A 71,523-nucleotide genomic window follows, 5' to 3' on the forward strand; every position below is an offset into this window, starting at 1 on the left:
GGAGATAGAATTAGAGTTAATGGGCCCTATCTTTTCATTTTGAGTGCAGGTGCTGGGTGGACTTGAAACTGGGAGTCTTTTAGATCTGATTTTTAGACCCGTTCTCAGGCTCCCCCATATGCATTCTGCCTGAAAAATTTCAGCGATTCCGAATTGCACTGCAGAAGCATGCGGGCGGGGATTAGCGCACCCGAATCCTGCGGCTCCAAACAGTGCCTCCAACTGTGCATGCGCAGAAAGAAAATGATAGACCGGTCCCAGGCAGAGTGGCAACAGAGCCCCCCCGACCCTTCACTGATCCCAGGCAGAGTGGCAGCACAGCCACCCTCTGCCTCCCCACCCTTCCCCCTCACTGCTCCCAAATCTCCCCTTCCCTCTCACTGATCTCAGGCAGAGTAGCAGCGGACTCCCTCTTCCCTCTCACTGACGCGCCACCCCCACCCTCAGACACACCAATGTGGGGTCACCAAAGACCTTGCCCTTTGTCAGCAGCAGTTCGGAGAAGGTTTACTAGACCAATACCTGGAATGGACACGATGTTTAGAAAAGTAAGAGGTGAGTTGATTGAAACCTTTACAATCCTGAGAGGTAATGACAAGATGAATGTGGAGAGCATGTTTCTTCTTGTGGGAGAATCTAAACTCAGGGTTATTGTTTAAAAAGAGGTAACTCATTTAAAACAGTTGGGAAAAATTCTCTCTCTCATCAGGGTGGTGAGTCTCTGCAACTCTGTTCCCCAAAACACAGTGAAAGCAGAGGGCAGATTTTTCCCTATATTTAGAAAAGGCCAATGGTGGGCAAGAAAAGTGGCATTTAGCCAGCCAGCGGTGATATTGGGTTTTCACACTGTAGCTGCTTAGAAAAATCAGGACACAGGATTCATGCAGTTCTGTGGGAAGCAGCCTCTGATTCACTCGCCCTGCTATCACATAATTATACAGGAGTTCCATCTAAATGCAGTCCCAGCACTCACCAACCACCTCTACTTGGTCATGGATGCCTCAGGTTCTCAGAAACCTCTCTCTCCAGACTGTTGGATACAGTGGAGGCACGGCATGACACCTTTTACCCTCACACGGGGAGGAGACCTGATAACAGAGTCACCAACCCACATGGGAGAGGGTGGCAATGGTGGTCAGCACCCGCAGAAGAGAACAGGTATCCAGTGCTGGAAAAGGGTGAATAATCTCCTCCATTCTGCCAGTTACTCTGCACATCATTTTCATCTCACACACTCATTGCACACCCACAGGGATCTCACTCATTGTCAACTCAACGGAAACCACCACTCGCTCTTCGACCACATCTTCATCTCCCCTGTGGGTTGTCTCCTTATCATTTTGCTACTCCTGCTCACCACCCAAACATGCCAGGCATCCTTAACATTTGCCCTGACACATCACCTGCTTACACTCTCTCAACCTGTTTTCGTGCAGGACAAGCTGACACATAGTAAGAGGGAGAGATTCCAGATGGACAGAAGGATGACCAAATTGAAAATCCTCGCTGACTTGGAGGAGGCAACCATTGGCGATAGTTAGAAAAACCCACCTTGATCACTAACCCCCTATCCACAAGCCAGGGTCACTAATGGGGTGACACAGTGGTTAGCACTGCTGCCTCACAGCGCCAGGGACCCAGGTTCGATTCTCGGCTTGTCTGTGTGGACTTTGCACATTCTCCCTCTGTCGATATGAGTTTCCTCCTACAGTCTGAAAGACGTGCTAGTTAAGTAAATTAGCTATGCTAAATTCTCTGTGTACCCGAACAGGTGTGGCGACTAGGGGATTTTCACAGTAACTTCATTGGTGTACACCTCAGGCTCTGCAGCGTTTAGGAAGGCAGCTCACCACCACCTTCTCAAGGGGTAATTAGGGATGGGCAATAAATGCTGCTCTAGCCAGCAACGCCCATATCCCGTAAAAGAATTTAAACAATCAGCATACCTCTCCAAGTGGACTCAGCTACAACTATTCTTGTGATGGGAATTTTCCCTCTACTTAAATCTCAAGAAGACAATTATAACGTTTGTGACAGTTTCCAGTACCATATCAGATTTACCAGCCAAACAAAGGCCTTTTAATGCTGGCCTCACCTTAATCATAAATGTAGAGGTGGAAAAATGGAGGGTCCATGATCAGGGAGGCAAGGTGGAAGATCAAAATAAATAGCAGCAGAAATGGAGCACAAGCAGACACATTCCTATCGATGAGGAGAGTGATGGCGACGGACTGGGTCACGTGCTGGGACTTGGTCATTGCTGGGTAACAGGCGGCCAGTGATTGGTGATGACCGGATCACGTGTACGAGGCACGGGCGGTGCTGGTGGTCACATGGTGCAAGACTGTAGTCGCTGATTGGTGGCGTCAGGACCACGTGCAAGTGCGCCTCGCGCAAACCGCAGTTGGACTGCGCGGGCGGCAGTGACAGACCACGTGCTCCTCACAGGCGGGCGCTGATTGGTGGGTATGGGGGTCACGTGTCGAGCAGCTCGCGGGTGGCGGTTGACAGTTGGCGATGTCACGTGTTGGGAGGGTCGCGGCCCTGCTGCCCGGGAGCGATGGAGGAATCAGAGTGTGTGGTATGAGTCAGGGCCAACATCGCCGAGCTGTGTTCCCGGTTCAGCCGCTCCCTGGGCTGGGCTGTTTGGCCTTTCTGTTCTGGAATGGCTCCGGATGCTGTTAAAGTTGGGAGAGGATTAGTGAGGACAGCAGAGTCTGCCTTTTGGACTCAAAGCCCCGCTCCCTCTGTGTGTGTGTCCAGGACCCGAGCTCCTCCCGCTTCAAACCAGCCTTCAGCACCACAGGGACAGGGGAGCTGCTAAACCAAGGAGCCATTTCCCTGTCCTGCTGCTCCAGCTGCACATTAACGATCCCTGGGACCCTGTTTGAAGAATATTTCCCTGGTTTAATGACCAACATGACTCTGTCCAGACTCACATCATTCCTCTCTGTCCCCTTCATTCACCCTCAATAACCTCAAACATTCAGGAGAAATATTCCCTCTCACCTCCTGCTTTGGGACAGGGAGAGAGGATATAGCTGTACCTCCAGCTTTGGCTCAACTAATCCAGAGACTTGTGAAGCTCTGCAGGCAGACAGGGGAGCTCTGCAGGCAGACAGACAGGAGTTGTGTGGGCAGATGGACGTGGAACCCTGCAGACAGATGTGAAGCTCTGCAAGTTAACAGACAGGAGCTCAGCAAGCAGACTGCAGATAATATCATCCTCTACATTTGACCAGGTTTGCCCTGTGCAACCCAACTAGTGAATCTTCAGCAAGATAATAACTACCAGGGGCTGATTTGTCTTCCTGTCTTGGGATGGCTCCCAGAGAAAAGTGAGAATGTGTTACTCGCTACCACGTGGAGTGGATAAGGTGGTGGTTTAAATGTATTTGTTCAGGTATGAGGGTCTTAACTAGCAGTATGCAAGTTAAGAATGTTTAAAGTAGACATGAATGCTGGCGAGTAGATGCGTTCTGTGAAACTGTCAAGTTATTTAAATAGCCTGTTCTTTAAAATAAAAAAGTGGCCTGTGCCTCAGAGTTGAAAAAGATTTCTAGAATTTCAGTAGCTGTTTGACATAACTCTAAGTGCTGTCATCAAACCCTCAACCTGTCATGATCATATGTGGTGCTGAGTTTGACTTTTCAAGAGTTTATTAAAGGATCAGATGTCTTTGATATAAGGATATGGTTACTAATGTTCATTTTATTAAGGATTGAAAGGTTTTAAGCATATGGAATGAGTTTTCATAACTGCTTGTATCTAATACAGTGAAGTCTTATTTATAACTTCATTGCAACATAGTTTCTGAGATCGATGAATGGTGGATAATAGGTGAGTTGGCATGGAGAATGTAAGGGCAAATGATGGTGGATGATCAGTTGGCACTAAGTTGCCATTGAGGGCTATAAGGGACCATAGGGATGAATGGGATTTGAGGGACTTTGGAGTGATGGTTGGGTCATATGGGCACTGTGGGTACAGACCACCTCACTAGCTCTCCAACTGGGAAGGTTCCTATCCCAAGTACCACTCCCTCTTTCTGTCTCCAGAATCACTGACACTTATACTTATTTAATCATATCATAGTATTGTGAGCATTCCAACCAGAGGGACAGTGGGAGATACAGCAAACATCTGAAACTGCTTAAATTAATGTTGGGTCTAGAGGTTTGGAAAGTGCCTCATAGAAAACCCACGAATCCACATTCCTGTCAGTTTAACATCAGTTGTGGGGAAGCTACTGGAATCTGTCATTTGGGATAGAGTAACTTAATACTTGAATAAAAGGAAGGGATCACAGAGCTACAACATGACAGTAGAAGTAGAAATCCTACAGTATAGAAAGTACTTTGCTAACAGATTCTGATGAAAAGTCATTGACATGAAGAATTAACTCTTTCTTTCTCCACAGATACTGCTGGGTTGTTGATTTTTTTCCAGCCATTCCTGTTGTATGTTTTTTGAAGGTAAGTCATGTTAAAATAACCTCACTGGATTTTAAAAGGAGGTCATTAGTCAGATAGGCAAGAGAGTGCCTGTAAAAGTTATCAATATGGGTTTCAGAATATATTCAGTCAAGTTCCCCACAAAGGTTATTGATAAAAATGAGAATGAACAGGATTGGAGGCAGCTCATGATTTGGAGAATGGTTGGGAAGTTGGAGACAGAGGCTGTATTTTACTGGCCCCAGGGTGGTGGTCTGGAAGGTAGGCCAGTAAAATGCTCGTGAGCCATGTTGAAATAACTCCCTTATGCAGTTCTGCTGCTGAATCATCTTCCCATCATTGGGGGTGGCAGCATCTTGGTTGCTCGCTGACCAATTTAGCACTGAAGGCCAAATAATGGCTATTTTCCCAGAGTACCGGTGGTGGAGGGACATTTCTGTCTCCCTCTCCCCACACTTAGGAAAGCTGCCAGCTGCCTCCTGAATGGCTTCTTAGGTTCAAAGGATCATCTCATCTGGAGGCCTCATGGTCCAAAGGGAGAGTTTTCGGTAGTAAAGGCAGCCCCTCCAGCTGACACTGCCACTGAAGCTGTTACTCCTGATCACTAGTGATGGCAGGACTGGTCCCACCAAAGAACAAAATTTCCATAATCCTTGTGAAGGCACCTCAGAATGGAGGCATCTTATCATTCTCCTCAGTCTCAACATTGACCACCTCTCTCAAAAATGATGCTGAGACTGCAGAGCTGCCAGCTCTCCAATTGGCCGGCAGTGCAGAAAACCAGCATTAATTGGATGCTGGGACTAACACTGACCAATGAGGAAACTGCTGCTGGGAAGATTGCCGCTATGGTCTGAGTGCCTGCTTGCACAGGCTCTGACCTTTAGACTGTCTCAGTGTTAGCAATTATCCCTGCTGGTAAAATCAAGCCAGAAAGTGAGGGTAAAAGATCGATGCACTGATTATCAAGATGTGACGGGTGGTTTTCCTCAGGGACCTTATCCAGAGCCTCAGATTTTTATCATGTTTATTAATGACTTGTGTGAAGCAATGGAGATCTGTATGTGCAAGTTTGAAGATGACATTGACTAAGGAGGGACACGCACAATGAGACTATGATCATCCTTCAGCAACTTTGTTTGATCATACAGTTTGGATGTCAGATATCAGGCTTTCAACACAGGTTTTCTCCTCCCAGCTGAGTCAAGATAAACACCAGAGGAGGGCAGATACCAGAGAAGGACAGGATATGCCGAAACCAACAAGAAGAAATGCAACGTTTTCATCAACTTCTGATAGACCATCTCCTTGGATTGAACCAGATGGTGGCAGAGACTTTGGGAAGGATCCCAACATTTTTGGAGCCAACAGATGAAGAGAAAATATGGGAACTATGAAGATGCTAAACTGCACTACACATATGTCAGCACATAACATCTACCCAATACACATAACAACCCTCCCCCTTTGTTTTTAAGATCCAAAAATAATAACTATGCAATGTACTTCACACAATTAATAAAACATAAAGATATATACAAGGGCAGATAAATCATTACAGAGTAACAATAGTAAATAGGAAAGATGGTCTGGTGATTGCCCCATTTTTACTTTCTCTTTCTGCCCCACTACCTTATCGCGCATCGGACAGGTCTAATTGCTGCTAATTCTGCTCCGATAATCAGAAACATTGGAAGAGGATTGACCCTACAACAAACAAATGCATCTCTGATTTTTTTTTCCTTTTTGCAAGAAAATAAGTTTTAATCCATCCCTCATTACCTACTTCTTTTTCATCCTGTTGTATGAGCTGCACTTGTGATGATGAAAGAAAGGGAGTTGCAATCAACAAGGCAGGTTTATTGAGAAGCTGTTCCTTGCACAAAGGCTTGATCTAGACTGACTAAAAGCCTGCAAAGTGGTTGATGACGCCACAAACTATACACGTGATTGGACTCTTAACATAGCAGCACACAGTACAACATCTACCCAGGTACATAACAATATCTGATGATCCTACAGTCAAGAGGTGACTGCTGCTGCTTTGAGGCCATGCTTTATCCTGCTAGTGCCCTTGGAGTTAAGCCCCACTCACCCAACCAGGAATGGAAGAAGTGTCATGCTGAATAAGGCAGTGTTTGGACTGGGCTGTATTGGCTGCATTGTAATCTGTATGGGAACAGAGCAATCACATGCTGCTGGTGGGACAGTTCCACTCCTGGGGCCTACATTTATCCTTTGACCAAGATCACAAAACAGATCGGGCATAATCGTGGTGCTACTAGTGGGATCTTGCTGTGCACAGATTGGCTGCTGCATGTCCTCATGACAGCAACCATTGTTGTCTTCAGAAGTAAGGTTTTTTATGTGGTGTAAAACTCTGTTGACAAAGCAGCCCACTTGATTGCCACCCGTTGCACAAACATTCACTCCTATCACCGACAAAGAGTGGCAACATGTGTACCATCTACAAAATGCATTGCAGGAACTCACCAAGGTTCCTTTGGTTGCACCTTCCAAATCTACATTTAGAAGGACAAGAGCAGCAGATACTTGAGAACACCATCACTTAGAAGTTCCCCTCCAAGTCACTTACTATCCTGGCTTGGAACTACATTACTGTCCTTCACTGTCACTGGGAACTTCCTCCCTAACAGCACTGTGGATGTACCTGCACCTCAGGTATTCCAACGGTTCAAGAAGGCAGCTCACCACCACCTTTTCAAGGGATTGTTATGGACAGACAATAAATGCTGGCTAGCCAGTGGCACCAACATCCTACGAATGAATTAAAGCAAACACTTTTGTATGTATTTATTTACCGAATTATACATACAAGCTTGCACCTCCTAACCCAACAACCACAATTTCAGTATGCTTAAAGTTTTGTTTGGGAACCCATTACCAATTATATTCCTCTTGCAGAAGAGACATTTTTACCCAACTGTAACAAAAACAAAAAGATTTTTAAATGGAACTTATCAACTCAAAAGTACGATGTGTTGTTTGGAAATAATGATGCACTTTGGCACTCCCCATGCTCATTGGTTATGGAAGGATTGACTTGTACTGGTGAGCCCTGCATGCGCCCTGCAAGGACAACTGACCATAGGCTGAATGATCTCCTGACTGCCTGCTCTCTGGATTTGTTAATGGCCACCTTTACCAGGCCCAGACGGTCCTTTAATCTTCCCACCTTCCTCTGCACCGGTTGGCTAAAGGTCAGAACCTTGGGGCTGAAGTTCAACCTGAATGTTGCTTCCTTGTGCTGTGGGTGTACCTGCACCACATGGACTGCAGTGGACCACCCTCACTACCACCCTTTCAAGGGCAGTTAAGGATAGGCAAAAAATGCTGGTCTATCCCATGAAACCCAAATCCCATGAAAGATTTTTTTAAAATGAGGCGTTCTTCAAATAATGGAAGAGGAACTAAAACCTTGGGTAGTCTGTATAAATATTAATTACAGACTCCTCCAGGCTGCAGAAATTGGAGACTAACAATCAGTTTAACCGTTTATTGCACAAGACTGTCGTGTGAAACACCCTCCGTGCCAAATCCCCAGTGGACAAAGTGCACCCGAACGGAGGCCCCCACCTCCACTGGACAGAAGAAAGGAATGCCATTGTGTATCAATTTGTCCAAAGAGGTTGAGGAAGTGGGAGTTGTTCAGGAGCCAGATGGGAATACATGGCTGGGAATTATCCTCAATCAGAAACATTTTATTTATACTGACAGATGTGAACTATTAATCAGCAACTTCTCAGTGACATATGGAAGATGGATCCAGATGATAGAATATGTCCTGAACTGGCATGTTTGCAGTGTCTTGAACTAGCATTAGCGACTGACCTTGGCAAATGCCTTACTCTTTAGGACTGGTCAGGGTGGATCATGTGGTCAGCACAGTGTCAGGGTGAACAGACATGGCCCTGGCCAAGATCCTCCCTGTGTTGAGGAAGGAGACTGGGTCTTAAGCAGGAGAGATCGCCTCTCTTGGATAGTAGCACAATGATGCAGAGGAGCATCTCCTCAGTCACCAGATTTGTCCTCAGGACTCACATGTAATCACCTCCCCACAGGACATCCCAGTTCACACTGTGGAACTCTACAATCAACTTCTGCAGCCTCGGGATTTCCACTCAAAAGCTTGTGGTGGCAGTGGTCAGCAAAGCCAGGCTAAACAGGAGCATCGAATCACTGAACATCCTCCATGTCGAACTTCAACAGGTCCTCTTACAAAGCTCTGTGCATCCTCTTGGACGGATCCGGACTGAACAGAGGACAGTAATAAGCTTGGGTCTGGACACTGCCGGATCCAAGACCAGGGACCTGTCTTCGTCCACAGCCCAGAGCTTGTTATGGACCCCTGGCCTATCTTCCAGTGAGTAGAAGAAGCCAGAGCCACGTACTGGTCCAGGAACTGAAGAAACTGGATCTCTGACCTCACAGACACACCTCAGGACTCGATAAGCTGCAGATCCCACAGCACGTTGTTCATCTTTCCATTAAACTTCTAAAACGCAACTGTAAATCTGTGTCTAACAAAGTAGCCATCCTGTTGGAACTGGAAGCAATGAGGCTTTTGTAAACCACTTCTCATCATTTCAGGAATCACACAGCTTTGTCTCCCAGAATGGTGTCGGTTTCCTGCAGGAAGCACATGGCATCCTTCCCCGTTACAATTCCAGTTGATGTATAACTGGACAGGAAGATCCCAGGATTGAAGCCTTGGCTCAAAAGACATAAATTTTACTTTGTTTTAGAAAAAGTGGAGGAACAAAGTCACAAATCCTCTATTCAGTTTTAACAAAGAGAAAAAAAGATGTTTATTAAACATGCAAAGTAGGATTATGATGCAATACTCCTTTACTCTTTAGCATCACAAATATACATAGATTTTAAAGTTAATACAGGTTACAATGTATACCTTAAGCTACAATAGTCTCCGTAACACAAAGTCCTTTTAAACACACAGACTGACTGTGGCAAAACACACCCTCCACTCTGAACCCAAGGAAGTGTCTGTGGATTTCTCTTCAGAATCCCCGGGATGACCTGTTTTCAGTGAGCCTCTCTGAACTTCAACTTTCACACGAGTTCAAATTCCACTTTCAAATCCTTCTTTAAACAAGGCTTTTCCTTCAAATCATCCAGAAAGGATTTGCTTACCGATTTTACACCTTCCTTCTTCAGGATTTTTTTGCCTTCACGGTTGCTTTAACTGTTGATTCACAGACTCTATTAATCGGGCACCAAACATTTGATTCACCTCTGAAGTCTGCTTTCTCTAGTTACTGCAGCTGTTTCTTTAACTGAGCTCTACCTGTCTTTACTGAACAATTCTCTGTTCTAGTACCATTAACCTCAGGTCTTTTGGAAACTTCTCTTCAGTTTTTTAGTTTCCTTAACTAGCTGGACTTCAGCTCTCTGGACTTGTTTTCTTAGCCATTACTGTATGATATGGTTTTCTTTTAGCAAAGTTAAGAGAGATATTCCTCTCTAGTCTCCTAAGCAAACTGCTCCTGGCAGCCTGTGAGAGTTGCCTCTCTCTCACTATTTCCAAATGCAATATAACCTGTTTAAAAACTAAACTCAAAAGCTTTCCTGCATAAAAGGGCTCCAACTGCTAAGTAACGATCTCATGCTTCAGCCAATTTATTTACTTTTCACGCTGTAACCCTCTCTAAGCACAAAGAAGCACATTTGGAACTGAGCCAACCCTAAAACGTACAAACGCCTTTGTCCAGCATAGATCTAACTATAGGTTTACCCTTCCTTACCCAGAAACATTAAATTAAATCTACTTAAAACTATACCTTATTTCTAATGTTTACCAATACAAATATAAATCCATTAAAACTACATTTGGTTTCCTGATACTCCCTTAAGGAGTGAAAAGTTGAGGAATCTATGGTGAGCCTCCCTGCTGATGTCAGTGTTGAGGCTGCCTATGGTTGTCTTAATGACATGCAATTAGTGCAACCATCAGTTACACCCAACTGTGGGGAGAGACCGGAGTCACTTGTGAGCCTCCATCCTTCAGCAGCCCACCGAGGAACATATTGAACTGGTGCAGCTCGATTTGATTCACATCCTTGCTCACTTCTTCACGGTCTTTATATCAGAATGGACAGACTTGATGTGCAGTGTCTGCTCCGACCATCGGTCAAGGGCCAACTGGACTTTGTCACGGTGACCCAAGCTGTCAGCTAGGAATTCCTGGAGTTCCCCAACACAGGGATGAGGGGAGATTCAGTGGGGGACATGAGGGCATCCATCACCTAACTAGAGGGCTCTAAATCATTCTTGGTGTCCTCCACCAGGTCCCTCCTCCAGATTGTCCCCAACCCCAACCACACAGACTCCAGCCACACCAATTCTGCCTCTGTCACCATCCCACCCCCAGAATCAACATGAGAGTGTTGAAGTAGAAATTTTCCTGCTTCTTGACTGTGATAGAAAGACTCAACAAAATTAATTCCGACAAAATAACTAGTCTTTATTTATGAAAGACTGTATGCAGTATTGGCAGTAACTTGAGTTTGGAGAGCAGTCATTACGACTTGCTAATTCCTTCTCAAGTCCGCACTTATTTAAAGAATCAGTTTCAGTATTTATACATAATCATTATCAGTTTGCATAACCAGAGCTTATTCAGGAATTCGTTCAGTAGTAGCATCATAAGCAATGTCATAAATCATGGTACAACCTGCTGACCTCCTAGAACTCTTTGTCTCACCAGTCATACCTTTATCTTGTCCTTTGATAGAACAAAAGAAGGTTGGTGACTCCTTCACCCCTGACCTTATCTTGTCATACTCATACAGCCCTAGGTTATGCAGAGTCAGCCTTATCAGGTCTTGACCTTCTCCAGTCTTATTCTTGTCTTAGGTTATGCAGAGTCAGTTTTCTTTGTTTTGTACCAAATAGTTGACCAATTTTCCCATCATGCCATTACTTCATTTGTACAACTTCACATTCCCTCCTTTTGTCATATCTTGACAACTAATTAAATAGATATATCCATGACCCAATTAAAAATGCATTTACACAAGCAACTAAGCAACCCTATCCCCAGTAGTAGCAGTAGCATGAAGGCCTTAAGGATCCAATAAAATAATCCATGACCCAACCATCCCAACCAACCCGGTGAGTCATAATCATGAAATTCACAGCCAATCCCTTGAATTTGATCAGCCTGTCTTTTAATATGGTCGGCCAGGTTGGTGATATTTTCAGAGGCATCTGGGACATAAGTACAGCATTCCTGACCTACAGTGATGCACGTTCGTCCCTGCAAGGCTAACAGAAAAGCCAGTTGATTTTGTAATGCCACGGTCCAGACAGCCACCAGCTCAGCTGAGACCTCGGCTAGTGTCTGTCCAATTGCCCTGGCTTTTGCTGCTGTTACATTTGCCAGTTGTTCCATTGTAGGCCATAAAGTCATCAGCCAATGTCATCCAGGGTGCTGGGGAAGTGTGTGCCCATGAGCTACTCGGGTTATATTCCATACCCTGGATCATTCAAGAACAAACATATCCTTGGTAGATAGGTTTGCTACTGGTCCTTGCCATTCCGTTGTAAGGTTGCATCTACTTTGCCCCATCAACTTCCCTTTCCCTGATTTACTAAAACATAGGGAACCTCGCACATCACTCAAGGGGACAATAAGGGAGGGTAGAAGCAAGGCATAATTATAAACAGGCTGGCACCAAGCCGAAAACCTAGTCATTTCATAGCCAGCGGATTTCCATTCTTTCATATCTCCCCTGATTCCTGTTGGGTTTTGACATAGAGTCCATTCAACTATTTCTGCTATACAAAATGGGAGGGATTGGTATTCCTTCCCTCGAATGGACGGGGATGTGGGTACAAACCCAGCACTTGCTTACATTCAATTCATTTATTCACGAAGGTGTCCACCACCTAACTGGATACGCTCTAAATCATTCTTAGTGTCCTCCACTGAGTCCCTCCTCCAGATTGTCCCCAACCTCCCAACCACACAGAGACCAGCCAGAACAACTTTGCCTCTGTCACCATCCCACCCCCAGAATCAACTTCAGAGGACTCCTTCTTGGTCAGAGGGTGATGGTGGTTCAGGGCCCAGCTCCACCTCAGGCACCGGGTCACATGGCGACTCAGAGAAAAGCTCCAGAACCAGTGACCCTGGGATTAAAATCAGACGGAGAATGTGGGCTATCTCCTCCCCCAACCAGTGATTCATCAAATGGGGCCTTCCCGTGCCCCCACCCCCCACCCAGTGACCCAGTTTGTGGAGCCTTCCCCTCCCCACCCAGTGACTTCAGCAGCCCAGTGAGGAACATATTGAACTGGTGCAGCTCGATTTGATTCATATCCTTGCTCATTTCTTTGCGGTCTTTATATCAGAACGGACAGACTTGATGCGCAATGTCAGCTCCGACCATCGGTCAAGGGCCAACTGGACTTTGTCACGGTGACCCAAGCTGTCAGCTAGGAATTCCTGGAGTTCCCTAACACAGGGATGAGGGGAGATTCAGTGGGGGACACTAGGGCATCCACCACCTAACTGGAGGGCTCTAAATCATTCTTGGTGTCCTCCACCAGCTTCCTCCTCCAGATTGTCCCCGACCCCAACGACACAGACTCCAGCCATGGATGATCTTTTCCTCCCCCACCCAGTGACATAGTTTGTGGGACCTTCTCCTCCCCCACCCAGTGACCCATATGTGGAGCTTTTCCCTCCATCACCCAGTGACATAGTGTGTTGGGCTTTCCCCTCTCCTATCCAATGACCCATTGTGTGGGTCTTTTTAATCGAATCCTTGACTAGGTCCTGGGGATATAAGCCCATGGCCGGGTGGGCTCAGCCTCATCAACTTTGTCTGAAGCCTCCAGTGTGTCCGACTTGGTGACGAGTGACTGGACTATATCGAGTGAATCCTCCGGCCCTCCCTCAGGCAAGAATCCTCACACATCCCCAGAAGGTACATGCCGCACCAGAGGGATCCGTCTCACCCTCTAGAGGAATGGACGACCTCCACTGACAGTGTGTGATAATGGGAGGGGGGCAGAATCCACAAAGGACACCAAGCCCTCTTCTACAGAGGAACAACCACCACCCACCCCCCCCTCCACCTACAAGAAACAGTCTTTATTTGGATGAAGGAATAAAACTCATTTCCTCCTGGATTGTTACTGTCTGGCGACAGATTTTTAGTGGTTCTGCATTTTTACCCCCATCAGTGTTACATGGACAGAAGTAAGGATAGAGTTTCTCAGTGAATGTACCAGTGAAAGTGTAGATATGGGACTTGTTATCCGAGTTATAAAAGGACACCTTCCCTCGCTCATAATCCAGACAGACTCGAATCTTTCTCGGAGTCACACTCAGTTGTAGGGGTTTCAATGACTTCTCACAAGCCCAGTATTTATTCCCCTCTCTCAGTGCCATTGTCCAGTATCCACTGCTTGGAGTCAGGGCAGTGATTTTCCCCTTCCTGTCAATGGATTCCTTGGCCACACCCACATCCCAGTCAGTCTTGTTTCCCACCTCCACCTCCCAGGAATGTTTTCCTGATGTGAATCCCTCTGATCCCAGGACACAGGCACAGGGATCAAATCTCTCCGGATTGTCGGGGAGCTGCTGCTGTTTCCCAGTGTATCTGACGGTGCTCAAGTCTGCAGACAGTCGAAGGTAAGGATGGGCTGTATTGGGGTCGAAGGCGACTGGAGCTGGGAACAGATGGACACGGATAAAATGTTAGTCAGACTCACTGTAACTTTCACAACTGGTTAGTAATTGGGAAAATCAGCAATGATCCAGAATTAGAAATTCATCCCCCGGGGAAGAGTTTAAACAGTGCACCAGAGAAAAGGAAAACCATTACCAAGGGATTGATTTACCTGGAGGTCATACCCTGAATGATGCTGAGGAAACCCAGTTACAGGGAGAGTCTGAGGCAGATGGAGAGGGAGATTGAGGCAGTGTGATAACAACACCTCAAGCCTACACTGAATCAATCATCTGTGATAGAAAAGCTCTTGAATTGAGACAAACTGCAGGGGGGAGGAGGTGAGTGAAGGAGAGGGATAGGCCGAAAGAGGGAGAGACAGGCAGAGTGTGATAATCCCGCCAAGTCTTCCATCATCCTTTACAAAATAGAGAAGTGATGCTTCGAAGACTTACAGCATACAGATCAGAGCCTAGAGATCTCAAAATGTCTGCTCTTTTCTCTCCTTACAGATATTGTCGGACCTGCTGAGATTTTCCAGCATTTACTCTTTTGGAAGGATTAGAAAAGTTAGCTATTGGGTTTCAAAAGAAACATATATAATTAACACAAATTGAAAATCGATAGAGCAAACGAGGTGACCATAACATGAAATACTGTAAATTCTGAGAAAAGGGATTTCTAAGTGAGTGTAGAACATTAGAGTTACAGCTGAAAGAAGAGAAAACACATTTAAAAAGAGGTTGAAGACTATATGTGGGTGTGGTTTGGAGATCCTGAAGCAGTGCGTGCTGAAGAGAGACCTGTGGAAATTCAGCAGCCACCATCCTTGAAGGATTTTGTGTTTGCGAGATTTTGATATAACTTTTGGCTCTCGGTATCAAATGAGAGAAAGAAAAAAACCTGTGTAAGATTTCTCCTATAGAAACAGTGGATTTGTGGAAATATTACAGATTCAAATCTGTGAGGACTGTCACTTAAAAGCACTGAGTTAATTAAGCAGAAATCTTTGGCATATGTTTGGACTAGTACTGTTAACTGTATCAACATATTATATCTTTAAGTTTATTATTTTTCATTTTTTTTAAATAAACATTTAAATTTAGTTTTTAAAATCTTCTTGAGCTTTGAAGTTCTTCTTCCTGATTTCAGATACCTTCTCATAAAATATAAATTTCAAATCATTGTAATTGTTTGTTCAACTTTTCCTTTGGAACTTGGGCAGTCTGGCACTTACCACCCGCCATATTATAACATGGATGTTTTAACTAAGTGGGAAAAACATTCGAGCGAAAGCTTGTGAGTTTACTATCAAATAAATCGGTTGGACTAAAACCTGGTGTTGTCAGACTTTTTACTGTGTTTACCCCAGTCCAACGCCGGCACATCCACATCATGACTGTGATCTGACAGTTCTCTATTTTAACAGAAAACTGACTGAAGTAAAATCTAATCCGTTACAAATATAGTTATATATTTATTATGAAGAGACAGGTCCCTTCTACTAATAATAGAGAGCTGTTTAATAGCTGGTGTCAGGAAGCTCACACCCACCTGTATTAATCACTGTCAGCATCTTTTTCCACACTCTATACTGCAGTGAGCCAATGAACTTCCCCACATTTATTAAAGGGTAAACCTTCTGTGGCTCTGGGAGAGCGCGCTTCACTCTGAAACATGAGATAAAGGTCATTGTTGGGTCATTCCAGACTGGGGGAGAAATATGTTAGAAATAAAAATCACATCAAAGGTGTAAATTTTACCTTTTCTGTATATCCAGAAATTTCTGTGGAACAAGAACAATTATTACTGTTTGTGTTTAGAGAACATTTTATCACAAAAAGTAAAGTAAGAGACTGGATTCCACAGAAAAGTACATTTTACATATAGAAAGTTATGGGACTGCCTCTTCCTGTCCTCACTGGACTCTGAGTTACTGCACAGTGGGCGGAGTTTTACCTTCCGACCAGCAGGGTTCTAGGCTGAGAGCGGCTGTAAAGTTCTTCAGGTAGCCTTCCCTCTGAGTTCTCACCAACCACTCACCTCCTTTTACTGTGGGATGGGTGTGGCATTGATCACAACACTCCCCACCCTCCCACTTACACACCCTTTCTCCAGCTGGGGTCCTTAAATGGCCAACTGTTGACACTTACTGCTGTTTTTTTTTGCCCACCCTCAATTTTCAGGCTGGCACCAGGAGGACAGGGGCAGGGTGGCAATCTGAATCCTACTCTGGCCTCAGATGGGAAGAGGGGGAAGGTTAACTGCACCAATAGCCCCCTTACATCAAGTGCCATTTTTAAAATAATGTCAAACCACTGATGATCTTCTCCCCACTACACTGCCAGCACCCCTTCCTTCCTCTGCCCACCGCCTGGGCTTCATCTTCTGTTGCCATTCTGAAATGACCAAATCTTACCTGGTCCTAGACTTCCAAGACTTACACTGTGTGCAATCCAGTCCTGTCCACTACAGGTTCTCATGCTATTGGGACTAGAGGGCTACTGGCTGTATGATCAGGACTTCTGACTGAGGGGTGGAAGTGAAATCTCAGGTGTGTCCTTGATGTTTCTGTGAATCTATACAGACCCGATATCCCAAATCCAGCATGCTGGAGACATACAGTGCTGGGTTTCAAACTTTCCCAGAGTTTGGATTACCCCTCAAAAGGAAAAAACAGTTCGGACTGGGATTCTTATTTTCCCATTTTACTGGTTTTTGCTTTCTGGACATTACCCAATGAATTGAAGCATTGTTTGAACTGACAATAGATACCAATCGCACGTTTTCAGTGAAAGATTGAATCCACTTCTTCAGTAATGAGTTGGGTCATGAAAATCACAGCCCAGGACAGCTGTTGAATGCTGGAATTTGATGCATACTCTGTTAAACAAATTGAGTCAATTATATAAATTTTGTAAATTATTACAATTCTAGCTGGGGGAAATCAGGCATTGTAAACATGGTACTGTCTGGCTGGAAAAGTAAGAGAGCTGGAGGGGAAATGCCATGAATCCAGAAAAGCATGCAAAATCTGTTTTGGCTGCAGTCAATGGAGGATCTCCAGGAGGTGACGGGGCAGCAAGCCTCACACTTTGCCACAGAAGCTTCCAAGATCAATTCTGGTCCAGAATCCGCTCCCTGGAGCAGGATAAGAGGTGATCGCTGATTTTCTTCATTGTTTAATTTGATGAAACTATCCTTCTATAATATTACAAAAAAGAAACTCCAGGTTTAGTCATTTCCATGTTAAAAACAGCTGTTAGTGATCTTGGGTGTGAGACAGAGAAATCCAAATGTCACAGGTGATTGGGGTTATTTTTGGTCAGTGAGTTTTATATTTTAGATTTTGATGACACAACCTGCTCATTCTTCAAGATGGCGAAGGAGAGAAAAATAAAGAAAGAGTTACCGTTAAAAACTTGATGTTGTCCTGTTCACTCAGCTCTTGTTCAATATCCTGAACGGTGACTGAAAGTGATGAAATTTCCTCTGTTATCTTCTCAATCCTCTCCTTCATCTCCTGACTCTTTTTCTTTTTCTCCAGTTTCAGATCTTCCAACACATTCCTCTCTTCCTCACGGAGAAACTGATGAAGTTTTTCAAATTCAGCTTTAATCTGTTTCTCTGTCTTTACACTTTGGTTCTTTGGAAAATATCAGTGAGATTGAAAAATCAGATAAGAATTTTTAAAAGTTTGAGCAGTTCTGTTCATATCAATATTATAGAGAAAAACATTCCCAAACCAGTTAATTCCCAATTCATATATTTTGAAATATGTATGTGACATCTTTGATACAGAGAAAATTATTATCCACATAAGTGTGATCTAGTTAATAGTTTAGTTACAATGGATGATAGATCATCTTCTCAACCTAGCCAGGATAGGGACTGAACATCCAGGATTATTTAATATTTAGGAACGACAGACAAAAGGGTAAAGGCAGTATAGTTGTTTTGCTGGTTAAAGAGGAAATTGACACCATATTGAGGAAGGAATCTGTGAGTAAAGCTAAAAAACACCAAGGCACAAAAAATGTTAATAGGGGTTGTATATAAACCCCTAAACTGTAGTACTGATGTTGGAAATGACATTTAAGAGGAAATTAGAGATGATTGTGATGAAGGAACATCTGTAATTATGGATGATTTTAATCTACATATAGATTGGGCAAATCAAATTAGTCACACAACCGTAGAGGAGGAATTCCTGGAGTGTATATGGTATGATTTTCTGACAAAATGTTGAGGAACTAGCTAGAGAGCAGGCCATTCTAAACTGGGTATTGTATAATGAGAAAGGAATAATTGGCAACCTAGTTTTGTGAGACCCTTTGGGGATGCATGATCATAACATAAATTTTCCATTAAGATGCAGAGTGAAGTAGTTGATTCTGAGGTTAGGGTCGTGAATCTTAATAAAGAAAACTGATTATTTGAGGCACAAGTTGGCATGATAGATTGGGAAACCTTATTTAAAGGGATGATGGTGGAGAGGCAATAGCAAACATTCAAGGAGCATGTGGTGAACTGCAACAGTTGTTTATTCCTGTCTGATGTAAAAATAATAATGGAAAGGTGGCCAACCCATGGCTGACAAGAGAAAAAAGATAGTATTAGATCCAAGGGAGAGGCGTACAAATTGGCCAAGAAAAATGGGAGACTCCGCAAAGGAGGACCAAGGGACTGATTAAAAGGGAAAATACGATAGTAAACTTGCAGAGAATTTAAAATCTGACTGTATGAGTTCCTATTGGTATGTGAGGAGAAAAATATTGCTGAAGACAAATGTACATTCAAAAATAAAGTAATAATGGCAAATGAAAAAATGGCTGACCAACTGAGTATATTCCTTGGTTCTGTTTTCACAAAGAAGCACACAAATAAGATACCAGAAATGTTGGGGACACTGGGTTTAGAGAAAAGCAGGAACTGAAGGATATCAGTATTAGTAGAGAAATGGTGTTGAGGAAACTGATGGGATTGAAGATAGACCCCAGGGTCTGATAATCTACCTTGCAGAGTACTTAAGAAAGTGGCCCAAGAAATAGTGGATTCGTTGGTTGTCATCTTCCAAGATTCTATAGAGTAAGCCTGATATCGATAGTGGGGAAAATTTTGGACACCATTATCAAGGATTTTATAGCAAAACACTTAGAAAACAATGGCAGAGTCAGCATGGATTTATGAAAGGGAAATTATGCGTGACAAATTTACTGGAATTCTTCAAGGATGTAACCAGTCGAGTTGATGATGGGGAGCCAGTGGATGTGGTTTATTTGACTTTTAGATGGCTTTCAACAAGCCCCACATAAGAGATTAGCTTGTAAAATTAAAGTGCTTGGGGCTGGGGTAGTGTATTGAGATGGATAGAAAACTGGGTCTTTTTCCAAATGACAGCAAGTGACTAGTGGGGTACCATGGGGATCAGTGCTGGGACCCCAGCTATTCACTATATATGTTAATGATTTAGATGAGGGAACTAAATGCAATGTCTCTAAATTTGCAAATGATACAAAACTAGGTGAGAGGGTGAGCTGTGAGAAGGATGCAAAGATCCTTAGTTGATTTGAATAAGTTGAGTGGGTCGGCAAATGAAGGCAGATGCAGTATAATTTGGATAATATGAAGTTATCCACTTTGGTAGCAAAAACGGGAAGGCAAACTACGATTGGAATGGCCATAAATTAGGAATGTGCAACAAAACTTGGGTGGCCTCATACACCAGTCACTGAAGGTAAGTGTGCAAGTGAGCAGGCAGTGAGAAAAGCAAATGGTGTGTTGGCCTTCATTGCGAGAGGATTCAAGGGCAGGACTAGGAATGTTTTGCTGCAATTATACAGGGCCTTGGTGAAGCCACACCTGGAATATTGTGTGCAGTTTTGGTTTCCTTATCTCAAGAAGGATGTTCTTTTTCATGAGGGAGTGCAGAAACAGCTTAACGGACTGTTCCTGGGATCGCGGGACTGATGTATGGGGAGAGATTAAGTTGGTTAGGATTATATTCACTTTGAATTCAGAAGAACAGCACAAGCCATTCGGCCCTCCAAGCCCATGCCAATCATAATGCCCTTACTCAATCCGTATCCCTCTATTCTTGCCTTATTCATGTACCCATCCAGATGCCTCTTAAATGTTGTTAATGTGCTTGCTTCCACCTCCTTCTCTGGCAGCGTGTTCCAGGCACCCGCCACTCTCTGTGTGAGAAACTTGCCCTGCACATCTCCCTTAAACATTCTGCCTCTCACCTTGAACCTGTGCCCTCGTGTAATTGGCACTTCCAACCTTGGAAAAAGCCTCTGACTATCCATCCTGTTTATGCCTCTTTTAGTTTTATAGACCTTTATCAGGTATCTCCTTGGCCTCCGCTTTTCCAGTGAAAACAATCCTATTTATTCAGCCTCTCATAATCAACACCCTCGAGACCAGGCAACATCCTGTGAACCCTCTTTGTACGCATTCCAATACTTCCACATCATATGGCAGATGTAGCTGCCATATGACCAGTAAAAGCAGGTACAAACGTACTAAGTCTAAAAAGAATTCGAGGAATTAAGTGCACACAATACTCCAAATGCAGCCTAACTAAGGTTCTATGTAACTGAAACTGATTTCTCACCTCTTATACTCACTGTCCTAGCCGATGAAAGCAAGCATGCCATTTGCCTCCTTAATCACCTTGGTCATCTGTATTGATGCTTTTCGGGAATTGTAGACCTGCACTCCCAGATCTCTCTGTATGTAAATGTTCCTAAAGTTTCTGCCATTTGCTGTATAATTCACACCTAAACTTGATCCTGCAAAATGCATCATCTCACATTTGTCTGGATTAAACTTCATGTGCCATTTCTGTGCCCAGGTCTCCAATCTATCTATGTCCTGTTGTATCCTCTGACAATCCCCGGCACTATCAGCTACTCAATGAATCTTCATGTCATCCATGAATTTACTAATCAGACCACACACCTATCCCTGACCTCAACATTCGTCATGTCCTTCTCCTTGGTGAATATCAATACAAAGTACTCATTATGATCTCACCCACTTCCTGTGTCTCCACGCGTAACTTCCCTCCATTGTCCTTGAGTGGAATTATCACAGATCTAGACAAGACAGACGCAGAAAAGGAGGTTCCCGATGGTGGAGATGTCCAGAACCGGGGGTGGGGGGGGGGGGGGGGGGTGCGGTGGTGGGGTGGCTGTCTGTCTGAGGATACAAGGTAGACCGTTTAGGACAGAAACGAAGAGAAATTTCTTCACCCAGAGAGTGGTCAGCCTGCGGAATTCATAGTTGAGGCCTAAGCATTGTATGTTTTAAACAAGCAGTTAGGTATAGCACTGGGGGTGAAGAGGATGAAAGGGTATGGGGGATCAGGCTATTGAGTTGGATGATCAGCTATAAAAATAATGAATGGCAGAGCAGGCTCAAAGGGCCAAATGGTTGAATAGCTTCCTCCTCCTAATTTCTATGTTTCCATTACCACATGTTAATTCATTCAGAAGAGAAAGATCTAACTGAGGAAAGTTGCTGATTTCTCTATCGGCCTATTAGTTGCTACCTCCTATTTAAAGCAAAACAGGAACTTCTTCTCTATATCTCTGGACTAAACTGAAACCTGCAGACTTCAGAGGTACTCGGAGGGTCTCCAGGAGATCCATGAAGCTGGAGCTGCCATGTGACCAGTAAAAGCCGGTTCAAACCTGCAAAATTTAAAAAGAATTAGCGAAATGCAATGGGCCAGTCAGAACAAGACCTCTTGGTGAGGTTTGGGCCTTGGGAAAAGAAAGGTGTGATTCAGACCTCAGGAATGGAGCAATGCAGTTTGGCCCTTGAGAATGCAGCAACGCGGAAAAGGAGGGGAGGTGAGATTTTAGCCTTGAGAAAGGGGGAATTCTGGTTTCAGGAAAAGAGGAGTGGTCCTGGCCTCGTGAAAGGGAGTTTCTAGCCTCAGGAAAGGACTGGGGTTTGTGCGGAGGGTGTGGAGAGTCTGCAGAAGGATCTAGATAGGCTGGGCGAATGGGCCAGGAAATGGCAAATGGAATTTAATGTTGGCAAGTGTGAGGTGGTCCACTTTGGTAGGAATAATGGTAAGAAGGACTATTACTTACGTGGCAAAAAACTGCAGCAGGCGACGGTGCAGAGGGACCTCGGGGTCCTTGTGCATGAGTCGCAAAAACCCAGCCTGCAGGTGCAGCAGGTGGTCAGGAAGGCGAATGGGATGCTGGCCTTCATCGCGAGGGGGATAGAATATAAAAGTAGGGAGGTCTTGCTGTAGCTGTATAGGGCATTGGTGAGGCCGCAGCTGGAGTACTGTGTGCAGTTTTGGGCGCCGCACCTGAGCAAAGATATTTTGGCCTTGGAGGGAGTGCAGAGGAGGTTTACTAGGCTGATACTGGAGTTGAGGGGGTTGAGCTATGAGGAGAGGCTGAATAAACCAGGCTTGTACTCGTTAGAGTTTAGAAGAATGAGGGGAGATCTCATTGAGACGTATAAGATGATGAATGGGATGGATAGGATAGAGGTGGAGAGACTCTTCCCGCTCAAAAAAGACAGTAGGACTAGGGGGCACAGCCTCAAGATAAAGGGGGGACGGTTTAGAACGGAGTTGAGGAGGAACTTCTTCACTCAAAGGGTGGTGAATCTCTGGAATTCTCTGCCCATTGAAGTGGTGGAGGCTGCCTCGCTAAATATTTTTAAGACGCGGGTTGATGGGTTTTTGATAAGAGAGGGGATTAAGGGTTATGGGGAGAGGGCGGGAAAGTGGAACTGAGCCACGACAGATCAGCCATGATCTTATTGAATGGCGGGGCAGGCTCGAAGGGCTAGATGGCCTACTCCTGCTCCTATTTCTTATGTTCTTATTTCTTATGTTATGTTTGGCCTTGGGAAAGGACTCAGGAAAGGAATGGGAGTTTTGATTAGTAAGAAGTCTCACAACACCAGGTTAAAGTCCAGCAGGTTTATTTGATAGTAAACCCACAAGCTTTCGGGGTTTGCCCCTTTGTCAGGTGAGTCACCTGACTTTAACCTGGTGTTGTGAGACTTCTCACTGTGTTTACCCCCGTCCAACATCTCCACATCATGGTTTTGATTAGGGTATGTGAGTGTGTGAAGATGTGACTGTGTTTATGTGAATGAGTATGTGAGGTTAAGTGTGTGTGAAGGACGTCAGAGAAATATGTGCATGTGAGTGAGAGATGTGAGTGTGTGTGTGAATGTGTGTGAGAGAGAGAGAGAGAGAGAGACGTGAGCCTCTGTATGAATGTGAGAGATTGTGTGTGTGAATTTGAGAGAGAGAGAGGTGAGTGTGTGTGTGAATGTGAGAGAGAGATGTGAGTGTGTGTGTGAATATGAGAGATGTGAGTGTGTGCGAATATGAGAGAGAAGTGTGTGTGTGTGCGTGTGTATGTGTGAATGTGAGAGAGAGATGTGAGTGTGTGCGAATATGAGAGAGATGTGTGTGTGTGTGTGCGCGTGTGTATGTGTGAATGTGAGAGAGATGTGAGTGTGTGCGAAAGTGAGAGAGATGTGTGTGTATGTGTGTGTGTGTGAATGTGAGAGAGAGATGTGAGTGTGTGCGAAAGTGAGAGAGATGTGTGTGTATGTGTGTGTGTGAATGTGAGAGAGAGATGTGAGTGTGCGCGAATATGAGAGAGATGTGTGTGTGTGCGCGTGTGTATGTGTGAATGTGAGAGAGATGTGAGTGTGTGCGAAAGTGAGAGAGATGTGTGTGTATGTGTGTGTGTGTGAATGTGAGAGAGAGATGTGAGTATGTGCGAAAGTGAGAGAGATGTGTGTGTATGTGTGTGTGTGTGAATGTGAGAGAGAGATGTGAGTGTGCGCGAATATGAGAGAGATGTGTGTGTGTGTGCGTGTGTATGTGTGAATGTGAGAGAGAGATGTGAGTGTGTGCAAATATGAGAGATGTGTGTGTGTGTGTGTGTGTATGTGTGAATGTGAGAGAGAGATGTGAGTGTGTGCGAAAGTGAGAGAGATGTGTGTGTATGTGTGTGTGTGTGAATGAGAGAGAGATGTGAGTGTGCGCGAATATGAGAGAGATGTGTGTGTGTGTGCGTGTGTATGTGTGAATGTGAGAGAGAGATGTGAGTGTGTGCGAATACGAGAGAGATGTGTGTGTGTGTGTGTGTGTGTGAATGTGAGAGAGAGATGTGAGTGTGTGCGAAAGTGAGAGAGATGTGTGTTTATGTGTGTGTGTGTGCATGTGAGAGAGAGATGTGAGTGTGTGCGAAAGTGAGAGAGATGTGTGTTTATGTGTGTGTGTGTGAATGTGAGAGAGAGATGTGAGTGTGCGCGAATATGAGAGAGATGTGTGTGTGTGCGTGTGTATGTGTGAATGTGAGAGAGAGATGTGAGTGTGTGCGAAAGTGAGAGAGATGTGTGTGTATGTGTGTGTGTGTGAATGTGAGAGAGATGTGAGTGTGCGCGAATATGAGAGAGATGTGTGTGTGTGCGTGTGTATGTGTGAATGTGAGAGAGAGATGTGAGTGTGTGCGAAAGTGAGAGAGATGTGTGTGTGTGTGTGTGTGTGTGTGAATGTGAGAGAGAGTTGTGAGTGTGTGTGTGAGTGTGAGAGAGAGTTGTGAGTGTGTGTGTGAATGTGAGAGAGAGTTGTGAGTGTGTGTGTGAATGTGAGAGAGAGTTGTGAGTGTGTGTGTGAATGTGAGAGAGGGAGAGAGACTTGTGGGTGAGGGAGAGAGAAATGTGTGTGTCCAACATTAGGATCTGCTTTCCAGCATCATTCTGCCTATTAAAAATGAAGAGTTTTTTTTCAAATTTTTTTTTCAAAATAATTTTTTTTAAAATTATCACCAGATGAATATATGCATAGATAAATCTAGAAAAGTGTTGTTTAATTTCAATCCTTTGTTTGCACCCATTTCGTGGCAAACAAAATAGGCTCCGACATTATGAGAATGGGGTTCCCTGATGCTCTTGGGAGGTCACTAGGGCTTCTGCAGCTTGAAAAGTTTGGGAAACCCTTGTCTGATTATTAAATCCTCCTTAATCTCTTCCTTAATTTTAAAGATCCCTATCAGGTATCCTTCAACCTTTTCTAGAGAAAAGACCCACAGCCTGTTCAATCTTTTCAAATAGTTTAAGCTCCTTGTCTGTATCATCTCTGTCATTACTTTTGACTCATTCTCCACTGCCTTTTTATACTTCTAACAGAGAGACCAGAATTCTACACAATACAATTGAGCAAGCGTGTACAGAACATAGAGCAAAATAACATCAGAGGTACCTGAATGTGGGCTAATGCGTTTTCATAATCACTTTTTACAGTGTTCCATTCCTCCTTCTGTATTGGCTTCAAGAAGGTTCGCAGTGCTTCCTGAACAGAAACATCAATTAATCTATATAATTTTCATAAATAAACATCTCAAAACTAAATATTTTTCAATCAAAATTGAAATTCTGAGAGGCCTCAGACTGATATAGAACCCTATTTTCTACATATTCAGCAGCTTGATGTCTGTCTGTCTGTTTGGGATCAGATTTAGGCACCCCTAAATTCAATTCCATTGAAATTAGTCTGTTGCCTGAGATATGAAGCTAAAACTGAGGCTTTGATTTTTATTGTTTTAATCAAATTAAAAATGATATTCAGAAATTAACTCTTTGATTAATTAAGTATTGCTGAAAAAAAGGCAATATGCTATCAAAGCTTTTCATCTTTCACCCAGCGGGATAGAACATAGAACATAGAACATTACAGCGCAGAACAGGCCCTTTGGCCCACGACATTGCGCCGACCAGTTACAAAAACAATGACCCACTAGCCTATACCAATCCCTTTTCGTCCATAAACCTATCCACAGATCTCTTAAACGCCCCCAAACTAGGCGCAGGAAACTATCAATGGGGAACAACAATTTATATTGCATGACAAGAGAGTGCTGATTGATTGACAAGTGCACTCTGATGGGTGGAGCCATTGCCATGGAGAATGCAGCACGGAAGAGTTAACTGCCCAGCTTTATTCAAATTCAAACCAGGCAGGTTGACTTTGATTGGTCAAGGGCATTGCCCTGGGAATGAAGCAGGAAATGAATGAATAAATGACTGTTCCCTAAAACAGGAGGAACATGTTTTTTTAACTAAATGAGAGTGTAGGGCAGACATCCCCTGATCCAATCACACTGAGAAATCAGACTCAGCTGAGGTGGCAGCAATTTCCCTCTGCCTGTGCAGGTCTTAAAGAGGAATTCATTTGTTTCAGTTTCCTGCTCCTATTATTTTACCTGATTACTTTGTGCTGTTCTACAGGCTTTTATAAAAGTTAAGAAGTTCATGTTGCTTCTAAACATTTCATATCTGGAACATGAATAGGGAACACATTCCACGGATCATCACTTCCCACTGAGGATGATCTCCTCATTTTCTCTGCCATAGAATGGATTGAAGAAGAAATTAAAGATTGTATCAATTTCTTTGAGGTTTGCAGATTTATTTTCCGACCTGATGATTATTGTTTTGATAATATATTATGAAAGAGGATTTGCTTAGCATTCAAAAGGCTGATCAAATACAACACAAGCTAACAACAACCATTTAACTCCTCCACGGTTAAATTACAAAACTGCTTATCCAATATCCAGTACTGGATGAGCAGAAGTTTCCTCCAATTAAATTTTGGGACAGTTAAATCCATTATCTTCAGACCCAACTATAATTTCCATTTTCTAGCTATCAACTTTATCCCTTTCACTGGTGTCTTGTCCATAGTAAGCAGTCTCGCAACACCAGGTTAAAGTCCAACAGGTTTATTTAGTAGTAAACACCACTAGCTTTCAGAGTGATGCTCCTTCGTCAGGTGAGTGGGGAGTTCTGATCACAAACAAGGCATATAAAGGCACATACTCAGTTTACAGAATATTCATTAGAATACAAATCTTTACAGCTAATCAAGTCTTAAAGTTGCAGACAATGTGAGTGGAGATAGCATTAAGCATAGGTTAAAGACATGTGTATTGTCTCCAGACAGGACAGTAAGTGAGATGTTGCAAGTTCAGGCAAGTCATAGGGGTTACAAATAGTGTGACATGAACGCAAGATCCCTGTTGAGGCCGTCCTCATGTGTGCAGAACTTGGCCATCAGTCTCTGCTCAGTGACTCTGCGCTGTCGTGTGTCGTGAAGGCCATCTTGGAGAACACTTACCCAAAGATCAGAGGCCGAATGCACCGTGTCTCGTTGCGATCCTCCTCAAATGAGAGGAGGAACAGATGCCTCCAGACGCCAAAAGATGCTCTCATAAAAACAGGATATGGCACTCCACTCATGGATCGACAGTTCCGACGAGCCACAGTGTAAAACCACACCAACCTCCTCAGACGACAAACACGGGACGCAGTGGACAGAGTACCCTTCGTCATCCAGTACTCCCCCAGAGAGAAGAAGCTAAAACATGTTTTTCCGGAGCCTACAACACGTCATTGATGAAGACGAGCATCTCGCCAAGGCCATCCCCACACTCCCACTTCTTGCCTTCAAACAACTGCACAACCTCAAACCATTGTCTGGAGCAAACTACTCAGCCCTCAGGAGAATAGTGACCACGACACCACACAACCCTGCCACAGCAACCTATGCAAGACATGCCAGACAATCGACACAGATGCCATCATTCCACGTGAGAACACCATCCCGCAGGTACACGGCACATACTCTTGTAACTTGGCCAACGTTGTTTACCTGATACGCTGCAGGAAAGGATGTCCTGAGGCATGGTACACTGGGGAGAACATAAGAACATAAGAAATAGGAGCAGGAGTAGGCCATCCAGCCCTTCGAGCCTGCCCCGCCATTCAATAAGATCATGGCTGATCTGTCGCTGCTCAGTTCCACTTTCCCGCCCTCTCCCCATAACCCTTAATCCCCTCTCCTATCAAAAACCCATCAACCCGCGTCTTAAAAATATTTAGCGAGGCAGCCTCCACCACTTCAACGGGCAGAGAATTCCAGAGATTCACCACCCTTTGAGTGAAGAAGTTCCTCCTCAACTCCGTTCTAAACCGCCCCCCCTTTATCTTGAGGCTGTGCCCCCTAGTCCTACTGTCCTTTCTGAGCGGGAAGAGTCTCTCCACCTCTATCCTATCCATCCCATTCATCATCTTATACGTCTCAATGAGATCTCCCCTCAAGCCCAATTTATTAGAGTTTAGAAGAATGAGGGAATGAGGGAGACCATGCAGATGCTATGACAACGGATGAATGAACATCGCCCGACAATCACCAGGCAAGACTGTTCCCTTTGTGTTGGGAACACTTCAGTGGTCATGGGCATTCGGCCTCTGATCTTTGGGTAAGCATTCTCCAAGGCAGCCTTCATGACATACAATAGCGTAGTGTCGCTGAGCAGAGACTGATAGCCAAGTCCTGCATACATGAGGACGGCCTCAACTGGGATCTTGCATTCATGTCACACTATTTGTAACCCCCATGACTTGTCTGGGCTTGCAACATCTCACTTACTGTCCTGTCTGGAGACAATACACGTCTTTAACCGATGTTTAATGCTATCTCCACTCATATTGTCTGCACCTTTAAGACTTAATTAAGCTTTAAAGACTCACATTCTAATCAGTATTCTGTAAACTGTGTGACTTTATATGCCCTGTTTGTAATCAGAACTCCCCACTCACCTGACGAAGGAGCAGCGCTCTGAAAGCTAGTGGCGTTTGCTACCAAATAAACCTGTTGAACTTTAACTTAGTGTATTAAGACTTCTTACTGTGATTACCCCAGTCCAATGCCGGCATCTCCAGGTCTTGTCCATAAGACATGAAAGACATTGTAAACTATCTAAATTAGACCTTACTCTCTACTTATTTAGAAATGGACTTTGCTTGTCCAAAATCGTATCTACAACAGGTCACATTATTTGCCAATTTTTTGCAGTTCTGCAAATGTCCAGCAGTAATCATAGGACAAAACTCAACCCTCGCAGTTGTGGAATCTCACACTTTTTCAAAAATTCATTCACAGGATGTGAGCATCACTGGCTAAACATCCCTAATTGTCCTTGAGAATGTGGTGGTGAGCTGCCATCTATAATTACTGCAGCTCATGTAATGTTCCCATGTGTCTGCCACCCTTGCCTGTCTAGATGGGAGAGGTCATAGGTTTGGAAGGCGCTGTTGAAGGAGTCTTGTTGAGTTCCTGCGATGCAGCTTGTGGATGGTACACTGTGTGCCGGTGGTAGAGGGAATGAAAGTTTGAGAGATACCTATCAAGCGGGCTGGATGGTGTTGAGCTTCCTGAGTGTTGTTGGAGCTGCACTCATTCAGTAAGCTCAGGCTGATCATATTTTAAACTCAACTCCACATTCCTGCCTACCCACAATACGCTTTCACAACCTCATGGTTATCAAGAATCTATCTACCTCTGCCTTCAAAATATTCAAAGACTCCACTGCCCTTTGGGGAAGGGAATTCCAATGACTCACAGCATGCGAAGAGAAAATATTATTCCTCATCTCTGTCTTAAATAGCCAATCCTCCATTTTTAAACCTTGTTCTAGGTTCTCCCACAAGAGGACCACTCAGAATTTTAAAGATTTCAGTCAAGGCGCATCTTACTCTTCTAAGTTCCAGTGCTTACAAACTTAAAAGATAACCTGCCCATTCCTGTTATTAGTCTTGTTAACCTTTTCCGAACTGCTTCTAACGCATTTACATCTTTCTTTAAATAAGGAGACCAATAATTCACACAATACCCCAAATGTGGAATCGCCAATACCCTGTATAACTGAAAGATAGCCTCCTTACTTTCACATTCAGTTCCCCTTTCAATAAACGATAATCTTTTTCGATTACTTTGCTCTCACCATTTAGACAATCTGCTTCTTATTTATTTTTCCTGCTAAAATGGGCAATTTCACATTTTCCCACATTGCACTCCATTTGCCAGATTTTGCCCACTCACTGAACCTATCTATGCTTTTTTGTAGCCTGCTTATCAAAACTCATTTTCCTACCTTTGTGTCATCAGCAAACTTGTTGGAGCTGCACTCATTCAGCTCCATACCTTCAGTACCTTCATCCAAATCATTTATATAAAAAGTTGAGGCTGTAGTACTGACCCCTGTGTCACAGCACTTTTGCCAATCAGAAAATGACAAATTTATGCCAACCTTTTGTTTCATGTTCACCAGCCAATCTTCTATCTGTGCCAATATGTCAACTCCTAGACCAGGAGCTTTTATTTTCCGCAATACCCTTTAATGTGGCATCTTATCAAATGCCTTTTGAAAATCACTTTTTGTCCCTGGGTCTGAATTCTCCAATGTTGTACATTTGGCACTCAGCCAACTCTCTATTCACTGCAGCAGGACTGGAGAATCCCAGCCATGGACGAGGCTGGAGATTCCCAGCCCTGGTTTCTGAAGCAGCAAGACAAATGGCAGTTCATCTCGAGACTGAGTAATTACATAAAAGTACTTTACGTATTTGCAAAGTGCTCAAACCACATGTATTCATGTTCCCTGTTCGAGATCCCATTATCTGTTTCTGTATTTTATTTTACACAGCATCTGCTCACCTTAAACTCTTCAGCAGCTTCTCCCACTGGCAGCACCTCGTGGTTTTGATGATTTTGTGAACTCTGACAAATGACACAGATGGGCTGATTGTCAGTTTTACAAAATAATTTCAGCTTCTCCTTATGATGGCTGCATCTCTGTTGAATTTCGTCATCTTTATCACGCTTCACAAATGTCCCCATGTTGTTGGAGAGAGTGCGGATCGGTCTCAGGTCTCTGGAGGAAGTATCCTGGTTACAGACAGGACAGGAGGCAGTGACAGCTTTCTCCCAGCGTTTGCTTATGCTGGATTGACAGAATGTGTGATCACAGTTGCTTAGGACAGGATTTTCATACAGATCATGGCAAGCAGCGCAGGAAAGATCCGCTTCCATCTCGAAGGACTGATCACCTTATACTGTGGGCGAAGTAAGTCGGTGATTCGTATACATTGAAATAATTCTAGTTCCTGATTCCAGCTGCAACACGATAAACCACAGCCCAGAAAATTAAGGGCAGGTCAAATGAGTAATATAAATATATTGTGGATGAATAAGATCGCTTCATTAATCTTGTCCAGGGAATTTGCCACCCTGACATGCCAGATTCTGGCCAGAACTTTCCGACTGTTCACATAGATCCTGCCAACGGTGCACCCCCAGGGTGGGGTGGAATCACTGGGAAATCCCATCAACAGCAGAGGGATCAAAAGTTCCCACTGTTAGCCATGGGGAGGCCAAAGAATCCTGCCCTCTGCCTCTGCTCCTGTAAAAATGTCATTATGTTTTTACATTATTCTAATGGAGAGCAAAGACAGAACAGCTAACCTGGACAGAATTAATTTAAACTGTTCTCACAGACCAGAGCAGGAGAGAGTACAAATTGTTGCAGTGTCAAACGACAGTAGATTCCTTTTACTATAGATAAAACGAAACATTCGCATAAAACTCAAAAATGAGACATGAGTGCACAGTTCCCGTGGATAATATAGACACTGGGCTAACGATCTCTGGCTGTGTGTAGAGCAGTCAGATGATGACAGGACTCTGATTTGAAACCACTGCTGCCATTTTCAAATTCCACGCTCCAGCCTGTCTTAAACTCGTTAGAGTTTAGAAGAATGAGGGGAGATCTCATTGAGACGTATAAGATGATGAATGGGATGGATAGGATAGAGGTGGAGAGACTCTTCCCGCTCAGAAAGGACAGTAGGACTAGGGGGCACAGCCTCAAGATAAAGGGGGGGCGGTTTAGAACGGAGTTGAGGAGGAACTTCTTCACTCAAAGGGTGGTGAATCTCTGGAATTCTCTGCCCGTTGAAGTGGTGGAGGCTGCCTCGCTAAATATTTTTAAGACGCGGGTTGATGGGTTTTTGATAAGAGAGGGGATTAAGGGTTATGGGGAGAGGGCGGGAATGTGGAACTGAGACACGACAGATCAGCCATGATCTTATTGAATGGCGGGGCAGGCTCGAAGGGCTAGATGGCCTACTCCTGCTCCTATTTCTTACGTTCTTATGTTCTTAACCTCACACAGCTGAATATGGTGTTAAATGGCATGAAGGATTTCCCCAGATCCCCAGCTTCATTTAAAGGGATCATGAAGCATTTATAGGCTCATTGCTGGATTATTTCTCCAAGTTGCTGGCGTGATTGTCTTTGTTTCCGAAGGTTTTCTATACTTGACTAAAGTTTGAATATTGTGTACCCCCTCCCCCCTTACACCTGCACTACATTCTCCATCTCTCCTGGAGCTGAATCATGGAATGGAATTCTCCCATCTGTCACTAAGTCCAATGGCCCCAAACCCCACCCTGTTCCACTTACCTGTCTCTGGAGAATACCGGTGCTCCCTGTGCTGTTGCCCGTACCCCAAAGCTGTTGGTCTGTGATTAGTTGCCAGCTCTCAAGAGCAGGATTTCTCTCCCACATGAGAAAGTGCCTCTATTTATAACCCTCAGGAAACTGGAAACCCCGACCGTAGGGTCCCTACTGTCAATTTTGTCCAGGCCTTGTTGCATTTGGATTTGGCCTGCTTCAGTATTCGAAGATGATGTTGAACGTTCTGCAATTGTCAGCGAACATCCTCACTTCTGACCTTACGATGAAGAAAAGATTGTTGATGAGGTCGCTGAAGATGATCAGGGCGAGGACACTGCTGTGAAGAATTCCTGGAACTGATATGATTGACCTCCAACCATCGTAACCATCTCCCTTTGTAACAGATATGTCTTCAAGCCGTGAGAGTTTTCCCCCGATTCCAGTTTTGATAGGGCTTCTGGGTGCCATGTTCTATCAAATGTTGCTTTGATGTCAAGGGCAGTCATTTTCATTTCAACTCTTGTGTTCAGCCCTTTTCTCCGAAGTTTGGACTAAGGCTGTGATGAGGTCAGGAGCTGTGTGACCCTGGTGGAACCCAAACTGAACACCAGATTATTGCTGAGTAAGTGCTGCTGATGGTACTGTCAATGACCCCTTCCATCACTTTGATCGAGGATAGACTGATAGGGCAATAATTGACTGGGTTGGAATTTTCTACTTTTGGTTTTTCGGACATACCTGGGCAGTTTTCCAGATTACCTGGTAGATGCCAGTGTTGTAGTAGCTGTAACGGTACTGAAACAGCATTGCAGATTGTTACAAATGACTTGCATTTTTATATAGATGTACTGATTTTTGCAAGATCATTCTCCAGTTGTTTAATTGTCCAGTGCTATTCACGACTGGATGTGCAAGGACTACAGAGCTTTGTTCTGATCCATTGGTTGTAGCATCACTCAGTTCTGTTTATTAGTTGCTGCTTTCACTGTTTGGCATGCAAGTAGCCTTGTATTATGGCCGCACCAGGTTGTCTCGAAATTTTTAGGTGGTGAGGCTAGAATCACAGAATCATAAAATCCCTACACTGTTGAAGAAGGCTATTTGACCCATCGAGTCTGCACTGACCATAATCCCACTTATGGCCCTATCCCCATAACCCCACATACTTACCCTGCAAATTCTCCTGACACGAAGGAGCAATTTGGCATGGCCAATCAACCTAACCCTCACATCTTTGGAGTGTGGGAGGAAATTGGAGCATCTGCAGGAAACCCACACAGAAACGGGAGGAACATGCAAACTCCACTCAGGCAGTGGCTTGGCTAGAGAGAAACAGGGGGAACAACTGCTCTCCCTGAGCATATTCTTCAAAAATGGTGCCTTTTCAACAGGGTGTTCCTCACGGGCCCCTCAGATCTCTTCCTGAGATTTGAAGTCCTTGATCTGTGTACTGCAATCGCAGGATGCGATACGGGTGCAGAGACTTCAGGCAGTGAGGAAGGCGTGCAATCTCCCCAGAGGGCACGCAATCACCACGATCATTGCAGAGGCTGCGAAGGACATAAATATGCAGCGAGCACGGCGAACGGGCAGTCAAGACCCAGCATCCCTCGCCGACGGACATCACCAGCCGAGATTGGGTGAGTAAAAAGATTTGGTAATTATCACTTGAAGAATTTAAAGCACTACAGATTCCAACATTGGCAGCTTTAATTTAAATAAACTGGCTCATTTAAATACATAACAAAGATCAAGAACAAGAGTATGACATCGCAGGAATGGTTTGGTGAAAATATTCGGCGCACAATTTATAGTTTTGGTCACCGTTCATTCAATACTGTGTATCATTAGAATTAACTACTCCAAAGCTGAACTAGAATCTAACACCTCGTATCTCTCCGTTTGCATGAACATTTGATTGCTTTGTCCATTTTAACACTGGTTATTTTGAGCTGGCTGTGTCTCGAGCATAGCCAATGAATCAATGAGTTTACAGAAGCCACACTATTGCCATTATTGCCACGACTGCTTGTTTCTGGAGGGTACAAGTGCACTCGCCCTGCTCAGCAGGAGCAAAATGAGAAAGGCAGTATGGATTATAGGGTTGTTCAATTTAATAAACGGCATATAAATTGCAAAGGCAAGTTTAAGTATGAGGCGGTCATATGTCTACTGTAAAGATTGCCTAGAAAAACTATTACAGATTTATTTTCTGATAAGGAATGCCATGGAGAAAGACACTAAGAAGTGTTATAAGAACTTACAATAAAGTAATAGATAATTTCGCTAGAATGAAGCCGAGACAAAAGAGGCTGTTGTAGTTGCTTCATATCTTTTTCATTTTGCTTTGTTTTGTTTTCATTTTATGTTTAAAATATAAAATAATTAAATAACACACATGTTTTTATTATGTTTTGATTTTAAATACAAAATAAAAATGTGTAATGAATTTAAAGTCATTTGGTATGCGTTGTGGCGCCTTTTTTATATGCTCGCTCCCCCTAACTTTAGAACCTGGCTACGCTCCTGCACACAGGCAGGAATCAAACCTGGGTCCCTAGTGCTGTGAGGCAGCAGTGCAAACCACTGCTCCACCGTGCCACTGTGCTCCTGGCATGCCTTCCTACACTCTTCATTGAACCAGTGTTGATCCCCTGGCTTCATGGTGATGATAGATGGAGATGTGCCAGGCCATAAGGATACACGTTGTGGGGGGAAATAATTCTGCTGCTTTTGATGGATCACGATGCCTCAAAGATGTCCAGATTTGAGTTGCTAGATCTTTTCAAAGTCTATTCCTTTTCGCCAGGTGGTGGTGCCAAAGAACATAACGGGGAACATTCTGAATGTAAAGGTGGGATTTTGCTCCACAAGGTCTGTATATGGTGGTCACTCCTACCAATATAGTCCTAGACAGAGGCATCTGCAATAGGTAGATTGCTGAGAAGATTGTTCCCTTGTGTTGGTTTCCTCACCACCCGTCACAGAGCAGTCTATCAGATGTGTCTTTCAGGGCTTGGCCAGCAGTTTAATAGTGGTGTAACAAACCACCCACCCAGAGTACATTCTGTGCTCTTGCCATCTTCAGCACTTCCTCCAAGTGGTGTTCAACCTGGAGGCGTACTGATTCATTAGCTAAGAGAGGGCAGAAAGGGGTATTCAACAGGCAGTTCCCTTGACCAAGTTTGACCTAATGTCATGAGACTTCAGGCCATTCTGAAATATATGAGGGTGATGAACATTTCACAGTCACTGAAACTGCAGGGCCCTCACGTGGGAAGGCAGTGGGGCACTGGTATTGTCACTGGACTAGTAATTCCAAAGTCCACAGTAATGTTCTGGAGCCCCAAGTTCAAATCGCAAAATTCGAATCAGTACAAATCTACAGATTGTGATAAGGAAACTATTGCCATTAAAAAGCCAAGCAGAGGAATAGGGAGGCAAGGGCATAACTCCAAGGCAGAAGGGGGATATCTGTCAGAGGCCTCCTTGTTTAGATTAAAGAATTTAGAAACTATAAGACTGGTACAGTCACTCAACACTGCTGTCAGACAGGGATTTTTAATGTTCTTTTATGGCGTGTTTCTGGTTAAGCCAGCATTATAAAGTGATCGTGAGCTTTTAGGGGAGAAATTTCAGGATTTCAACCCAGCAACAGTGAAGGAACGACAAGATAATTCCAAATGGGAATGGTTTGTGGCTTGGAGGGGAAGTTGCCGATGTGGTGCTATTCCCAATGAATCTGCTGCCCTCGTCCTTCGAAATGGTAGGGGCTCGCTGAGTTAAATACTCACGGTGTGGATGTGCCGGCGTTGGACTGGGGTAAACACAGTAAATACTCACCACAGGGATCACATTTATGGAGCCCGTCAACTGTTGCAGTATTTATATGTGAAAGTTGCTTCCTTTGGGTGAGGGAGTGAATTTGAATCAGCTATTGTTAAGTAATCTCAGGTCTTAAGTTCATGACTAAGAAATATGGGTTGTAAGCAAATTATTTTTCTGCATTTTGGGCCATCTTGGAGTTTTCAGAAAAGAACAAGATAAATTTGTACAAGGTTGAAGCAAACGGATACTGTCTACTTTTATCATACTGCAGAATTTGTGTATTCAAATAAATGCTTTAAAATAATAAAGTATTAACTAACATTTAATTTCTTCTGAATGGTCTTTCCAAATTTTATGGTAGATGTGGTAGAAATTTCTCATTATTTGATTTCGTTTGAACATAGGAACATAAGAAATAGGAGCAGGAGTAGGCCATCTGGCCCTTCGAGCCTGCCCTGCCATTCAATAAGATCATGGCTGATCTGTCGTGGCTCAGTTCCACATTCCCGCCCTCTCCCCATAACCCTTAATCCCCTCTCTTATCAAAAACCCATCAACCCGCGTCTTAAAAATATTTAGCGAGGCAGCCTCCACCACTTCAACGGGCAGAGAATTCCAGAGATTCACCACCCTTTGAGTGAAGAAGTTCTTCCTCAACTCCGTTCTAAACCGCCCCCACTTTATCTTGAGGCTGTGCCCCCTAGTCCTACTATCCTTTCTGAGCGGGAAGAGTCTCTCCACCTCTATCCTATCCATCCCATTCATCATCTTATACGTCTCAATGAGATCTCCCCTCATTCTTCTAAACTCTAATGAGTACAAGCCTAGTTTATTCAGCCTCTCCTCATAGCTCAACCCCCTCAACTCCGGCATCAGCCTAGCAAACCTCCTCTGCACTCCCTCCAAGGCCAAAATATCCTTGCGTAAGTACAGTGCTCAAAACTGCACACAGTACTCCAGCTGCGGCCTCACCAGTGCCCTGTGCAGTTGCAGCAAGACCTCACTACTTTTATATTCAATTCCCCTCGCTATGAAGGCCAGCATCCCATTCGCCTTCCTGACCACCTGCTGCACCTGCAAGCTGGGTTTTTGCGACTCATGCACAAGGACCCCGAGGTCCCTCTGCACCGTCGCATGCTGCAGTTTTTCTCCACGTAAGTAATAATCCTTCCTACCATTATTCCTACCAAAGTGGACCACCTCGCACTTGCCAACATTAAATTCCATTTGCCATTTCCTGGCCCATTCGCCCAGCCTATCTAGATCCTTCTGCAGACTCTCCACATCCTCCGCGCAATTTGCCGTTCCACCAATCTTGGTGTCATCAGCAAATTTCGACACCATACACTCGGTTTCCTCCTCCAGATCATTCTTTTCTTATATTTTGGCCAAAGCCATATATATTTGCCCCTTTTGTGAACAACATAAACCCATTAACTTTCTCCCACCATTCGGTTTCGAAGGAGAGTCATACTGGACTTGAAATGTTAACTATTTTTCTCTCTGTACAGATGTTACTGTACCTGCTGAGTATGTTCATAATTTTCTGTTTTTCTTACAAGAATGACATATGTTGTAACAGAAAGATGCTTTCAATGACCAACAAGTACACCCGAGATTAGATTGTGTCAATTATTGAACGGGGTTGTATTAACTTTATATCACAGTCACTGAAACTGCAGGACCCTCACATGGGAAGGCAGTGGGGCAGTGGTATTGTCACTGGACTCGTAATTCAGAAGTCCACAGTAATGTTCTGGAGCCCCAAGTTCAAATCCCACTATGGCAAATCGAATCAATAAAAATCTACAGTTTGTGACAATGAAACCAATTGCCACTAAAAAGCCATCAGGCTCACTAATGTCCTTCAGAGAAGGAGATCTGTTATTCTTACCTGGTGTAGCCGACGTATGACTCCAAATCCCAGCAATCTTAAAAAAATGGCCTGACAGGCTAGGTTCAAGGGTAATTAGGATGAGCAATAAACCCACCATGAGGACAAAAATAGTGATCATGAATACATGTGAGAACTACATTCAGAACCACATGAAAATGGAACAGTCCTGATACACCATCAATCAACTGATTAGTTCCCAACATCTTCCAGAAGACTTAAAGCTTAATTGTTCTTAAGGTAATAGTGGGCGCAATTCTCCTGAATGGGGTCTAAGTGCCCATGCCAGCGGGAAAACCGGAGGGAGAATCCCACCTGATGGATGCGAATTAATGCACCCACGATTCATACCAGCCAGCCCAACTTTTTGAAACCACAGTTCTCAATCAGGATTAGAAATTTTGCAAACATTGTGGTTAGGAAGAATGAGGGTACCTGAGCTGGATTCAGACTCTGTGAGTATTTTTCAGTGATTATTGGTAGAGTTGGCATTTTCCCAGACTTTGTGGGTATTTATCAGTGATTATCAGTGCTGTTGGGATTTTCCTAATGTTTTGGACCAGATCAGAAACTCCAAAGTGAACTGTGAAGTTAGCCCAGACCCCAACTTTATTTGATTCTGGCATTAGTGCAAGTAATGTTTAGATCTTTGAGATATTTTAAGATGTTTTTTAAAAATTAAGATGTTTCTTAATATCTATTCTATTGACCCACTGCATAGGTTTTATTAAAACAAACTTTATTTATGAATACAGTTAAAATATAAGAAAAGAATGAACACAAATTTTAACAATTAAAATAATTAAACGTGACAAAGTATAATTCTTAACAGCTTCCCATATCTATAGTTCTAATTTCAGCAATATCCCCATAGATATACATCCTTCTTCAGAACCAATTAGCAGCAATAAAAGATAAGCTCAAGTGAATGCTAGGTTTTCAGCCTTTTAACCCCTCTGGACAGATACAAAAATACACCTCCCTTCTGACTCCCATATAGCAGTTTCCAAAAAAGGATATATCCCCAAACACCAGAACTTCTGAGAAAGAGGTCTAGTTTCTAGCAGATCCAAGTCTCCAGATTTCAGAGAGAAAGCGTTACTTCTCTGTACTGCTCCCACGGAGCAACTGAACTGGGTTTCTCTCTGTCAGCCTAGCCCTGACCAGACATATAACCTTTCTTGTCAAAACCTGAATCAAGCCCCAATCTGAAAAAATGCAGTAGAAAACACTAAACACTAACAGCGCTGCATTAGTGCAGATTAAAACAAACATTTTAACAATTATGATCAATTATGCTGCTGCAGTAACGACAAGGGCTGCCGGATACAGACAAAACAGCACTAATAATAAAACAAACTGCTAAAACAAATCCTGCACAAGAAACATGACCCCAAATATATTTCAAAGGCACAGTATCATCACACCAGACATTGTAGGTGTCTGTGATTATCAATGTTATTGGGATTTTCCTAGACTCTGGCTGGAATTGTCCAACCTTGTCTGTGTCTGGGATTTCCAATCCCAATGAAGAGGATGGAGATTTGCTTGAGTGCTAAATTCTCTGTTTTCACTGGCAACAGTAACAAGACTTGCAAACTGGAGAATTCTGGCCTCCCTGGGTATTTATCAGTGATTATTGGTGTTACTGGGATTTCCCAGACAATCCAGATATTTATCAGTGATTGTTAATATTACTTGAAAAGTTGTAACTTTCCGAGATTCCTGCATTACTGTAAGGATCCGACACTCAGCAGAGCAGGGATGAAGTAAAAGCTTCCTGCTGCTTGTGGGAGGCTGATGGTATTAAGTTTGAGAATAGTGTGCCTGGTATAAGAAGCTGTTTAATTTGGATAAATGAATTCAATCCTTATCCTCCTGGATTGTGACTGTCAGGGGACAGATTTTCAGTGGGTCTGGATTTTTACCCTCAATATTAAAACATGGACTGAAATAAGGATAGAGTTTCTCAGTGAATGTATCCGTGAAAGTGTAGATATGGGACTTGTTATCCGAGTTATAAAAGGACACCTTCCCTCCCTCATAATCCAGACAGACTCGAATCCTTCTCAGCTTCACACTCAAATCTAAATTTTTCCAAGGTTCGTCACAAGCCAAGTACTGATTTTCATCTCTTAGTGCCATTGCCCAGTATCCATTGCTTGGACTCAGGTAGATTTGACCCTTCCTATTGATGGATTCCTTGGCCACACCAACATTCCACTGAGTCACATTCCCCACCTCCACCTCCCAGGAATGTTTTCCTGATGTAAATCCCTCCAGTCCCAAAACACAGGGACAGCGATCAAATCTCTCCGGATTGTCAGGGAGCTGCTGCCATTTCCCAATGTTTCTCACGGTGCTCAGGTCCTCAGACAGGAGAAGGTAAAGATTGGCTGTATTCGGGTCGAAGGTGACTGGAGCTGGGAACAGATGGACACGGATAAAATGTTAGTCAGACTCACTGTAACTTTCACAGCCGGTTAGTGATTGGGAAAATCAGCAATGATCCAGAATTAGAAATTCATCCCCCGGGGAAGAGTTTAAACAGCGCACAGGGGAAAGGGGAAGACACTGTCGGGAGCTGGGTTGGGGGGGGAGGGGGATGTTTTTCCTGGTGACCACATTTTACAGCGAAAATCTAATGAACAACTTCAAAAAGTTACGGAGAACCCGTCATCAAACTGGAGAAACAACACTTGACTGGATTTCTCTAGTCTTGCACGCCCCGCTACCACTGCCAATGAGAATGGGGGATTTGGCGCTCGGCCAAATTTCCATTTACTACGACAAGAAAATCCCAGACGTGGGCAAGATTGGGGAATTTCTGCCTTCTTCTTCCAATCAGACAGATTATAGCCTTCTCTACGCAGCATTGAATTGAACAACTTTAGACTGTAATGTTCTCTTCTATCTTGACCACTTGTCTACTGCAATCTCCTCCACTCCCGCCATCAGCCCTCACAGGGCCACCTGTCACTTGTTCTTTAGTTTTGCTTTCACTGATCACTGACCTTTGTTCTCTTACTAACACATTCCCCTATCTTACCTTTACGTCACTGAATCATAGAATGCCTACAGTACGGAAGGTCACCATTTGGCTCATTGAACGTGCACCGATAGTAGTTCCACTTAGCGCCTATCTCCATTACTACATGTATTTACCCTACTAATCCCCCGGGTCAGTTTAGCACGGCCAATTAACCTAACCCACACATCTTTGGATTATCTTTATCACTATCAGCACTTTCTTTAGTCTTTAACACTACCATCAACACTCCCTTTGTCTTGTGTCCATGATATCTTTGTTAGTCTGTCCTTAACTCTCACCTATCCCTGACCTTTGACTCTGCTGCACCTCTTCTACAACGATACAATCCATCACATTTCTACCCCTTTTTAGCTCTGAGGACTGGTCAAGCAGACTTGAAACATTAATTGTGTGTGTCCCTCTCTCCAGACCCGCTGAGCGCTTCCATGAGCAATAGAGAAACTTGTAGAGGGCGATCTTACTAAAATAATTCTAAGTGCCAAACTAGTGTGAAGATGGGAAATTTGCTGTGAGGCCATCAGTCAAATCTTATGACACTCTATGCAATAAAAGAAACTTAATCTGTTTCCTGCCAGTAGGAGGAGTGGACACAAGTTCTCCCAAAAGCCAGCTGATAGCAGTAGAGGGTGCAATTGCACCTGGGCAGATTTCTGTGCTCAGAATGCACAGAGGCCTGTCACTGCCTCTGTTGCTATTGGCTGCCCTCCCCGGCCCAGCATTGGAATTAGAATTTAAATATATTTACATAATATAATCAGCCTGATGTCATTTCCGGGCACAAGGCTGATCGCACCCAATATTCAGTGCTGGTAAGATCACGAGAAGCGAGAAGACGGGCACAAACCTGATTTCTTTGCATTCTTGTGATCTTACCAGCTTACTGGAGAAGGTAAGATCGTAGTCACATTAATGGTTGGTGTCAGGAAGCTCACACCCACCTGCATTAATCACTGTCAGCATCTTTTTCCACACTCTGTACTGCAGTGAGCCAATGTACTTCCCCACATTTATTAAAGGGTAAACCTTCTGTGGCTCTGGGAGGGTTCGCTTCACTCTGAAACAGGAGATAAAGGTCAGTGTTGGATCATTCCAGACTGGGGGAGAAATATGTTAGAAATAAAAATCACATCAAGGGTGTAAATTTTACCTTTTCTGTATATCCGGAAATTTCTGTGGAACAAGAACAATTATTACTGTTTGTGTTTGGAGAACATTTTATTACGAAAGAAAATGACACTCTGGAGTCCATTGAAAAGGGAACAGCTTCTTCCCTGATGCTGTCAGACTTTTGAATGGAGTTATCTTGCATTAAGTTAATCTTTCTCTAAACCCTACCTATGACGATAACATTCTCTCATTCTCTATGAATGTATGTTTTGTCTGTTATGCGTGCAAGAAACAATATTTTTCACTGTATGTTAATACATGTGACAATAATAAATCAAATCAAATCAAAAAGTACATTTTAAATATAGAAAGTTATGGGACTGCCTCTTGCTGTCCCCACTGGAGTGTGAGTTACTCCATAATATTATGTTCAGTTTTGGGTGCCACTTTTGCAGCAGGATTTAGAGGCATTTGAGAGGGTGGAAAAATAATTCATGGGAATGGTTTCAGACAAGAGAAACTTCAGTTACGAAGATAGATTGGAGAAGTGGGGATTGTTTCCCTTGAAGAGGAAAAGGTTGAGAAGAAATTTAGTAAGAAATCTCACACCACCGGTTATTACGGTGCCCACCCCAGTCAAACTTCACACCATCTTCACACCACGGAAATTACTCTAAACCCTGAGGGCACTGGAAAGACTAGAGCAGGAGAGACTGTTCCCATTGCTGAATAAACTAGGCTTGTACTCGTTAGAGTTTAGAAGAATGAGGGGAGATCTCATTGAGACGTATAAGATGATGAATGGGATGGATAGGATAGAGGTGGAGAGACTCTTCCCGCTCAGAAAGGATAGTAGGACTAGGGGGCACAGCCTCAAGATAAAGGGGGTGCGGTTTAGAATGGAGTTGAGGAGGAACTTCTTCACTCAAAGGGTGGTGAATCTCTGGAATTCTCTGCCCGTTGAAGTGGTGGAGGCTGCCTCGCTAAATATTTTTAAGATGCGGGTTGATGGGTTTTTGATAAGCGAGGGGATTAAGGGTTATGGGGAGAGGGCGGGAATGTGGAACTGAGCCACGACAGATCAGCCATGATCTTATTGAATGGCGGGGCAGGCTCGAAGGGCTAGATGGCCTACTCCTGCTCCTATTTCTTATGTTCTTATTGGTGGAATGATTAAGAGCACGAGAACACAGTTTTAAGGCAACGATCACAAGAAGCAGAGATGCCTTGAAGAAAATCTTCTAATGCAGCGAGTGGTTAGGCTCTGGAATACACTGCTGGTGAGTGTGATGGTTCGAATGAGGCATTGGAACAGGAGTTGGGAATCATCTGAAAAGGAAGAGCTATTGGGTGGTTAGAGAATAGTGTTGGAGAAATTACTGAGACTGAAACACAATAAATCTCCAGGGCCTGGTAGTCTACATCCCAGGGTGCTAAAGGTACCCTGTAAAGGTTCACCAGACTGAAATTCGGGATGACAGGATTGTTGTATGAGGGGAGATCCAGTCGACTGTGCCTGTATTCCCTGGAATTTAGAAGAATGAGAGGGGATCTAATTGAAAGGCATAAAATTCTATCAGGGCTGGAGAGACTGGATGCAGGGATGATGTTTCCTTTGGCTGGTTCTTGATCAAGGGGAGACAATCTCAGGCTACGTTGTAGCCCATTGAGGACTGAGACAACAAGAAATGTCTTCACTCGGAGGACAGTGAACCTGTGGACTTCTCTACCACAGAGCACTGCGGAGGCCAAGTCACTGAATATATTTATAAAGGGAATAGATTTTTAGGGCAGAGTTTTATCATCTTATAACAAAATATCAGCTCGAGTGGGGAAGACAGTGCGTTGCCCGCTGGTTCCACTGCCAACTTTGCCTGCCATAAGCTAAGTTAGAAAAACGCTGGAGGTGGGGCCCACCATATCCACGGTGGCGCAGCGGACTCTGAATGAGCCCACCCTGACAGCAAGCTCAGTCTCAAGGGCACCAGGATCTAAAAAGAAGAAAGATAAGGATTCCCCAAGGACTTGGAGACTGCCATGGGCATGGAGCCAGCCTAGGGGGCACTGACTGGGCACTGCCAGCGTACTGTCTGGGCAAGACCCCCCCCCCCCCCCCCCAAGGGGCTGTACTTACATGAGCATCCAGTGGGGACTTATCGCCAGCTCCCCTTTCGACAAAACCTGTTGTAAACCACCCTGACATGACTAGCTCCCTCCACCCCCCTCCCCGCACCCCGATACTCTGAAGGATTCAAGGGGTGGGAGCAGAGTGTTGTATTGAGATTGAGGATCAGCCTTGACCATGTTAATAATGGAATATGAAAAAAAAGGGCTGAACGGCCTACTCCTAATCTTACATTCTCCGTTTCCATGGTTTGCTCCTTCAGAGAGCTAGCACGGACACAATGGGCTGAATGGCCTTCTGTATTTGTGATTCTGTGTTTGATGAATGATTCGACCTTACTGCACAACACAACCCGCAGGGCTACAATCCTAATAAATTCATTCTCAGGCTGTAGACATTTCCAGCAAGGCTCACATTTATTGCCCAATTGGCAGATTCTTGGAATTATTTTTTGTTGAAAGTCAGTTTCTTTAATGTTTTTCTTCTCACTGACAAGATTGTCTTTGCCATATGCAGTAATTTTGGTAAAGAGAAACCTCATACGCAATTGGGCAATGGCTCAATCATATTATTGCTCGGTGATTAACCCAGAAACTGAACTAACGTTCCGGGGATCTGGGTTCGAATCCCAGCATGGCAAATGGTGGAATTTGAATTCGATATAAAAAAATCTGGAATTATGGATCTACTGATGACCATGAGTTGGAAAAGCCCCCCTGGTCCGCTAATGTCCTTTAGGGAAGGAAATCTGCCATCTTTACCCAGTCTGGCCCACATGTGACTCCAGAGTCAATGTGGTCGACTCTCAACTTTCCTCCAGGGACAACTAGGGATGGGCAATAAATGCTGGCCAGGCAGTGACACCCATGTCCCACAGATGAGCTAAAGGTTAATGTGCACTTTCTTACAGTGTACGAATATGTGTGTTCAGATCAAAACATAAGAACATAAGAACATAAGAAATAGGAGCAGGAGTAGGCCATCTAGCCCTTCGAGCCTGCCCCGCCATTCAATAAGATCATGGCTGATCTGTCGTGGCTCAGTTCCACTTTCCCGCCCTCTCCCCATAACCCTTAATCCCCTCTCTTATCAAGAACCCATCAACCCGCGTCTTAAAAATATTTAGCAAGGCAGCCTCCACCACTTCAATGGGCAGAGAATTCCAGAGATTCACCACCCTTTGAGTGAAGAAGTTCCTCCTCAACTCTGTTCTAAACCGCCCCCCTTTTATCTTGAGGCTGTGCCCCCTAGTCCTACTGTCTTTTTTGAGCGGGAAGAGTCTCTCCACCTCTATCCTATCCATCCCATTCATCATCTTATACGTCTCAATGAGATCTCCCCTCATTCTTCTAAACTCTAACGAGTACAAGCCTAGTTTATTCAGCCTCTCCTCATAGCTCAACCCCCTCAACTCCGGTATCAGCCTAGTAAACCTCCTCTGCACTCCCTCCAAGGCCAAAATATCCTTGTGTAAGTGCGGCGCCCAAAACTGCACACAGTACTCCAGCTGCGGCCTCACCAATGCCTTATACAGCTGCAGCTCCCTACTTTTATATTCAATCCCCCTCGCTATGAAGGCCAGCATCCCATTCGCCTTCCTGACCACCTGCTGCACCTGCAAGCTGGGTTTTTGCGACTCATGCACAAGGACCCCCAGGTCCCTAAAAACCTAACAACCGTGTCTGGTACACATTTCTTTACTTCATTCTCAGGCTGTAAGCATCACTACTGAGGTTAACATTTGTTGCCTGTCTCTAACTACCTTTGAGAAGATAGTGGTGGCTGCTGTCTTAGTGCAACTGAGTGGCTTCCTGGACCAGTTCAGAGGGCAGTTAAGAATCAACCATGTGCCGTGGGTCTGAAGTCACAAGTAGGCCAGACCAGGTAAGGTTGGCAGATTTCCTTTCCTAAAGGACCCTGATGAACCAGATGACCAAAGGCGATTCGTATCATTTTGGTTCGTGACTTTTATATGCTAAATTTTATTGACATACTGGGCCCGATTTTGGAGTCTAAGGGCCGGATCTGGGTGTAATACAGATCCGAGCCCGGAATCCTCTCTGCGGCGCGCCGATAGGGTTTTTTGCCGGCTCCGGTCCGATCTGCGCTGTGGGGGTGGGGTTTGGCGCTGCCGGAACGATCGGAGCTCTGAACTGTGTACGCGCGGTTAGATAAAAAATTGGGAAAAGTGTGGCCTTGTCGGACGGCTTGCGAGCCATGGAGAAAGTGGCTCGGGAGTGACAGGCAGGAGCGAGGGTATATCTCGGGGGGGGTGAAAAGGGATCTCTGTTGTGGGGGGGGGCGCAGGTGGATCCCTGGGTGGGGGGGGCAGTGGGCTCTGCGGGCAATCAATGGGGAGTGGGGGGCGGGCAGGGGTTGTAGTTGGTCTGTGTAGTGTGGGGGTGGGGGGTGGGGGTGATTTTTAGCTCTGAAGGATCTACTTCCATCCTTTCTTTCTCTAGCCTGGGACTGCGTTTCACGGCGAAGGTTTTCTCTGACCCTCGAGTGCAAGATCCCACACACGTTCCTCTCCCGTGGTTGGTCTGCCATTTGCCGTGCCAGGATTCAAACCCCGGCTCCCCGGAACGTTAGCTGACAAGTTCACACCCCCACAACTACCCAGACCGACCCGCACCCCATTACCACCCCCCCCCCGCAACTGATCACCCACAGAATGGAAGCAGACCCCCCTCCCCGCTGTCCCCCCACTAGACATCCATTTGCCCCCCCCAACAGAGATCCATTTGCCTCCCCACCCCCCGAGATACACCTTACCCCTTTCCCACCTCCCCCCCAGAGAATGATCTGGCTCACTCCCCCCCCCCAACTCAGAGAATGGTCTGACCTCACTCTCCCCCCCACCCCACAATGACCTGGCTCATTCCTTTGACAATGATCTGGCCTCACTCCCCCCCCTCCCCAGAGAATGGTCTGGCCTCCTTCCCCCCCCTCTCCCCCGAGAATGGTCTGGCCTCACTCCCCCCCCTCTCCCCAGAGAATGGTCTGGCCTCACTCCCCCCCCCCTCTCCCCAGAGAATGGTGTGGCCTCACTCCCCCCCCTCTCCCCAGAGAATGGTCTGGCCTCACTCCCCCCCTCTCCCCAGAGAATGGTCTGGCCTCACTCCCCCTCCCCTCCAGAGGAACATCTGACCCTCTCCCTTCCCCCCTCCACCAGACAACGATCAGCCCACCCCCCCACCCCACCACCAGACAACGATCAGCCCACCCCCCCACCCCACCACCAGACAACGATCAGCCCACCCCCCCACCCCACCACCAGACAACGATCAGCCCACCCCCCCCACCCCACCACCAGACAACGATCAGCCCACCCCCCCCACCCCACCACCAGACAACGATCAGCCCACCCCCCCACCCCACCAGACAACGATCAGCCCACCCCCCCACCCCACCACCAGACAACAATCAGCCCACTCCCCCCCCTCCCCACCACCAGACAACGATCAGCCCACCCCCCCACCCCACCACCAGACAACGATCAGCCCACCCCCCCACCCCACCAGACAACGATCAGCCCACCCCCCCCACCCCACCACCAGACAACGATCAGCCCACCCCCCCACCCCACCAGACAACGATCAGCCCACCCCCCCCACCCCACCACCAGACAACGATCAGCCCACCCCCCCACCCCACCAGACAACGATCAGCCCACCCCCCCCACCCCACCACCAGACAACGATCAGCCCACCCCCCCACCCCACCACCAGACAACGATCAGCCCACCCCCCCACCCCACCAGACAACGATCAGCCCACCCCCCCACCCCACCACCAGACAACAATCAGCCCACTCCCCCCCCCCCCCACCACCAGACAACAATCAGCCCACTCCCCCCCCCCACCACCAGACAACAATCAGCCCACTCCCCCCCCACCACCAGACAACAATCAGCCCACCCACCCCCCCTCCAACAGACAACAATCAGCCCACCCCCCCACCCCACCACCAGACAACGATCAGCCCACCCCCCCACCACTGTAAGCAACCCGCTAAATTTTTATTTAGTGAGTCGCTTACAGCGACCACTAGACAGTAAAATGGGATTTGGTGGGAGAGTTGGTTGCACGGTTCATTAAATCGATTTAAATGCATTAGCCCTGAACCATATCCGTGCCTGAATCGGGAGTCGGTAAAGCCACAATCTGCTCGGATTCGGGTGCAGATCGTGTTAAAGGCCTGACGCCCGAATTTACCGTGATTTCGTGCCCGAAAACGGGCGTGAATTTTTGGTAAAATCGGACCCCCTGTCTCACAACGCAATTTCAAAGATGCAAAGAAAAGAAAAATTTAGTCACCGTTAAAAACTTGATGTTGTCCTGTTCACTCAGCTCTTCTTCAATATCCTGAACGGTGACTGAAAGGAATGAGATTTCCTCCGTTATCTTCTCAATCCTCTCCTTCATCTCCTGACTCTTTTTCTCTTTCTCCAGTTTCAGATCTTCCAACACAATCCTCTCTTCCTCACGGAGAAACTGGTGAAGTTTTTCAAATTCAGCTTTAATCTGTTTCTCTGTCTTTACACTTTGATCCTTTGGAAAATATCAGTGAGATTGAAAAATCAAATGAGGTTTTTTTAAAGGTTCTACATCCTGTGTTTTTATTTCATTTTTGGGTTGTGACCATCGCTGGCCCGGCTAACATTTATTGTCCAGTTATCCTTGAGATGGCAGTGAGCTGACTTCTGCAGTCCCTGTGGTGTAGGTACACAAATAGTGCTGTTAGGGAGGAAATTCCAGCATTTCAACCCAGTGACAGTGAAGGAATGGCGACATATTTCCATGTCAGGATGGTGAGTGACTTTGAGGGTAACTTCCAGGTGATGGTGTTCCCCTGTGGCTGCACAGTGCCAGGGACCTGGGTTCAATTCCAGCCTTGGGTGACTCTTTGGAATTTACATGCTGTCCCTGCACCTATAAGCTAGTCCAGTTCAGGGTCTGATCACTGGTAACCTGGGATGTTGATAGTGGGGGTTTCAGTGATGGTAATGCTATTGATATCAAGGGGTGATGAATGATTCGATTCTCTCTTAATGAAGATGGTCGTTGCCTAGCACTCTTGTATGAATGTTACTTGTCTGGGCAAACCTGGATATTGTCCACACCTTGCTGCATTTGGGCTTGGACAGCATCAACATCTGAGCTATTGTGAATGCAGCTAAAAATCGAGTCATCAGCAAACCTTCCTACTCCTGACCCTATGATGGAAAAAAGGGCTTTGAGAATGTTGGACCAGGGATACTACCCTGAGGAACTCCTGCAGTGACTCCTGTTTTGCTGGGGCTCCTTCATGAAATACTCCGTCAAACGTTGCCTTGATTTCAAGGATGGTCACTCTCACCTCAGTATCACTTTTGTCTATGGTTGAACCAAGGTTATAATGATATCAGGAGCTGGGTGACCCTAGCAGAACCCAAACTGAGCATCAGTAAGCAGGTTATTGCTAACTAAGTGCAGCTTGATAGCACTGTTGATGAGCCCTTCCACAACTTTATTGATGACCAAGAGTAGACTGATGGGGCAGCATTTGGCCAGGTCGATTTGTCCTTTTTATTGTGTACAGGACATACTTGGGCAATTTCCCACATTACTGGGTAGAGGCCAATGTTGTAGCTACATGGGAACAGCTTGGTTAGGGGAATGGCAAGTTCTAGAGCATAAACCTTCATATTATTGCTGGAATACTGTCAGGGCTCATAGCCTTTGCAATATCCAGTGCCTTCAGCCATTTCTTGATATCATGTTGAGTAAATCGAATTGGCCGAAGGCTGACATTGTGATGCTGGGGACCTCTGCGGAAGGCTGAGATGCATCATCCAAACAGCACTTCTGGCTGAAGATTGACGATAGAATCCCAGCTGATAGTTTATTCAGTAGAAAGAACTCTAACTGAGGATTGAGTTGGTGAATTCCTTTACAGATTTATTGGTGGCTGTCATGACTATCAGCGGAAAATATCTTCTCTGTAGGGGGAATTTTCCCATCCCGCCTGCCATGGGAATCGTAGTGGGCGGGGGACGGACAATGCAAAGCTGTGTTGACCCCGAGCAAGAATTTCCAGTTTTGGTGCGAGCATGGCTGGAAAATCCTGCCCTATGTCTCCCCTTCATATCACTTCATAATTTTAAAATCCTCTATCAGATCACTCAGCCTTCACTCTTATAGAGCAAAGACCCACTGTCAGTTTAATCTTTCCCTATAGATGTAACACCGTAGTCCCGTATTATCCTTGTCTCCCGTATTATCCTTGTCTCCACAGCCTCGTAATCCTTTTTATAACAATGGGGACCAATTCTGCAAGCATGTACAAAATGTAGAACAAATTAACATCAAAGATACCTGAATAAGGGTCAATGTTTTTTCACGTTCACTTCTTACGGTGTTCCATACCTCCTTCTTATCTTGGATTGGCTTCAGTAAGGTTTGCAGCTCTTCCTGAACAAAGAACATCGATTAATTTGTACATTTTCCATTATTGATAGTCAGCAGTTTCTAAGGAAATGTTTTACCTTGCTGTCTTGCATAAAGCTGCTTGCCAAAGGCTCTGCCTGAGCTTTTATACTTATTGAAATGACCAATGTTTCATTTGCCATATGAAGACTTTGATCTTTATTGTTTTTAGCTGATGTAAAATTCCAGTCGGAAATACCAGTCACTTGCCTCCAGGATTGTGGCTCAAGTGCTGGAAAATGGGATGAGTGTAGTCAGATCTTTGTGAGCTGAGAAGATATAGAGATGCAGAGAAGCTGGTCTCCCTGATGATATGAATATGAGGCTAGATTCTCTCCTTAGGATCAAATTGGCACCAAGGTCACAAGCAAGCTGGCTTAATCTCAGGGGGATGGAGTCAGTTGCTCAGAAACAGAGTTTGGAGTGAGTTCCTAAACATTTTGATGCTAAGTGACGCAGTGGGTGCAGGAATGTGGAAGATCCCACTGTAAATTCATGCTGGAACGAGACCAATTCCTGGGCTTCCTGCCATATCCTCCCCGTCCCCCAACGCCCAACAGGGGCTTTGATGAATTCTGCCCAATGACTTCAATCTTCCCAATATTTAACTGGAGGAAGTTTCTTCCCATTCAGTACTGGACGGCAAATAAGCAATCTGATGATTTAGCAACAGTGGAGGAACTGAACGCAGCGATGGTGAGATAGAAATGGGTGTCAGCAGCATACATGTCTAAACTAACTTACCCTTTTCGATAATCTTGCTGAGGGGTAGCATGGAGATGAGGAACAGGAGGGGAGCTAAGGATCAGTCCTTGAGGGGGTGCATCAGAAGTCATGTTGTGAAGGCAGGAAGAGCAGCCGTTGTTAGCAATTCCCCCACCCATGGTTAGACAGATAAGACCCGATTCTGGTGAGGGCAGTCCCACCCAACTGAACAACAGTGAACAGGTTTTGAGGAGGACAGTGTGGGTAACCATGTCAAAGGCTGCTGACTGATCAGAAAGGATTCGGAGGGAACATTTACATTTCACACAGTCAGATAGGGTATCATTTGTGACTTTGATCAGAGCCATGTCAGTGCTGTGGTCAGAACCAAAGCCTAATTGTAGGGGTCCAAACATAGAGTTCCCAGAAAGATGTTTGGGAGGACTTTGGAGAAAAAGAAAGTTGGAGATCGGCTGACAGTTTGCAATTATGGTGGGGTTTTGCAGTTTTCTGGAGGACAGAGGAGATGACAGCAGCTTTAACATAGAGGGGGACAACACCTGATGAGATAGAACTGTTTACAATATCGACTAATGTGAATGGACGGGGAGCGAGAGCTAAAATGTTTTCCCAGTCACAAACTTCCAATCCAAGTGGAACCAACCAATGAAGTTATTCTATTTTCTCTCAATCCAATCAGTCAGAACTCAGAAATTACATCAAAGTGAACCAACAATGTTTTTAGTTTTATTTTCACTACTGTTGTCTCAGCAACCTGAATAAATACAGCTAAATTTACATTTGACTGATAGTTTTCCCACAGCATTGCTAAGAATAGGTTGAAAATATCATTTGGAAGGAGGTCATGGAGTAGACAGGAAAGAAAAACCCAAGAAATGGGATTAGGAGTAGCCCAATGAGCCTGCTCCCCCATTTAATACAAGCATGGCTGATCTTGAGTTGATCTGAGCTTCAGCGCGATTTTCCCATCCACTTACTATATCCCTGAGACCAAAAATCAGTCTATCCCAGCCTTATATATACTCAGCAACAGAGAATCCATAACTCTGCAGGGTAGAGAATTTCAGATTCACAACCCTTTTAGTCAAGGAATTTCACCTCATCTCAGTCTTAAATGATTGCCTCCCTATCCTGAGACTGTATATCCCCTGTGTTTAGATTCCCCAACCAGCAGAAACAATCTCTCAGTGCCCATCCCTCCAGAATTTGATATGTTTCAATGCGATCATCTCTCATTCTTCTGAACTCCAGAGAATATTGACCCAATTTACTCAGCCTCCTATCACCGGACAACCCCCTCATCCCAGAGACTTCCCTGCACCGACTCCAATCCTTTCTTAACTGTGGTAACCAAAACTGTGGCGTAGTCTCACCAAAACCGTGGAAACTGTAGCAAGATTTATTTATTCTTGTACTCCAATCTTGTAATAAAAGTTGTGACATTTCCCTCCCTAATATCTCATTGCAGCTGCAATCCTTCCCAACCAAACTGAACAATTTTTCCTTTAGTATAAGCCGTCTTGATGTGGAGATGCCGGTGTTGGACTGGGGTAAACACAGTAAGAAGTCTCACAACACCAGGTTAAAGTCCAACAGGTTTATTTGAAAGTAAACCCACAAGCTTTTGGAAACACTGTTCCTTCTTCAGGTGCCTGGAACCCACAATGGAATGGTGAGACACTCAAAGCACAGTAGACATCTGTGGCTTCTGATGGGGGCCTCAGCTCCCACCTAGGATCTATTTCTGCTTGTTTCAGCCTTCTGCACACGGATTCAATCCTCCTCAGCCTAAGCGTTGAGGCTGGTTGGGGAACAGCCCTTCAAGTGGCCAATAATTGTGCAATTGTTCTCCCTACGTTGCCTTCTGAAATTTTATTGCCATCTCACTAAGTTAGGAGTGTAATTGAATTGCTGGACTAATAATCCAGAGAAATTCAATTCATATCATTTCACAGCAATTTGAGACTTTGAATACAGGTTAAAAAGCTGGGACCAACAAAATAAAAGTCACCATCAAGTTTTTGGATTGAACTACTGTGCTTTCCAATCTGTATATGACTCCCATCACACACTGGTGACTTCTCACTGCCCGTTGAACTGGCCCAGAGTCGCAGTCATACGTAAAACGCTGAGGAACTAAGACTAAAGTAGCTTAACAAGGCCCATCACCACCTTGCCTGGCCCAGATGGAAAGGGTAATAAATACTGCAGAGTGAGTACATTTCTGAATCAATAATTAAGCTGGGACTAATAGTCCTGAGTCCAAATCCCACCACCCAAGAATTAAGTAAATCTAGAATAAAAGATGAGTATCTCATTTTCCTTAAAACCCATCTGGCTCACTAATGAATGTCCGTTAGGGAAGGAAATCGTTTATCCTTACCTTGCCTGCCCAGTATGTGACTCCACTCCAACAATCACGTGCGTGACTATCCTCTGAAATGGCCGAGTGAGACACTCAGTAAAGGAAGACAATGGAAACTCAGACACAGCGCTGGACACAACCAATTCATACTCAAGCTTACTCGAACCTGCAAAGTCCTCCTCATGCCAACATCCAGGGCTTTGTGCCAAAGTTGGCAGAACTGTCCTGCCGACCAGTTCACCAACAGCCTGAGATAGTCACGGAATCACGTTTGACAGCCACATGTCCCAGGATTCCTCAATCTTCTGGCTATCTGCTGTCACGTCAAGAGGACAGACTCAGCAGAGGTGGGAGTGGTTTTCCAGTAAATCTCTCTGCATGGCCTGTTCTTGAAGAAAAAGAAGTTCCTTAAGTATTGAGGGGCACTCAAACCTAAATCTATGACTGTTCCCTGTTGAGGATTCTGTTGTCTGTTTCTGTGTTTTATTTTACACAGGATTTCCTCACCTTAAACTCTGCAGCAGCTTCTCCCACTGGCAGCATCTCGTGGTTTTGATGATTTTTTGAAATCTGACAAACGACACAGATGGGCTGATTGTCAGTTTTACAGAAAACTTTCAGCTTCTCCTGGTGACGGCTGCATTCCTGGTGCATTTTATCACCTTTGTCACGTTTTACAAGTGTCTCCACGATGTTGGAGAGGACGTGGATCGGTCTCAGGTCCTGCGATGAAATCTCCTTTCTACAGATGGGGCAGGAGGCAGTGACAGCTTCCTCCCAGTACTGGGTTATACAGGATCGACAGAAGCTGTGATTACAGTCAATTAAAACAGGATCTTTATACAGATCGTGGCAAACAGCACAGGAAAGATCAGCTTCCATCTCGAATCATCTGTGCTGTAAGCTGTAGTGAAATAATTTTTGTTTCACTTCCTGATTCCAGCAGCTACATAATAAACCACAGCCCAGGAAAGGACAGGGAAACAACATAGCTTCAGTAATTTTCTTCAAGGAATCTGTAACCACCATGACCTAGTCTAGATTATTGCTCTGGTTCTGTCAAAAGATAGATACATTTTTACATTAATCCCATGGAAGGCAAAGACAAGAAGGTTATCTGAGATAGAATTCATTGAAACCATGTCCTCACAGGGTTTTGATCACAGCAGGTGGAATGTAAGTGAAGGAAGTTCCTGACATATAAATGAGGGAATTACAGAGCATAACTCAGAGGCCTGTTTGAAATTCCAATTACGCAATGCAGAGACCTTCGTTACGACAGGCAGAACCAAATTCCACATTCCAGTCAAACTGTTGGGTGTGTCCCGACTTCCAGGTTAACTGATCGTTCATCTAGTCCAACCCACGTGTGGTGCAAATAAACGCATGAATGAAATGGGTCCCGCAGAGCGAAGATCCCATGTCCCAATCCACCCATGTGTGTTGGGTTAAGGGTTATTGGTGAAAGGTAACCGGGGTGGGGTGGGAGTGGGGGGGGGAGTGGGGGGGTGGGTAGACATGTGAGGTTGAGGTTACAATCAGATCAGCCGTGATTTTATTGAATGGCAGAGCAGGCTCGAGTGGACTACTGCTCCGAGTTCTCACACTCGTATGAGAGACTGGGGTCTTAAGCTTACACCTGATGTAGACATTAATTAGACCATCTATCTTTCAAAGTACACCAACCTCTCCAGTCCAGAAATCCATTACTGCTTGGAACATAGAACATAGAACATTCCAGCGCAGTCCAGGCCCTTTGGCCCTCGATGTTGCGCCGACCAGTGGAACCAATCTAATGACCCTCTAACCTAAACTATTCCAATGTTATCCATAAGCCTATCCACTGAACCACCGAGATGTTTGAGCACACCTTAGCAAGTGTAACAGCGTCTCTTCATTATATTACTTTGGGATCAGAAACACGATAAATAAAACAAATTTTCTGACTGTTTTGTGCTTCAGGTATCATCAGCAGGAGGTCACCACGTCAGAGGCCCTGCAGTATACTAACTGCATCAACATCCATTCATTGGAAAGCCAGTGATACCTGCACTCACTCAGCCATATCTATCAGATGATTTTCTGAATGGTGAACTGGTCACCACTGCCTGAGCATCCAGAACTCTCTGACAAGGACATCTGCAGGCAAGATACAAACATGCAGCATGGTGGCATAGTGGTTGGCACAGTGGTTAGCACTGTTGTCCCCCCGCGCCAGGGATCCGGGTTCAGTTCCCGGCTTGGGTCACTGTCTGTGTGGAGTTTGCACATTCTCCGGGTTTCCTCCAGTTTCCTCCCACACTCCGAACGTGTGCAGGTGAGTGGGGCTGGCCATGCTAAATTGCCCCTTCGTGTCGGGGGGGGCGAGCTAGGGTAAATGCATGGGGATAGGGCCTGGTTGGGATTGTGATTGGTGCAGACTTGATGGACCTTTTCCTGCATTATAGGATTCTATGATTCTATGGCAGACATGAAGAACACAAGAAATAGGAGCAGGAGTAGGCCATCTCGCCCTTTGAGCCTGCCCCGCCATTAAGATCATGGCTGATCTGTCGTGGCTCAGTTCCACATTCCCGCTTTCTCCCCATAACCCTTAATTGCCATGTCTATCAGAAATCTTGATGTGGGTATGCCGGCGTTGGACTGGCGTAAACACAGTAAAAAGTCTGACAACACCAGGTTTTAGTCCAACCGATTTATTTGACAATACTCACAAGCTTTTGAGGCTTCCCTCTTCGTCAGGTGAATGGAGAGTAATCTTACAAGGTGCCAAGTGTTACATCATTGCTATATCCTATCTGCTACTTGTCTGCCCGTTTGCCAACCTATCTATGCCTTCTTGTCACTGATTAGTATCATCCTCATAGATTGTCACGCCTCTATATAAAGAAATACTAGTTTCATTCCCCGTTTTCTGTCCTTAAAGCTATTTTTGAAGCAAAGCTGACACTAACCCTCCTATTCCTTGAGCTTCAATTTTGTTAATCGGTATTCTTCTTTATTCTTTCATGGAATGGGCATTTTCTGCCCCTCCCTAATTGCCCTTGAAAATAAGAGGCCTTCTCAGCCATTTTGGAGGGCAGTTTATAGTCAACCATATTGTCATTGGCCCTGGTCACTAATACTGGGACCAGCTTTCATAGATTTATTCTTGAATTAGATTTCTCCAGCTGCTGTGGCCATGATTTATCAGCTTTCACTGTTAATGCATCAAACCTCGATTAATTTAGTCTGCCTTTCATGTTCTGGCTTGTCTCAATTAACTCAATCCATTCCAAATGATTTTTAATCTTGTTGGAAATGACATTGCCTGGAAACAATATGCAGAAACGTTATTTGTCAACCACCATCTCTGAGTGTTGTCCACGTTGCTGCATTTGTACCCTAACTGCCTCAGCACCTGAGGAGTCGCGATTGGTGATGGACCTTGTGTCACCATCAGCAACCATCCCCACTCCTGACCTTATGACGGAGGGAAGGTCATTGGTGAAGCAGCTGAGGATGGTTAGGCCTCGGACACGATCCTGAGGAACTCCTGCAATGATGTTGTGGGACTAAAAGTGGAAAATTGCCCGAGTGTGTCTTATCCAGAGGCTGACTGACCTCCAATAAGAACAACCCTCTTCCTTGCTGCTGGTATGACTCTAACCACTGGAGAGTTTCCCCTCCAATTCCCATTGATTCCAGTTTTTTCTTGGGCTCCACGTTGCCACACTCAGTCAGATATGGAAAAAGAGTGATTTTAGACATAGAATAGTACAGCACAGGCCCTTCGGCCCTCGATGTTGGGCTGAGCTATGTCCAAACCCAAGATCAAGCTATCCCACCCCCTTTCGTTCTGCTGTGTTCCACGTGCCTATCCAATAACTGTGCAAAGTATTAACATAATCCAGTTAGAACAGTCCCTTTTAACAACTTAATCTGATTAGAATCAAGCTGAGAGAACCCACGTTTTACACAATATTCCAAAAAAATTCTTTAATCACAACAATAATATTGAAAAAATACTTAAACTGAATCCTTTACTTGAAGATAAGCAGCTTAATTTGTTTGTATATTTGCAAAGTATTGAAACTTTGCCACAAATTGTAAATTTAGATGACAGTGCCATCTGTATTAAAATTACCAAACGGTGCTCGTAGCTGTACCTTCATTTCATCCATTTCAATTCAGTGGCTGGAATTTTCTGGGAAATGCCTGCTGAGAATCAGTGGGAATGTAGCTGCCTTTCCAATGCCCATGGACAGGAGCAGAAAATCCCGACCATTGTCTGAAAATGATGCTTCAGTGAACATTCGATCAAAAAGCAAATCATTTGTGAAATAAATATAGAAAATGCTGGAAACTTGCAGCAGGCCTGGCAACATCTACATAAGAACATAAGAAATAGGAGCAGGAGTAGGCCATCTAGCCCTTCGAGCCTGCCCCGCCATTCAATAAGATCATGGCTGATCTGAAGTGGATCAGTTCCACTTTCCCGCTTTCTCCCCATAACCCTTAATCCCCTTGTCTATCAGAAACCTATCTACCCGTGACTTAAATATATTTAGTGAGGCAGCCTCCACCACTTCAACAGGCAGAGAATTCCAGAGATTCACCACCCTTTGAGTGAAGAAGTTCCTCCACAAATCTGATCTAAACTGCCCCCCCCCTTATCTTGAGGCTGTGTCCTCTAGTCCTGCTATCCTTTCTAAGTGGGAAGAATCTACCTCTACCCTATCCATCCCCTTCATTATCTTATACGTCTCTATAAGATCCCCCCTCATCCTTCTAAACTGCAATGAGTACAGACCCAGTCTATTCAGTCTCTCTTCATAGTCCAACCCCCTCATCTCTGGTATCAGCCTAGTGAACCTCCTCTGCACTCCCTCCAAGGCCAATATGTCCTTGCACAAGTGCGGCGACCAAAACTGCACAGAGTACTGTGTGGAGAAAGAAACAGAATAAACTTTGCCGCTCGGTGAGCCTGCACCAGAACTGGAAGATGTTAGCGATGTTTCAAACAAGTACAGAGGGAAAGTAAGAGGGGGAAGAAAGAACATGAAGGAAGATGTGTGCTTGGGTGAGAGGCAGGAGAGATTAAATGATAGGTGTAATGACAGACAAGGGCAAAAAAGTGTTGGTAATAGGACCGGTATAGAAACGAAAGCTGGAACTGTAAGAGTCACAGCTGTTCTCTTTTTATTCTGTCATAGTGGCGTTGTTGGCAAGAGCATTGCCCTAATTGCCCTTGAACTGAGTGGTTTGTGTTACACAGCTTTAAACGCCTTCCTAGCATTCCAGTTTAATGAGACAGCAAGGACAGTAATTCAATTATTTCTTTATTTAACACTCCCAGTACCAACACAACCATCAACTCATTACCTCTTTACTGAGCTTTAACTGAACATCAATTCTCTACTGAACTTTAATTCCTAAACTGTACTTTAACTGAACATCAGCTTTGACTATGTAACTGAACTATCCTCGATGCAGAATCTACCCTCTTCCAGTACACACTTTGTTGCAATGGTTGTTTTGGGTTATCGCTGCTAAACAAAGAACTCCCATGTCTTTTATCCACAATTCTCCACTTGCTTCTGGAAGATACTCTGTCATCCAGCCAACTGTGTCACCAGAAACTGATCAAATGGTTCGAACATCCAGTGAAACTACTTTTGAACAAAGCCATTACGCTTTGCTCATTTTACATGTCTCGTGCATAACAGCCATTAAATTGGAGCCACGCTGTCTCAGTTAATGTAAACTTTCCTGATCTGACCAACACAGGGAGCTTCAGGTCACAGCTCCCAGGCCAGAGCCTCTTTACCATCTGGTTTTAATCTACAAGTTGACCAAAATTCCCAGCATGCTTAGCTCTCGGCCAGAATGGTCATTTTAAAGCTGCTATTGCCATTATTGTTGTTAAATTATTGTGTAGCCATTCTTTCTCCATCCACACTTGCAAGGCCATTTCAGAGTCAATCACATTGCTGTGGGTCTGGGGTCACACATAGGCCAGACTGGTAAAGGATGGCAGATTTCCTTCACCAAAGTGTGTTATTTGATTTGATGCGATTTATTATTGTCATACGTATAGGTGAACAGTATTGTTTCTTATGCATTATATAGACAGAGCATTTATATAATCATACCGTTCATAGATAAGGAAAGGCGAGGGTGCAGAATGTAGTGTTACAGTCACAGCTGGGTGTAGGGAAAGACCAACTTAGTGTGAGGCAGGTCCATTCAAAAGCCTGATGGCAACAGAGAAGAAGCTGTTCTTGAGTCGGTTGGTACATGTCCTCAGATTTTTGATGGAAAAGTGGAAGAGAGAATGTCCAGGGTGTGTGGGGTCCTTAATTAAGCTGGTTGCTTTCCTGAAGCAGTGGGAAGTGTGGACAGTGTCAATGGGTGGGACACGCGTTTGATTGACAGACCGGCCTTCAGTCACAAAGCTCTCGACCATTTCGACTTCATCCCCACTGATGTAGAGTGTTCTCCTCTACACTTCCTGAAGTCTCTACGCTTCCTGAAGTCTCTACGCTTCCTGAAGTCTCTACGCTTCCTGAAGTCTCTACTCTTCCTGAAGTCTCTACGCTTCCTGAAGTCTCTACTCTTCCTGAAGTCTCTACGCTTCCTGAAGTCTCTACTCTTCCTGAAGTCTCTACGCTTCCTGAAGTCTCTACTCTTCCTGAAGTCTCTACGCTTCCTGAAGTCTCTACGCTTCCTGAAGTCTCTACTCTTCCTGAAGTCTCTACGCTTCCTGAAGTCTCTACTCTTCCTGAAGTCTCTACGCTTCCTGAAGTCTCTACTCTTCCTGAAGTCTCTACGCTTCCTGAAGTCTCTACTCTTCCTGAAGTCTCTACGCTTCCTGAAGTCTCTACACTTCCTGAAGTCTCTACGCTTCCTGAAGTCTCTACGCTTCCTGATGAATAATTCGATTAGTCAACTTGATGTACAAAAAAAACGAATTGTTTCCTGGTCACCATAACTGAAATTAGTGTTCAACGCCTGATTTAATTAATTAATTTTAACTTCCTCATGCCCTCGGAGAATTATCCTAGGCTGGTGAAATTCTCTTCCCTTGATCTTACCCCTGTGCCATCATCACCCCATAATGGTCTGGTAGCAGAGCAGATGGGAAGTATGGAAAGTCTGGCATTGAGCAGTTGTTCCCGTGGTCTTGGAACGTGGCAGAGAAAGGTAGGTAGTCCCCGTCCCCTCCCCCAACCTGTCGACTAGCAATGGAGGATCCTCATCTCTGGCACCAGCCCACACCATTCCTCACTCCCAGTGGCCCTGGGGCAGACATTCTCCATTACCAGCCTGTGGCTATGGGCTAAAGTTGTCAAATTCACATGTTTAATGGCTGTAGTGTCTCAAACCTTAATTTTGTTCCCCTTTCCACTGACGTTGCCTGACTTGCATGAACTGCTTTGATTTCCAGCATCTGCAATATTTCCTTTTGCTTAAGAAAAATCCTAGGCCAGGATTTTCCAGCACTCCTCGGTGGCAGCAGCGGCTCGCCACTGGCCGTCACCAGAATCTTCCAGTCCCGCCGAAGTTTACAGCGTTGTGTATGTCTTGCCCCGGGAAATGGCCGAATGGGATCGCCTTCAGCAGGACCAGAAGATTCCACCCCTAGTTTTCCTGAATTGTTACTTTCCAAGGACAGATTTTCAGGGGTTCAGCGTTTCTTCCTTCACAAATGTGACCTGGGCTGAAATAAGGATAGAGCTTCTCGTGGAAGCTATCAGTGAAAGTGTAGATATGGGACATGCTATCTGCGTTGTAGAAAGACACCTTCCCTCCCTCGTAATCCAGGCAGACTCGGATCTTTCTCGGCTTCTCCCTCAGATCCAAGTGCGTCCAGGTCTTGGTCGCAGCTCGGTACTGATTGCCATTTCTCAGTGCTATTATCCAGCCTCCATTTTCTGGGTTCATGTCAATGGCCTCCTTCCTATTGATGGATGCTCTGGCCAGGCCCAGGTCCCACTCAGTCTTTTGTCCCACCACCACCTCCCAGATGTGTTTCCCAGACGTGTATCCCTCACGGCCCAGGACACAGAGGCAAGGATCGAATCTTTCCGGGCAGTCCAAGAGTGGCTGCTGTCGCTCCGTGGAGTGACTGACGCTGGTGAGCTCTTCGGACAGGAGGAGGTAAGGATGAGCTGTACAAGGATCCAAAGTCACTGGAGCTGGGGAAATAGATTAGAACAGAACGGTTCATCAACATGTACCACAGCAATAGGCACACTCAACTCTCTTACTGATAGGGTGAGTGGTAACATTAACCATCTGACAACAGTAGACGTAATCAGTCATCCTTACTATCACCTTCATTATCTTATACGTCTCTATAAGATCCCCCCTCATCCTTCTAAACTCCAACGAGTACAAATAGACTGGGTCTGTACTCATTGGAGGTTAGAAGGATGAGGGGGGATCTTATAGAGACATATAAGATAATGAAGGGGATGGATAGGGTAGAGGTAGAGAGATTCTTCCTGCTTAGAAAGGATAGCAGGACTAGAGGGCACAGCCTCAAGATAAGGGGGGGGCAGTTTAGATCGGAGTTGAGGAGGAACTTCTTCACTCAAAGGGTGGTGAATCTCTGGAATTCTCTGCCCGTTGAAGTGGTGGAGGCTGCCTCGCTAAATATATTTAAGTCACGGGTAGATAGGTTTCTGATAGACAGGGGAATTAAGGGTTATGGGGAGAAAGTGGGAAAGTGGAACTGATCCACAGCCATGATCTTATTGAATGGCGGGGCAGGCTCGAAGGGCTAGATGGCCTCCTCCTGCTCCTATTTCTTATGTTCTTATGTCCCTTGGCTTCATTGACACCTTCTGTGATTTTCTTGTGATTCTCTACCATTTTATCGTTCTTTCACTGAATGGACACTTCGGCAGGTAGGGCCAGAGTTTAATGCCCATCCCTAATTGCCCTGAAAGCAGGCAGTGGTGAATCACTACCCTGAGTCACGACAGTTTGTGTTGAAGGTACATCTACAGTGCTGGTAGGGAGGGAGTATTGACCGAGCAACAGTGAAGGAAAGGTGATATAACTCCAAGTCGAGGACGGTGAGTGACTTGGCAGGTTGTGGTGTTCTGCTCCCCCTTGTTCTTCCAAGCACTGAGGTTGCTGGTTTGGAAGGTGCTGCCTGAGGAACCTTGGCGAGTTACTGCAGTGCCTCTTGTAGATGGTACACACGGCTGCCACTGTTCCATGGTGGTGGAGGGAGTGAGTGAGTGTGGATGGGGTAGCAATCCAGCAGGGCTGCTTTGTCCCTGGATGGTGTCGAGCTTCTCGAGTGTTGTTGGAGCTGCCCCCATCCAGGGCAAGTGGGGAGTATTCCATCACACCCCTGACTTGGGTCTTATAGATGGTGAACAGGCGGGGATTCAGGAGGTAAGTTACCGCAGGATGAATCTTGGTCTCATGGCTACAGTTATTTAGGTAGCTAATCAAGGCAACTTTATATAAATGGTGACACCCACAGTTTTGATGTTGTGGATTCAGCGAAGCTAATACAGTTCAATGTTGAGGGAAGATGATTAGATTCTCTTTTATTGGAGATAGTCACTGCCTGGCACTTGTGTGCCGTGAATGTTACTTACCAATTGTCAGCCTAAACGCGGACATTGTCCAGATCTTTCTGCCTTTAGAGATAAACTGCTTCAGTTTTGGAGGATAAGTGTCGAATGGTGCAATAATAAAGAGAACATCCCACTTCTGATTTAATGACAAGTAATGTCAGAAAAATGGCCAGCAAGGATTTCTTGGATCGTATAATGATGTAGCACAGAAGGAGGCCATTTAAGCCTTTGTGTTGCTGGTTCTCTGAAAGACCTATCCAATTTGCCCCACTTCTCCAATCTTAACCATAGCCCAACACGTTTCCCTGTTCAAATATCGATCCAGTTCCTTTCGAAAATAGTTATTGAATAAGAACATGTGAATTTCGAGCAGGGGTTGGCCACTCGGTCCCTCCAGCCTGCTGCCCCATTCAATGAGACGATGATCAGTCCAAAGATGTGCGGGTTAGGTTGATTGGCCGTGCTAAAATTGCCCCTTAGTGTCCAGGGATGTGTAAGTTAGAGGGATTAGTGGGTATGATATGGGGGTAGGGCCTGGGTGGGATTGTGTTTGGTGCAGACTCGATGGGCCGAATGGCCTTTTTCTGCACTGTAGGGTTCTATGATTCTATGATCTGATTGTTACCTCCCAATGGCCTTTCGCCACCTTTCTTATCAAGAATCTATCTCACTCTGCTTTAAGTTTATTCATTAGTCACAAGCAAGGCTTACATTAACATTGTAATGAAGTTACTATAAAAATCCCCTCGTTGCCACAGCCTGGTGCCTGTTTGGGTCAATGCATCTAACCAGCACGTCTTTCAGACTGTGAGAGGAAACCAGAGCACCCGGAGGAAACCCACGCAGACACGGGGAGAACGTGCAGACTCCACACAGACAGTGACCCAAGCCGGCGTCCCTGACACTGTGAGGCAGCAGTGCTAACCACTGTGCTACCATGCCGCCAATATTCAAAGACTCCTTTCCACTGCCTTTTGAGTAAAGGCTTCCAGAGCCTAAACTCTCAGAGAGAAAACATTTTCTCCTCGTCTCCATCTCAATGGGTGGTCCTTTATTTTTAAACAGTGACCTCTTCTCCCACAGGAGGAAACGTACTCTCCATATCTACCCTGTCAAGACCCCTTAGAGGTTTCGATCTAATCACCTCTTATTCTACAGAGCTCCATGAAATACAAGCCTAGGACTGTCCAGATTTCCTCATAAAACAAGCCACCCGATCCAGATACTGCTCCAGTATATATCCTGCAATAAAGAGGGGCGATCCTGTGCACTGTACTCCAGATATCTGTCAGCACCATCTGGAACACTTGAGGCTGATGTATTCTTCCAAAACATGTGCACAATTACACGTTCAGAAGAGAATTGGCAATTTGAGCAATGGGAATATTCTGTCCTTTACTGAGAGAGATCAGTCCAGGGTACAATACTGGGTGGGAAACATGGGGCAGGTGTCACCCACCTGTGCTAGCCATCTTCTCCCAGACTCAGTACTGGTGCGACGCAATGCTACGCTCTACGTTGACAACAGGACAAGCCTGCACTGGGACTGGGATCGACCTTTTCTCTCTGTAAGATGCGAGGCAGCGGAAGGTAGTAGCAGTTTTTTGTTGGAATGGTGAACAAATTAAAACTAAAAGATTCAAGTCAAGAGCTTAGCCTGTAACTTTTCTCCATTTCTGGAAACTTCTGAAAGAGAAAAAAACACAACAATGAGTCTGCTTAGTTTGATTTTATGAAAGTTCAGTCCCAAGGAAGAAGCAAATTCATTTTAGACAAATAGCAGTAATTCTGGATTTTAAACAGCACACCAGCCCTTCATCTGACAGTGCGAGTTTATTGCGATTAGATAGACTGAAAATAAAATGATACTAATTTATAATGCAGCTTTCTGGTTAATGATCTGGTATAAATTATCCAGGTGTAAGTAATCCATTGTTATTCTGCGTAAAAATAATCTGTTTAAGACAGACAATGTGTTCATATTACAATGAAAATGGTAATAGATCTGTCCTTACTAATTTTCTCCACTGCCCTCCCTTTCTATCCATAGACCCATAGTGCAGAAGGAGGCCATTCAGTCCATCCTGTCTGTGCCAGCCAAAAAAAAACACTCATTTAGTTCCACTTTCCAGCTCCCTTCTTCTCTTCCGAAGACATTGGGCAGGATTTTCCGACTCTTCCCACCATCAGGAACTTGCAGCCCTTCCAAAGGTGACACCCTACCCTGGGACAGGCAAGCCTGGTAAATAATCATAGCGAATGGCAGGGCTGGAAGATCTTGATGGCTGCCACTGGAAAACACACAGCGGGGATGGAATTCAATGGAGTACAGGGTGTGGTCATGTCTGAGCCTAACACTGGAGTGTCCGCTGGGTGGGTGGTCTGACCACGGAGTGGGTAATTCCTCAAATACTACTGAGAAGGATTTTCACCCAGACCTGAGTGGGATTTGGTTTAATATCTATTCTAAAAGACAGTACCTCTGCCAGTACAGCACTCCACTGCAGTGTCAGGCTGTATTATGTACCTGGGCTTCTCGGAGTGGGGTTTTAACCCAACACTCTCTGACACAGAAGTTAGAGTTTGTTATTTTTTTATTCGTTCTTGGGATATAGGTGGCACTGACAAGATCAGCATTTACTGACCGTTGTCCTTGAAGAACGGCCCGCTGGGCTATTTCAGAGCGCGGTGAAGAGTCAGCCTCATCGCTGTGGCTCTGGGGTAGGCCAGACCGGGTAAGGACGGCAGATTCCCTTCCCGAAAGGACATCAGTGAACCTGATGGATGGGTTTTTATAACAATCGACAGTTGTTAGATTCATGGTCACCATTATCTTTATATCCCAGGCTTCTGTTCATTGGATTTAAATTCCACCAGTTGTTGTTCCACAGCTTATTGAACTGTGTAAGATCCTGAGGGAATTGATCAAAGTAGATGGGGGCTGGGGGGTGGGGGGTGAGAGGGGTTGGGGGGAGGTGGGGGGGGTGGGGTGCTCCCATTTAAGAGTGAGATTAAGAGATTTTATCTCTCTGAGGGTGGCTAATTTGTGGAATTCTCTTCCCTGGAGACCATTAGAGGCTGGGCCAGTAATTTTTTTCCAGACTGAGGGCAGGTTAACCCTCTCTCTCTCTCTCTCCACACTTGCTACCTGTCCTGCTGAGTTTAATCAGCATTTTCTGTTTTTAATTGTAGTCACACTCCCCTACGATTATGAGGGCCGAGGATTATGAGGGGGGGGGCAGGCAGGTCGTGGAGTTGAGGCCCCACCAGATCATCAAAGTGTAAATGGCCTGATTTAGTCCCAATCCCTGTGTTGGATATTTGAAAAACATCAGATGTGGCCGATAGTCACCGTATTCTCCAGTGTCAATAAATTCAGATTACTGTTCGCAGTGGCCTGTCTGGGAGGCTCTGCCTCTCCACAATGATTCTGGAACCAGGTAATTACAATCCACTCAATATTAAACTCCGTGCAAAGATCCCAACCACCCGCAACCGGAGATATGTGGGTAGAGATTTCCCAGAGAGGCATCTCACGTTTAGATCCACCCCCCTCCCCCTCCCCATCCCCCTCCTCTTTCCCCCACCCCCTTTCCCCCACCCCCTCCCCCACCCCCTTTCCCCCTCCCCCTCCCCTTTCCCCCTCCCCTTTCCCCCTCCCCTCCCCCCTTTCCCCCTCCCCCTCCCCCCCTTTCCCCCTCCCCCCTTTCACCCTCCCCCTCCCTCCCTTTCCCCCTCCCCCTCCCCCCCTTTCCCCCTCCCCCCTTTCACCCTCCCCCTCCCTCCCTTTCCCCCTCCCCTCCCCCCCTTTCCCCCTCCCCCTCCCCCCTTTCCCCTCCCCCTCCCCTTTCACCCTCCCCCTCCCCCCCCCTTTCCCCCTCCCCCCTCACCCTCCCCCTCCCCCCTTTCCCCCTCCCCTCCCCCCTTTCCCCCTCCCCCTCCCCTTTCCCCCTCCCCCTCCCCCCCTTTCCCCCTCCCCCCCTTTCACCCTCCCCCTCCCTCCCTTTCCCCCTCCCCTCCCCCCCTTTCCCCCTCCCCCTCCCCCCTTTCCCCCTCCCCCTCCCCTTTCACCCTCCCCCTCCCCTTTCACCCTCCCCCTCCCCCCCCTTTCCCCCCCCCCCTCACCCTCCCCCTCCCCCCTTTCCCCCTCCCCTCCCCCCTTTCCCCCTCCACTTTCTCCCCTTTCCCCCCCTTCCCCCTCCCCCTCCCCTTTCCCCCTCCCCCTCCCCCCTTTCCCCCTCCCCCTCCCCTTTCCCCCCTCCCCCCTCCTCCCCCTCCCTCCCCTCCCCCTCCCCCTCCCCCCCTCCTCCCCCTCCCCCTCCCCTCCCCCTCTCCTCCCCCTCCCCCTCCCTCTCTCCCCCCTCCTCAGCCCTCACCCTTAAACTCTGTAGCAGCCTTTCCCTCTGGGACTGGGTCGTGTGAGTGGAGCTCAGGGAGATCTCAGCCTCCAGCCGGTCCAGAACAGTCCCAAACTCCTCCAGCTCCCTCTCCACCTCAATAATATTCACCACCGACAAAACCCACTTCCTGCTCAGGAACTACAAACATTTTCAGTTTCAATTCCTTTTTGCTCTTACACAATCACTTAGTCTCCACCCATGTTAATGTCAGGCACACACACACCACACCCAAAGGTGAATGAAATAAATATCATACAGGATCTGATCCAACCTCGTATTAATATACGGTTCGAGTCTGGTTGTTATACTGCAGGAAATGTGTAAAACAGCATACAGATATGGTTTCAATAATATGTTTTCTCTGAGGGTGGTGAGTTTCTGGAACTTCCTCAAAAGCAGAGGCCAGAATTTGCCAGTCCCGCCTGCCTGAGGCTCCACGCGAGGCCTACGGAGAAAGCTGCTCTGCGGGCCTCTCCCCCTTGGATTTTGGGGTGGGCATGCCAGCAAAATGTCAGCAAGAGTCCTTGAACAACTTAAAGCAGAGTTAGATAGATTCTAGATTAACGGGGGGGGCCCGGGGACAGAGAGGTTATCGGTGGGGGGGGGGTGGGTAGGAATGTTGGGTTGAGGTTACAATCAGATTTGTTGATAAGGATTTCAGGGGATATGGAGCAAGGCTGGGGAAAGGGGGCGAGATTTTCCAGGCGTGTTTGCCCGAGACTGGAAAATCCCAATAGGCCAATGGAGCTTCCCGTGGTCGGCCCCTTGTCCACTACGATTCCCATGGCGGGCGGGAAGGGAGTGTTTGCCCCATGGTGTTAAATTCAGGTCAGTTGTGAGGAATTGTTCCTAATATAAATTTATAAATGCTGAAATCAGCAATCCTTTTCACATGTGTATGAATGAAAGTTTATTTATTAGTCACAAGTTAGGCTTACATTAACACTGCAATGAAGTTACTGGGAAAATCCCCGAGGCGTCACACTCTGGTGCCTGTTCGGGTACACCGAGGGAGAATTTAGCACAGTCAATGCACCCTAACCAGCACGCCTTTCAGAGAAACATAAGAACATAATATAAGAACATAAGAAATAGGAGCAGGAGTAGGCCATCTAGCCCTTCGAGCCTGCCCCGCCATTCAATAAGATCATGGCTGATCTGTCGTGGCTCAGTTCCACTTTCCCGCCCTCTCCCCATAACCCTTAATCCCCTCGCTTATCAAAAACCATCAACCCGCTTCTTAAAAATATTTAGCGAGGCAGCCTCCACCACTTCAACGGGCAGAGAATTCCAGAGATTCACCACCCTTTGAGTGAAGAAGTTCCTCCTCAACTCCGTTCTAAACCACCCCCCCCCCTTTATCTTGAGGCTGTGCCCCCTTGTCCTACTGTCTTTTCTGAGCAGGAAGAGTCTCTCCACCTCTATCCTATCCATCCCATTCATCATCTTATACATCTCAATGAGATCTCCCCTCATTCTTCTAAACTCTAATGAGTACAAGCCTAGTTTATTCAGCCTCTCCTCATAGTTCAACCCCCTCAACTCCGGAATCAGCCTAGTAAACCTCCTCTGCACTCCCTCCAAGGCCAAAATATCCTTGCGTAAGTGCAGCGACCAAAACTGCACACAGTACTCCAGCTGCGGCCTCACCAATGCCCTATACAGCCGCAGCAAGACCTCCCTACTTTTATATTCAATCCCCCTCGCTATGAAGGCCAGCATCCCATTCGCCTTCCTGACCACCTGCTGCACTGGAAGAAACCACCATAAGCTGCATTATATTCTTTAAACACCAGATTCCAGATAACTAGTTGATCTGAGATGCCATTTGACTTTTTGAGTATTGCTGGAATTTATGTTTCTGTTTTTGACCTCCAACATTTACAGGTTTATTTTCATGTTTTGTTGTTTGAAAACTGCATTTGGCACCAAGAACAGGAATGTTTGTAAAGATAATGTTATCGTGACTTTCGTTCACTGTCTGACCGAAAGATCTCCTACACAGAACCCACTGGAGAAACACATCTCACCCAGGGAAGACCAGTCACCACGGCATCAAGGGCATTCATCATATTCCTGGATTCCCTCGAAATCCAAACACCAAAGAGCCCGCTACCCCTTAACCAGCCCACCCTGAACCAGGCTCAATCTCCAAAACCATCTCCTGATGTCTGCCCTGAACCAGTCTGGGATTGCCAAAACCATCTCCTGATCCCATCTCTGTCAGATCACACTGCCCATTGAAGCATCCAACTTAACCCTCCGATGTAGAATCCTGGCATCCGTGCTGTGCACAAGGAGGCCATTCGGCCCATCAAGCTTGCGCTGACAATAATCCCACCCAAGCCCTATCCCCGTAACCGACACATCCTGGGACACTAAGGGGCAATTTGGCATGGCCAAGCAGACTAACCCACAGGTGTGGTTGGCCCAGTGGTTAGCACTGCTCCCTCACAAAGCCAGTGACCTGGGTTCAATTCATGGCTTGGGTCACTGTTGTGCGGAGTTTGCACGTACTCCCCGTGTCTGCGTGGGTTTCCTCCGGGTGCTCCGGTTTCCTCCCACAGTCTGAAAGACGTGCTGGTTAGGGTGCATTGGCCGTGCTAAATTCTCCCTCAGTGTAACCCAAAGAGGAGCCCAAGTGTGCCGACTGGGGAATTTTCTCAGTAACTTCATTGCAGTGTTAATGTAAGCCAGCTTGTGACACTAATAAATAAACTTAAACATGGGAGAGGTGAATGTACTCAGTCCAGTGATTTCACACACTCTCATGCAGCAGAGAGGCCTGGGACCAGGGTGCTCACACCTCAGTCCCCGGTGGTCTGCTTGCCCGCACATTGATCGCGCTGATTTAGAATAAAGCACTTGGGCTGGGCACGGGTTAGAAACTCTCACCTCCCGTCCTCCTCCCTCACAACAGACAGGTTCACTGGGACCATCTTAACCTGAGCCATCGATCAGTAAACTGACAAGAGCGAGAGTGATGCTGGTTCTGGATGGCACCCAATTCTCATCTCAATTCAAGCCTATAGAGAGTGATATTGGACATGTGTAAAATGAAGGTTCTCATAAGAACATAAGAACATAAGAAATAGGAGCAGGAGTAGGCCAACTAGCCCTTCGAGCCTGCCCCACCATTCAATAAGATCATGGCTGATCTGTCGTGGCTCAGTTCCACATTCCCGCCCTCTCCCCATAACCCTTAATCCCCTCGCTTATCAAAAACCCATCAACCCGCATCTTAAAAATATTTAGCGAGGCAGCCTCCACCACTTCAACGGGCAGAGAATTCCAGAGATTCACCACCCTTTGAGTGAAGAAGTTCCTCCTCAACTCCGTTCTAAACCGCCCCCCCCTTTATCTTGAGGCTGTGCCCCCTAGTCCTACTATCCTTTCTGAGCGGGAAGAGTCTCTCCACCTCTATCCTATCCATCCCATTCA

The 71,523-nt window shown here is 45.5% G+C and overlaps 3 protein-coding genes and 1 pseudogene across 4 annotated transcripts in view; all 4 read right to left on the reverse strand.

Moving 5' to 3' along the window:
- Positions 1 to 2,195, reverse strand: part of LOC145337300 (zinc-binding protein A33-like) — a 14,030-nt pseudogene extending 11,835 nt beyond the window's left edge. The window contains exon 1 of the transcript XR_013885337.1: positions 2,096 to 2,195. The product of XR_013885337.1 is annotated as a zinc-binding protein A33-like (transcript). The remainder of the gene's footprint in view (positions 1 to 2,095) is intronic.
- Positions 2,196 to 9,253: 7,058 nt separating this feature from the next.
- On the reverse strand, positions 9,254 to 31,142 carry LOC145337218 (zinc-binding protein A33-like). The gene is made up of 6 exons (XM_080182011.1): positions 30,735 to 31,142; positions 25,437 to 25,526; positions 17,586 to 17,819; positions 15,937 to 15,959; positions 15,728 to 15,843; positions 9,254 to 14,174 (listed from the first exon to the last, which is right to left on the reverse strand). Exons 1-6 carry the CDS (start codon positions 31,107 to 31,109, stop codon positions 13,594 to 13,596), a joined length of 1,419 nt encoding a protein of 472 aa, XP_080038137.1. The 5' UTR covers positions 31,110 to 31,142; the 3' UTR covers positions 9,254 to 13,593.
- Positions 31,143 to 38,984: 7,842 nt separating this feature from the next.
- LOC145337219 (zinc-binding protein A33-like) lies at positions 38,985 to 55,199 on the reverse strand. The gene is made up of 6 exons (XM_080182012.1): positions 54,609 to 55,199; positions 50,900 to 50,995; positions 48,860 to 49,093; positions 42,456 to 42,478; positions 42,247 to 42,362; positions 38,985 to 40,679 (listed from the first exon to the last, which is right to left on the reverse strand). The coding sequence occupies exons 1-6, from the start codon at positions 54,981 to 54,983 to the stop codon at positions 40,120 to 40,122; spliced, it is 1,404 nt and encodes a 467-aa protein (XP_080038138.1). The 5' UTR covers positions 54,984 to 55,199; the 3' UTR covers positions 38,985 to 40,119.
- Positions 55,200 to 60,926: 5,727 nt separating this feature from the next.
- Positions 60,927 to 65,368, reverse strand: LOC145337281 (zinc-binding protein A33-like). The gene is made up of 2 exons (XM_080182073.1): positions 65,142 to 65,368; positions 60,927 to 62,281 (listed from the first exon to the last, which is right to left on the reverse strand). The coding sequence occupies exons 1-2, from the start codon at positions 65,152 to 65,154 to the stop codon at positions 61,725 to 61,727; spliced, it is 570 nt and encodes a 189-aa protein (XP_080038199.1). The 5' UTR covers positions 65,155 to 65,368; the 3' UTR covers positions 60,927 to 61,724.
- Between the last annotated feature and the right edge of the window lie 6,155 nt (positions 65,369 to 71,523).

The sequence above is a fragment of the Carcharhinus amblyrhynchos genome, unplaced genomic scaffold (genome assembly GCF_965287045.1).
Source record: "Carcharhinus amblyrhynchos unplaced genomic scaffold, sCarAmb.v2.hapA scaffold_45, whole genome shotgun sequence".
Lineage (NCBI taxonomy): Eukaryota > Metazoa > Chordata > Chondrichthyes > Carcharhiniformes > Carcharhinidae > Carcharhinus > Carcharhinus amblyrhynchos.

Excerpts from the sequence above, each read along its gene's own strand:
- LOC145337219 (XM_080182012.1), bottom strand. The coding sequence starts at position 54,983 with ATGGAAGCTGATCTTTCCTGTGCTGTTTGCCACGATCTGTATAAAGAT. Across the intron at positions 42,479-48,859 it reads ACAACATCAAGTTTTTAACG|AAATTTCCGGATATACAGAA; the intron begins GTGACTAAATTT and ends CTTGTTCCACAG. Across the intron at positions 40,680-42,246 it reads GCTGACAGTGATTAATGCAG|CTCCAGTCACCTTCGACCCG; the intron begins GTGGGTGTGAGC and ends ATCTGTTCCCAG.
- LOC145337218 (XM_080182011.1), bottom strand. The coding sequence starts at position 31,109 with ATGGAAGCGGATCTTTCCTGCGCTGCTTGCCATGATCTGTATGAAAAT. Across the intron at positions 17,820-25,436 it reads ACGCATTAGCCCACATTCAG|AACCAAAGTGTAAAGACAGA; the intron begins GTACCTCTGATG and ends TATTTTCCAAAG. Across the intron at positions 15,960-17,585 it reads ACAACATCAAGTTTTTAACG|AAATTTCTGGATATACAGAA; the intron begins GTAACTCTTTCT and ends CTTGTTCCACAG.